Genomic DNA, 70,604 nt, shown 5'->3' with positions numbered 1-70,604 from the left:
ATTTGAGGCAAAGAATTAAGCGTTCCAAAGTACAACGCTTTTCTATGAGTAATTTTAATGATTATCTCGTATATGGCACCTTGTTTGCCAGAAAACTCTTAGCTACATCGTCGATCTTACATTCATCAAACGAAAACTCACACCTGCTCAAACTCAAACTGATCATCGCATGGGTCGATCGCTACACTCCCAAGCTACAGCTAAAGCATCCGTGCAAACAGTGAATATGTGCCGTGCAGGAATGTCGCAAGAGTCGAGCCAAACACGGGTTCACTTTCCAGCTCCTAAGCAGTAAGCACCGACCGCAATCAGAAGGCGAAATTTCACATTTTGTGAGACATTTTACTTTGTATAGCCATAGGCACCGACCCATCGACTCGGGGAAGGCCCTAGCAGCAAAGGCTGATAAAAGTTACCAAGCCGGCTTTCGGTCATCTTCTAATGCTACCTACTCCAAGATGGTGTTGATGTTGAACAACTTGTTTTTTTGTCGTACTATCGATTTATTCAGTGACAAACGGGAGAGGAAAGTTGGCTCCGGGTCCGGAATCATCGATCGGATGTCATTATGGTGTTAATGACCTCTTTCTTTGCAACTTCTAATATATGTATTTCAAAATATATCCTGTAATCCAAGATGTTACACTGAAGATGCTCAACTGTCGGTACTGACGTTTCGTATTTGTTTCACACCTTCCAATGCTAATCGATCAAGGCCACCTTTGAGTTTTGGCTGTTTTGGTCAAGCGACGCATTCCAAATGCAGTTACTGCTTAGGTGTTAAGTGGGAATGCAAACACATCTTTACATATACGACACACTTCTTCAGAAAGTCACTACCTGCGATTCAATGATTTTCGTTGTTATATATTCAACATAACATCGACGATATGACCTTAAAACAAGGCAATATCTGCCGCTAGCATGGGTACAAAGCACAATCAAAAATGAAATGTATTCGTAATTGACAACTGGAGGAGGAACGTGTTTGAATGCCATCCTTCACCTACCTGTTTTCTTTCTATTTTTGTTGTAGACTTGTAGGTACATGGGAAATTGACGCAAGTCGCAGTAAAATTTGATATTAAGGCGTGGAGAACATGTTGACAAGTAACAAAATAAAACGGTATTTCAAAGATGAGCTAAAAGTAAGATTCGGAAAAAACCTACGAACATGCATACGATATTTCGCATGTTTATGCATCGTATAACTTCCATATTTGAATTTTAAATACCCATTTCACGCATTCATCGAAGGACGCATGCGAAATTGTGCTGCAACCCGGTATTTGATGGAATTTCCATCGTTAATTTCAATTTCATATTCATTCCGGATTTCAAATGTTTGAATAATATACAGATTATATCGGAGTCGATTAAGGGTGCATTGTTTGAAAAGTTGCCTCCTAACGTCATCAGAGGAAAGTCTGCATATTTTAATTTGATAGCGAAAGTTTTAATAAATTCTTACAGCTGGTGCATTCCACGTTGTATTTTACAAAAATAACATGATAATTACGCCATTAAGTAATATGCCGTTTTGGTCTTTTCCGACGCAGTTGATGATAAAGATACCCATTCGAACTTCTTTCACGTTTTTGTACGTAAAATGTCTAATAAAAAATTATGTTATGCAAATGAATTAATATAACCATACTTTTCATTTAACCATTTTGACCCCTATCTTTTTGCTGTCAAGATCAGCATCATTTATATTTATATTTATATTTATATTTATATTTATATTTATATTTATATTTATATTTATATTTATATTTATATTTATATTTATATTTATATTTATATTTATATTTATATTTATATTTATATTTATATTTATATTTATATTTATATTTATATTTATATTTATATTTATATTTATATTTATATTTATATTTATATTTATATTTATATTCATGTGTCCATCATCATGTACGATCGATAGTATCAAACGAAGACGTGTTTATATAAAAGAGATTACAGTGGAGACCCGATTTTATCAGCTTCATATGAAAATTGATAATTGGTAGTTTGATTGCCTCTAGCAGACGAACCGAGTTGAATTCGAGTAAATCCTCTCTTAGGCATATATTTCTTAACTTAGAAATCCGAAAAATGCAAAAGCGAAAATATTATTTTTTTTTTAATTTTGCACTATTAGACCCCCTTAAGGGGAACTTTAAGTAAATAATCAGAAAAGGCTGCGAGGCTATATCTAAGGACCAAAGAAGAATATTTTAAGAGCTTCGGTTTATCAAAAAGACAGAAAAATATATGTCCCGATTTTACCAACGTCCCTGTTTTATCAGCTTAAAATTTGCCAAGGGGCTGAAAAAAACGGGTCTTCACTGTATAACTACTAGAAGTGGCATACCGCTCTTAACATTGATGTTTTATTATCTCGCTCTTACATTTGATAATCCCATTAGTTTGACATATACACTGAAGACTTTTAATGCGGGAGATATGTACCGCATAAAAACCTGCAAAATTTGTAAAATCCATATAAAAAAGTCGTATGAAAAACCGCATAAAAATACTTCAGTTTATTTCCACATTTATTTCCAGATTCGCTGCATAGTATATCGTTGTTGATTTAACCGATCTCACAGTTGATTTGATATACATTTGAATTATTAACATTACCTACACATTAGTATTAGGTTCTTTATTGATACAATTAACCTCACTTTTTAACAGTTCACTTGTACTGTTTACATGGACTTGGAAAAAATTTGTGGATGACTATATGGAATACTCTACGCTGACGTCACAAATGAACTGAGTGTTCATTTTTGACAGTTCGCTTGTACTGTTTACATGGACTTAGAAAAATTCTTTACAATTTTCTTCGAGCGAATCTAGTCGTCCACAAATTTTTCTAAGTCCATGTAAACAGTACAAGCGAACTGTCAAGAAAAGTGAGGTTAACTGTGCCAGTAAAGAACCTAATTGTATACTTTACGCTGACGTCACAAATGAACTCGGGTGCTCGTTTTTGACAGTTCGCTTGTACTGTTTACATGGACTTAGAAAAATGCTTTGAGATTTGCTTGGAGTGAATATAGTGTTCCACGAAAATTTTCTAAGTCCATGTAAACAGTACAAGTGAACTGTCAAGAAAAGTGAGGTTAACTGATTCAGTAAAGAACCTAATTGAATGAATTGCGATATAGCGTCACTAGTTTTTAACGAAATTTCATTCAAAAAATAAATAATTTATGCTTATTTATTGGAACATGTAGCGCATTTCACTGTGATGGAACCCCAACCGGCAATACATCGTGAACTCTGTGGCTGTTTATTTGAACTCAGCCGGAGCCCACATTCCAACTAGGGTAGTGCAATATTTTGCCTTTTCATTCACTCAACAACAGTGTATTAATATAATTGCCAGCTCTTCGGCTCGTCAGACCCAACGCCCAATTGGCATTTAATTGTGACATTTCGCCTGCTTCGATATTGCTACCACTGACAGATGATTGGATGATTTTCATCGGCAAATCAGTCCACCGCAGTTACATCGCATGCCGTGCCCGGTCGTTTATGTAAAAATATTACCGAATCATCGCGATTGATCGAACGAGAAAAAAAGACATCACCAAAGCGTCAAACTGGCCCCAGCAACGTCGTGATAGGCGATGCTGTGTTGCATCACGAACACGCATACAGCCGGTCAAGAGCGATCCATCATCAGGGGATCAATTTTGGGCAAACATTTGGATCAACTGTACGATAGATGGATGGGAAAAGAAGAGAGGGAGAGAGAGAGAGAGAAAATGATTGGTAGTTCGTCATTATTGAACACCTGGTTCACCTTTGGAGTTGCTATTAACTTCTATTTTCTTTATATTCACAACATTCCGATTGATTCGTTTCATTCATTTTTTGTGCTGAGGATGGGCATATGGATAAAGGGCATTTAATTGAAGAGTTCAACGTTAGAAGGGTCGTTACTGGTTTAAGGTTGGTTCATGCGAATGTTCGTTTCTATAAGAAGGTCACTAGGTCGATCAGCCTCGTATGAAAATCTGAAATTGGGTGTATTCATACTCATGTAATCAAGTGATCTTCTCTTCTCTACGATTAGTAAGTAGATTTTAAATTTGGTCAATTCTGCGATTGGCTTTTTTGTTGATCCTAAAGCAGGCCCGTGCGCATGGGGAGGGTTTTAGGGGTTCAAACCCCTCCCATGAAGGTTTTGAATTACTTTTAAAAATTTATTACCTTCATGTTCTGGAAAAAAAATACTGCGAGCCGTTTTGACACATAACTTGAGTTCGGTCACTCTAGAAACAAGTCGTTGAAGTAACCATGGAAGAAACCGTGCGAGGGTGGCTAGAAAGGAATGTAAGTCAAGTTGGCCGGCTTCTCTGAATCGGTTCACTTTCGACAAATTTCGATATTAGGAACAGTAGTGAACAGACTAGTTACACAGCAAAGTCGATCGGCTGGAGCTAAGCAAAGCAAAACAATTATTTTTATGCCAATGTTAGTTATAAGTCATACAAAAAAGTATATACTTCAAACATTTTTTGAATAAAGGAAATCAGATCAATAACAATTGCCGTTAGACGAAAAAAAATGGTTTCGAGAAAAACGCCATCTTGAAGCCGCCATTTTGAATTTCAAAAAAAATCATTTTCTAATTATCGGTAAATAATGAATAGACGATCAAAAGCAGAAGTTTGTATGTCTTTTAATTTTTTCACAAAAAAAATCTCAAATAATGCTTTGATTTTACGCCAAATCCAGGAGAAAATTGTCTTAATGCCACCGTGGTCAAATTCATATTTTGCATAAAAATAATTGTCTTTCAAATTAATTGTATAACTCGCGCCACCTGCTGATGCCTAGGAATAGGAAAGGTGAACTGTTGATTGCAGAAATTGAAAAATAATAACATCGATTATTCACAACCGACTTAGCGACAGGTTATAATGAAATCGAAAACGAAATCGCGAAACCGCGTGGTAACAGTTTGTCCACAGCTGCAAATGGAAAAGATAGAAAGCCCTCCGAGTTATACACGCTGTCATTTCGCATACCAGGGCCTATAGTGTCGCGTTGAAAAAGACAAAGACAATTCACGTCCTGTTGCAACATTCTCCTAGCTCCCTAGACCCCCCCTCCAGCATACCACCTCCGTTGTGCGGTTACTTCGGATTGGAATGCCATCGAATTGGTTGCCCACTTTTGGTTTAGCGAGCCACAACCCATTCGCATAATTTACTCGCGTTCGCATAATTTCACCGCTGGCGATAAAGAGGAAGGAGACGCATCGCGATCAAAAAATTATGACGATCGATGGATGCACGCCTACCTGGAATTGCCTTTTTTCATCGAAATTAACGAACACCATACTACAATGGCCACTCTATTCATCATTATTTAGAGTGGTCAACACTTGAGTAGATGGCGGTAAGTTACCCTTCATTTCCTACAAGTATCGATTTGAAAGTTTACACATGTGTTTAAAGAAATTTTTTTCTTGCCTTAACGTCTGTTATTTTTGTACTTTTATCATTGTACCTGGATCTCAAGCTTGTTAAAATAGTATATATGCACTCATTCGTCTTGTGATTCCAGGCCGGCGTGTCAACGATCAGCAGCGTGGTGAGTGTTTTTGCGCTTCACGTCTAGGTAGGAAGGAAGTGAGTATGAGGAAAGACCTTTCGATCGAAAGTGAAATTAAGTGAAATAATTGAGGTGTGTGTGTATATGTGTACCCAAACATGGTGCACAAACTGACCAAAAGCGTCTTGCGTGGTGTCCGGTATGATGAATGGCACATACGTCTGAGCTAATTTTGTGTGGCGGCAGAAACAGTGGCCAACCCGCCCGAATGACACAACGAGGATGTGGAGCGCAAGTAGTGCAACTTATTGGCGTAACGGTGATTGACGCCACAAAGCAAACAAAAAAGATGCGATTGACCCCCGGGTGAATTATTGATGATCGGATGGGTTTCTTATGAGTAACGGCGAGGCGGATATTGCTTCCTATTTGAGCTAAGTTTCGGCTTGATTTCAGTTTGTTGCAACAGCATTATTGATATCTTAGAGCTAGCGGTAGTAATAGAAATGCACAGATGCTTAGACTTCTTGATTTTTGCATCTCAACAAATATTATCTCGATATTCGTTGTCATAAGTTTATTTATTTCATATCATAGCTATATCACGGTGTATCTTATAGAAAATATTTGGTCAAAAAAATCAGTATCGCTAAACTACTCACCAATCGAAAGCTTAGATGCTCTCTTTCATCTGAGCACAACTTTGAAATGTTCTATGGCGGGGTCTAGAACATACATATTTTTTTAAAATTTTGATGATCTATTTTTTTAGGTATTTTTTTTTTCATTTCGTAACTCATAACAGATATCTCCCCTATGGAGGAACGGACTTGTAACGTTAATGAAAACATTCGAAGACACCATTTAGCCAGTTTCGCGATGGTAATTAGGTATCTTGAAATTCGCAAAACAAAACGTTTTTTTCAATTTATTTCTCTTCGAAATATATTTTTGCTCGGGGTTCCTATATAACTGGTGTTGCATTCAAAATTCTATTATTGTTGTATGGATTCTTTGAACAAATAGGCAATCCATTAGACCACAGAGAACAGACATCCATGATCGAACAAAAATATTTAAAAAACGTGTGTAAACATTTGAATTAATATACAATAAACACTAGCGCCGCCACGCCAACCTATCCCAACTATCCGTCAAATTCATTCCGGAACCGGTTCGAAATCCTGAATGTATTCAGTATGGAATCTTGCTCAAAGAAAACAACCGATTCCGACTCTATCGGTTGATGCATTTGAGCTGGAATTCATGCTGGAAGTCCGAACCGGTTCCGGACTAGTTTAACTGGATGGAGGAATAACCGCTGTCAATTCTGTCGAACTCAGCCGCAAAAAAAACATGACGACAGTAGCGCACCTGGTTTGGATATCCTAACTACCTTCGAAAGCGTTAGAGATTTTACACAAGTTGAGTACTGAAGATGGACGTCTGTTCTCTGTGATTAGACGTTTGTTTGACAATCCAGCGGTAGGTTCTGTCAACAAGTCTACTCCTGAGAACAGAAAAACTCGTGCGACAAACATCTTTCGTTAGTCCGATTCGTTTGATGTTGGATCGAATCAACGATATTGTCAGACGTAGCGTCAGAAGAAGTAAACAAGAAATAATCAGCTGATCAGAAACGTCTTATGGATTGCCTAATTTTATCTCTATTAGATTTAATTGACTTTTCAACAGGGGCCCGGATGGCCGAGTGTCACATACCATTCGATTCAGTTCGTTGAGATCGCAAAATTTTTGTGAGTATGTGTGTTTCACATAATGTCGCTCAATTTTATCAGAGATGGCTGAGCCGATTTGCAGTTTCAAATGAACGGTGTAATGCTTCCATAGGAGGTTTTACGTTTGAAGTGGGTAAAGGGTATTTATAAGTGCTATAATGAGGTGTTAGACGGAAGAGTGTAGCACGAAGTCAAAAAAGCCAGGAGGCAAACAAACAAAAACAGTACACGCAGAAGAATCAGGCCTTTTTGAATCAACAAAACGTTTTGTTGAATCTAAAACGTGGCGAATGGCTTTTTAAAACTGAAATGGGCGTTTTTCAAAAGCATGTATTTGGTTTAGTTCAACAAATACTTCTGTTTACATTTTGAATAGAAACATTGTTGAATCAAAATAAAATTTGTTAGATCTAACTGATCCCTTTGTTAAAAACCAACAGAATCTTTGTTTAATTTCAACTAAATTTGAGTTGTTCTCTCCTTTGGTTGATACAAAAGATTTGTTTTTGTTCCTTCAAAGTTGTTTGTTCGGTTAAACTTAACATGATTTTGTTGTTTCAAACGAAATATTTGTTGAAACTACTGAAAAGCCAAAAAACGAATTAGTTGGTAATTTCAACCAACAGTATTGATTGAATCAAACCTGAATCTTTGTTTGTCACTATATCAAACGGGAAAATTGTTATTCAAAACCAAAATTTGTTTATTTTTGCCATATTCTTTTTGCGTGTATAGGTCAGAAATTGCTACCCAGTCAAAAAGGGCAAGTTGCTGGCTAGCGGGGGGCTATTTGCCAACTCGGATGCGCTAATTGCTCTACAATTTGCCAGCAATTTGCTGGCAATTAGGGGGCTATTTTATATGCAACATTTGGGCGATTTGCCGCCGTCATTTTTTGCCGCTCTACCCGCCCTTAAATCGCCCCTAAATCGCCCAGGGAACGCGCCAATTAATCGCCCTTAATTGCCTGAAATGAAAATTAAAAATAATAATTATTTTCGGATTCACTATCTACTCACATAAATTTATCGGTACACTAGGTAATCACCACCAGACAATAGGAAGAAATTCGTATTGCACACCAAAACTTACCACAATCTGACTTTCATTTAGACTCAGAGATCTTGTTCCACTATACTTACACACGATTCCACAATTTTCCACATTCGTTGGCTAAATTAAGTGCACTAAACAAACAAAATACAAGCGGGAACACGCCAATTGTTAAAAAAAAACATTTTTAAACTTAAGCCAAACATGAGCCGCCATGTTTGAAAAACGCAAAATACAACTAAGTCCATTTCAACCGCCAGAAAATTTGTCTAAGTATTGAAATTGCCTTTAAATCACATTCGCAAATTGCATTTGTTCCTAGGGGCAATTAGCACAGCCGAGTTGAGTCAAACGTCAAACTTTTTAAATCGCCTGACCATGTTCGTCCGCATTTTTTTTGACAGGGTAGAGTCTGTTGCAGAGATGCCAGATTTGCAGACAAGTCTGTGAATTCGCAGACTTTTAATTTAAGCTGCAGATTTTTTCGATGACGCAGATATTTGCAGATTTTTTAGTTTGGTTACAGATATTTGTAGATTTTTTTGGTTGCAGATATTTACAGATTTTTGAATATAAAGGCTTTTGGTTACACTAGCTTTCCTGACATTTTTTGTTCTTCTCAGACTTTTAAAATTATTATTGCAGACATATGAAAAAAGTACCTGGCATCTCTGGCCGGCTGAGTGAAGACGTGAACGGGAACAGTAACTGAGAGAAAATACAAAACCCCGCTGTTCAGCCATAAGTGAAGTGAAAAAAAAATCTGAGTGTTGCGGGAACCGATCCCGCCGGTGAATAATAAGAATAACGCTTTCCAACGAGAACTCGAAGAACGGTGCAAAAGTGCGGTTCTTTCCCTATCGGATTGCGAATCCTAAGTAGCAAAGAGCGTACCGCCCGTGAGTGTTCGCGTGTAATTCTACTTCTGGATCTCGACAAAGCACAGTGTGTGGCTCTAATGATGAATCTCGAAAAACAGCAAGCACGTTTGGTGGACAGGCGCGGAAGGAACCAGCTTCCAGAAGAGTTCCGGGAGGAGGAAATGGCAGAGGTGTGTTCTGGCCAAACAGTACAATCCCTGTGCCCAGGAAAAGAGCGAGGAAGTGACGACGGTTGAGCGGTAAGCCTGCACAAATGTCTCCCTTTCCTCATGCATTTTGCTTCACTTTTCGTGTTTGGGTCAGCTAGCCTTTCAATATTACAGACGCTATTTATTTTTATTTGATCGAACTTCCGGTTCCGGAGTTACGGGTTGAAAAGAGTGGTCACCCAGCAAATTTCCACATAAACCGGTGTCGGAATGGCGTAATACATTAATGGCCAATCAAAGTAGCTTTTGAGCACATTGGCATACTATGACGGTTCTTGATGCCTCCGGGGAACTCGCCAAGCTCCTGAATTAATGTCACACCCATTTCCCAGCAAACTCCTAACCGATTTGTACAAAGTTGATGCAGTGATAGCTGTGTTAGTGTCCATTTAAAGCATAAACTTTTTGTGTTTGTGTATATTTTACTTGCGTGCTCTTACTAAAATGCTCTCGTCGAATTGACCACCGAATCGTTTTTTTTATTTCGATTATAGAGGTTTTAACCTTAAGGTCATTCGCCTCTTCGGCTTAGAAAATTCTCCTATGAAAAATTTCTAACCCTATGTGCGGGGTCGGGACTCGAACCTAGGTGCGCTGCATACAAGGCAATCGATTTACCAACTACGCTACACCCGCCCCCACCACCGAATCGGTCAAGTAGGCAGTTGACAGCTTTGCTCCAAAGAAATCGCCTGCAGGATGGAATCTTTTGCTGTTCTGCTGAAAAAGGGATTTGATATTCTCAAACATGTCAAAAGATTATACTTTCTGGTCTTGCTATCAGGTACATCCCGAACGCGTGGCGAGAAATAACTCAAGCTATGAAGAAACCAAGCGTTTAAGGCCTATTCGTTGTCTAATGACAAAACGACACAAAGGGCTGCGCTGCAATCAAAATTATCTTGATTGTTAATGGAGCTGTCAGAATACAAGCAAAATATAATTTCCGTTAGAAAAATCGTGAATTTCTTTTTAAATGTATCATTTGCGAATCAAATTCAACTATCAAAGGGATAGAAAAGTGTTTTTGTACCGAATGAAAATTGTTAATCGCAATTTAAAGATTATTAATAAAATGGTTTGCTTAAAAAAAAATAAGACTGGAATTTAAAGAAAACCAACTTTCTTCCCCGTGCCTTTGGTTTTCATTACGATATATTACATATTCACAGCGTATACAATGATTTTGTTCGCAAATTGTATGGTGCATGCCTGAATCAAAATCATTTTCTTGGTTCGCGGTATGAAAGACAGGCGGTTCATGGCTAGTTAAAGTTTCGCGTTAGACAGCCTATCAGCTTGTTTTTTTCTTCTAAAACCTTTGAAACGGATAACCGATTATCTCATTAGGGACGTTAGTTTAGTTGAATATCCACTGCACAAAATGCAACATGCGTATCACAATGTTGTTTACAACATTAAAGAGGCCTTCTCACTCAAACAATCTAGCTTGGGTGTATTCCTAGATATTTAGGGTGCTTATGACAATTTGTGCTTCCAGTCTTTTCTGCAAGCGGCGCACGGTCATGGGGTATCCGCATGTATCTCGGATTGGATAAACGCAATGCTTAGTAACTGCATTCTTTACTCGTCACTGAGACAGGCAAATATAAGGACTTTGAGTATTTGTAGCTGTCCTCAAGGTTGCGTTCTGTCTCCTTTGTTATGGAACCTGATTGTCGACAGCTTATTGAAGAAACTCAATGAGCTTGGATTTCCATCCAACGGGTTTACTGACGGTTAGCAAATATTAATTACTGGACTGTGCATCGGAACTTTACGAACATATCAAATAGGCTGACAAAATTGAACCAAAACACTGATAGAATCGGGTGCTGACATAGTCGGGTCTTCACTGTATATAGATAAAAATATTTTTTTTCAGCTAATCGGATGGAGTCTCATTTTTAACGAATGCCAATCTGTAAAAAAAGTTCAAAGCAACTTTGATTGAAAAGTCGCTTGATAGTTTCATATATCTCGACTTCATATCTTTGGTGTTAAATGACGCACAGGTAATAAATTGCCTTTTTCCTAGTTGGGGATTCTGTAAAATGAATACAAAGAAAACTGAAATTTATGATTTATGGGTTGACGTGTGGAGCTATATGAAAGCAACAATTTTTATTATTATCCAAATGTATTAACAAATGGAATATAATCAAAATATTGGTTTGAGTCACATGGGTTAGCATCTTTGACAGTTAACCCAGCAAAAGGGATGAAGCGATGCTTCAATGAAAGATGTGAACATATTAATTCAATGTAAAATAATTTTTATTTACCATTTTACGTACAAGGTGAAAAAAGGTTCGACTACGTAATTTTAACGTCAGTTCCATCAGAAAAAATAAACAAAAAACAGCAGATGGTGTGGTGGTGTCCTACGTCCACAGTTCGTGCAACCCCGTTATTTATTTTTATCAAATAAACTACGAAACCACAACTTGAAGGACCCAACATTAAATTCGTACTCCCGCATCACGACTGCTGCTTGAACTGACACGCCTTCACTGCAATCAATTGCAACAGGACGAAAATCGGCGAAAACACCTCACTGTACTCCAGCCCGCTTTGGCCGGAGAGTTTCATACACACCAGATACTTGAAACCGGCTGTCAGTAGCAAAAAGTGGACACTCCAGGACAGCCGGTGCATCGCCTGCCGATGTTTGTTACCCAGATACATCCTAATACCGACGATCACACAGAAGTATGCATTGCAGAAATCACCGCAAAACAGGGGCGAGAACATGATCAACCATTCGCTGGTACTGATTGGTCCGGCCAGCGATCCGCTGGTCGCTTTGATCGTCAGAATGATGCTGAACACTAGGAAAGCCAGTAAATTGATCAGTACCTCGAACTGCGTGATGCCGACCCACTTGACCACGTCTACCAGCTTGAAGTAGGTTTTGATCTCGACCTCGTCGGACATCTTTCTGCGTGAGGGGGCAATTTTTGCAATGGTGGCGGTCGGGCTGCTTGGGAGGAAGGCCACTAAATCCAGTTGCTGACTGTGAGCTATTGTGACAGACGGCTGCGTGGCGACGCAGCACACATAAGGTTAAATATAATTTTTTTTTTATATGTGTTTCACAGATAACTGTGAATGGTTTAGATGGTAGAGTTTATCGTTTTCAATTTGACCGTCCGATACAGGCGAATGTGCAGACAGGAGTTCATGCGACGCTGCTCACTGAAGTCATCGTCGTCTTTCAATGGGTGAAGGTCGTCTGTAGAGCGAAGAAAGATATTAAAATTTTGCCAAAAAATCTAATCAATGCTGTCAAATACCTGTAACAGTAATGGTAGAAGTATTTACTTCGTAATCGAACGCGTCTGGATACTCTTCTTTGATTTTCAACGCTAGATTAATGCCCCGATTGATTGCTCTTCCCGTGCAATGGAGGAACGCTTCTCCAATGTGAGAATTCAATATCTCTAAACACTTTTTGAACTGGAACTAAAATAATATCATGCGTTAAAAATTTTGCTTGACTTGGTACAAAGTTTCTGTAACTGAGAAATTTGCGTTAAATTACAAGTTACAATTTAAAAGAATATCCTAAACATAGAAAAAAACCTACCGTGAAATCCGACTTGTAGGTCACGTAAATGTCGTTCTCCCGTGTGTAGTATTTCGGTAGAACTCGCTTCTTAATGAGATGACGGTCGCTAAACTTTCGACCTGTGCCCGTGTCGTTCGTGGCACCGTTCCGTTCGGATTTTGCACCGGAAGCACTTTTGTTTTTCCTGGTGGATGTTACTTTCAGGCCATTATCCTCACCGGCGGTTATTTCTTTGGACATTATATGTACTCACGCAAGTAAAGTTCCATCCAGAATTAAATCAATTTTTTGCCGATAAAACCAGGAAAATATAAGAGCTCGAAAAACGCGATCGATCTGCAAAAATAATGCTGTTCACAAACAATAATGCAAAATGAAGTTGTCTATCTTCGGGTTTCTCTCGTATTGGGCTAACACGGCGCACGTTTGTTATTACCTACCTACCGCTATCCGATACCAGAGAGCGCTGAATTGACAACGATCCGCAAGTTATTATACACTGAAAATAATGTATAGGGAACGCTGTACACAGAAAACTTGCATTACCTAGCAGTAGGTAATTTTAAATCTGTGCATCCCACTTCCTCCAACGAAAAACGAAAGAGAGGGAGTCCAAATTTACCCAAAAATAATGAGATATTTCCCAAAGCCGACTAAACTTCATCCCATTAATTTTGAGTAAAAAAATCATTCCCTCTCCCTCGTTTTCCGGCAGTAAAATAAGGACAGCAAATAAAAATCACCTACTGGTAGGTAATGGATTTTAAGTGTGTAGGCTTTGGGTGGAGGTTTTAAATATATACTATCAAATTGGAAGAAAATTGAAAAACCATAACCTAAAAAGTTTTTGTAGATTGGCTTTATCTGTAGGAAAAACCTAATGTAATGTAAAATAACTAAAGATAGTAATATCTTTCTGGAACACAAAGATACTGTAGATTATTTTAAAAACTGGTATAAAACAACTTCGTAGAAAGGTGATATTCTTCAATGGTTCTTATCAACTTAAATAGAACATCTTTTGCGGGACAGGTGTTTGCTCGGGATCACAAATCGTGTAATCGTCTTCGGAGTTAGTGTCAATCCTGCGTTAGTGTAGTCCTCTCACTAAGGTAGTGTCAGAATCTGATGGGATGAGGTCGATACGCAGATTCCATTATTAATGGCGTTTTCGCTTGAACCCGAAACTGAGTCAGGTTCTAACCCCAACCGCTGTCAGTTCATACATTTTGGCAGCAGTTGGGGTTAGAAACTGACTCAGTTTAGCTTCAAGCAAAAACGACACAATTTTCTCTCGAATTCAGGTATACCAGGTTTATGTACTCATTTGTTTTCAACGACCGGGATTCGGAAGCTGCTATTAATTTTGAGTTGGATTTCTGACCGAAATCTGTCAGATATCCGAAAAAAATTGTTTTCAAAATGTAAAAAGTGTTTTCACAACACTTCAAATGTCTTTAAAATAAGGATATGTCTTCACATCTTGCATCACTGCTTGAATTTTCTCTTTTGTTTACAAACAACAGTCGTGACTGGAGAGTAGCGGTTTGTCCAGAGTTTCCCTTCAAAGTGTACTTTGAGTTGGCTTATACACCGTAATCATAAGTTTGCCGAGAAACCATAATATGTTTCTTCCCCTGCGAGTCCATTATTAGCACTTCGTTCCGTTGCATCGATATCGAGTTTTCAACTTGTGTTTAAGAAAAGAGAATAAAGGACGGTTCAAACGATATCACTTTCAAGTGTTTTAGTCGATGATGTAAAATAAAACAGCCTATATAGAATACATCAGCGTTGCGAACTGCCTAACTGTTTTGTTATTTCAAAGAGTTTTCATACTTATGTGCACGAAAAAAACAGTTTCATTTCTCCACTCTCCGCTTGGGCTGCGCTGCGATGAGTTAGGAGAGCTCTTGTAATTTGATAACAAAAATTAATTTAACAAGCAACACTGCCGTATCATCTTCGGCGTTTTGTTTCTGTAGTCGGTCGGGTGTTTATATTTTGGAAGACTCACTTCGGATCTGTCAGAAAAACTTAAAAAAGCGATTAAATAGAAATTTTCTATTAGTTTTTCACGTTCCAGTTGCCAAAGTTGTTTTACACATCGGTATCGTTAAAGGCGAACCTCGCAGCACCAACGAAATGTCCATTGAAATCGAATCCGCTGAGTAAGTCTTGCATTGTTGCTGGCTAGGTGCAAAATTAATACCCATATCCTTTCCTAGTGTGATCCGTTTGATCCAGCAGTATCTCAAAGAATCGAACCTTCACAAAACGCTACAAACACTGCAGGAAGAAACCGGTGTATCGCTAAACACGGTAGACAGCGTGGAAGGTTTCGTATCCGATATACACAATGGGCACTGGGATACCGTTTTGAAAGCGATCCAGTCGCTCAAGCTGCCGGATAAAAAGTTGATCGATCTGTACGAACAAGTAGTGCTGGAACTGATTGAGCTGCGTGAGCTAGGAGCTGCCCGATCGCTGTTACGCCAAACCGACCCAATGCTGATGCTGAAACAACAGGAAGCTGAAAGATACATCCATTTGGAGAACATGTTGCAGCGAGCATATTTTGATCCAAGAGAAGCATATCCGGAAGGTGGCAGCAAGGAGAAACGACGAGCTGCTATTGCTACAGCGCTTGCCGGAGAAGTTTCGGTTGTCCCTTCATCCAGGTTGCTTGCCCTGTTGGGACAGGCGCTTAAATGGCAGCAACATCAAGGTTTGCTTCCACCCGGAACTACAATCGATTTGTTCCGCGGTAAGGCTGCCATCAGAGATCAGGAGGATGAAGTATATCCTACCCAGTTGGCACGTCAGATCAAATTCGGTCAGAAAAGTCACGTCGAATGCGCTTTATTTTCGCCGGACGGTCAGTACCTAATTACCGGAAGCGTCGATGGCTTTATAGAAGTATGGAATTTTACGACCGGGAAAATTCGAAAGGATTTGAAGTATCAAGCACAGGATAATTTCATGATGATGGAGCAAGCGGTGTTGGCAATGTCTTTCTCGAGAGATTCAGAAATGCTCGCTACCGGTTCCCAAGATGGTCAAATAAAGGTTTGGAAGTTGATCACCGGTCAGTGTCTTCGGCGGTTCGAGAAAGCTCACACCAAAGGTGTGACCTGTCTGCAGTTTTCTCGTGATAATAGCCAAATCCTAACGGCTTCGTTCGATCACTTGATTCGCCTTTATGGACTGAAATCGGGCAAAATGTTGAAAGAGTTTCGCGGTCACACTTCTTTCGTAAACGAAGCTGTATTTTCGCCAGATGGACACAATGTACTAAGTGCGTCATCCGACGGTTCGGTCAAAATTTGGTCTCTCAAAACGACGGAATGTGTCTCCACCTTCAAAGCATTAGGAAGCGATCTGGCTGTCAATTCCGTACTAATGCTGCCAAAAAATCCGGAGCATTTCGTCGTTTGCAATCGTTCCAACACCGTCGTCATAATGAACATGCAGGGTCAAATCGTGCGGTCTTTCTCATCGGGTAAGCGTGAGGGAGGTTCATTCATCTGTGCTACCATTTCTCCTCGGGGTGAGTATATCTACTGCGCCGGAGAGGATTTGGTGCTGTACTGTTTCTCCGTGACATCCGGTAAGCTGGAGCGAACGTTGAATGTCCATGAAAAAGACGTAATTGGATTGACGCACCATCCGCATCAGAATCTGCTGGCGACGTACAGCGAAGATGGGTTGCTAAAAATGTGGAAACCCTAGATCGAGAAGGCTGCACTAGGATTAAGACTACTATTACTGCTTGTAGGAATGACATTTTATGGAAAACCAGTACAGTCGCGAACAAATCTTTGTTTTATTAGAGAGTGAGAACGAGCCATGGTTTTCTTTTCGTCTATTTCTGAACGTCTATCTTTTATCGCTACATAAATGCACACTATCTTTATTGTATATTCACATTTGTATGTCGGTTGATCAGCTAAATTTCTTTCTATATTGCAAAAAAATGGCAGCCGCACAGCGTAAAAAATAACAAAATAAGCTAATTAAACTTACAACAAACAAACACAATAAGAAAGCCCGTTTAATCATTGTAAGCAGAATAAAGTGGGCAAGTTATGGCGGGAATGCAATTTCACAGTAGAAGCGATCCACCCGGGAAAAAATACTACATCAGCTCACGTCGGACACTCGAACCGCGGTTCGGGGTGTGTCTTGCGAAAATGATCACACTTGGGTGTGACGAAGGTTCTCACGTGATCGTATCCTCCTACGGCAGCACCGCTTCCGGAATGAGATCCTGGTTGGCGTCGAGCGCGATCCTTCTTGTTGGACAACGCAGCGACACGCCTGCGGTTGTTGTGGCTCAGGCCAACCGTGTATTTGGTGTCGTATTCTAGGCGGGAGAACTCGTACGAGGTTTTCTGCTGAAATTTAGTTAATTGTTCAGTTCAAAATTAAATTCAATTTTTTAAAGTTCATAACTACCTTCACAATCACATCGTGCGAGTTGGATCCCATCGGTTTGGTGAGACAGTCACGTGTCCCCCGGCATAGGTGTAACCGATAGCGTCCAGCGAGGTTCTTTTCCGGCCAGGTCAGCCGCACTGCAAGGCCCGTTTTACGCGATACAAACTTGTAGCTAAGACCCTGGGCGGCCAAACCCGATTTTGTTCGACGATGATAGCTGCAACAAGATATAGTGATCCAAATGATGATTGATTTATGGCATGTTGGTGAAGAAACGTAACGAACGAATCTCAATTTTGCAATTAACAAACTTACGCAAGCTTTGTGCGAGAATAGAACAGTAATATGGTAGAGCATAAAATGACCAGATCATCAATGTGCTAAGGCGGAGCGCTAATTTCTTTTTATAAATTAAAAAAAAAACTTTATGTAAAGAACGCGTTGAAATAGTTAAATAATTGATAGATCGTTAATATTACAAATTTATCTGTACTATCTTATAAACTTTTACAAGAGATCGAAAAGATATTCTTGCTGAATGCTCTACTGTCTACCATTTTAAGATTCACCGATTCAAAACAATTAATTTGATAAGAGTCAAATGACCCTAAGGTTGAAACCTTTATAAAAAAAATTAACTTGGTCAAATTGAGCTATCCTTGTTCCATGACGGTCAATATATTTCAGATATTATTCTGGTTGCAGTTGAAAATCGAAATATTGAACTTGCGCCTTTTGCTTTTTTCCCCTATTTACAGAGTGGGCAACTAATGCGAAACTTGTGTACATGTTAGAGAATCAAGTTGCGCATCATCTACACCAGTTGCGCTTTTGTTACGTACGCTGAAAATAGGAGAAAAACCGAAAGGAGTAAGTTCACTATTTCGATTATCAACTGCAACTAGAATATTTAAATTGAATTCAAGATTCAATTTCACAATTTTTTCACAGGATGCTATCTCGTATTTTGAAGCATTTTCAATTCGATTATCTGCTAGACACCACATTCCAAATAATAGGCAACAAATTCGAGCAAATTTATCGCTGTCATTCAACCCGTTCCGTTTGTTGCCTACTTGAAGGCGTAATATATAAATTCGATTGTATACTATTTCCCCGAAAATCATTCCCCAGAAAGTCATTCCCCAGAAATCCACCCCCCAGAATACCATCCCCCAGAATATACTATTCCCCAGAAAGTCATTTCCCAGAATGTACCATTCCCCAGAATTCCATCCCCCAGAATGCACCATTTCCCAGAAAGTCATTCCCCAGAAAAGCTTCATTTTTTATTCATTTAATCTTTTTGCTGATTTGCTGGTGAGTCACTTTTGAATTGGACCGCTTTTTAGTTGGACCTCTGCTAGTTGGACCATTGTCCAACTAAAAAGCATCTTAATGTCAAAATCACTTTGACAATCAAACTGAAAATAATCAGAGATGTGAACAGAAGCATTTACACTACTAACGTCTCCTTTGGATAGTTTTGGACGTCTGTCAGTCGGTCCAACTAACGAATCAAATTCGTTAGTTGGACATAGGCTGTGGCCAAACCAACGAATCACGACTGTACTCGTTGCCGCTTCCATCAAACCGAAGTGTTTTCCCCAGAAAGAACTATTGTCCAGGAAACATGTACAACAAATTGCAGAATCTACTACAGCTGTGTTTTGAAAGACATTGGGCGACAATCATAGGAAGCTGTAGCGCCCCTTCCTAGGATTCAAAAGAATGAAACACTGTTATGTAAGTAAGATTATATGGTGAAACCAAAACTTTGTGCATTATCGAAGTAATTGTAGTGATGTGGTGTTAAGTTGCTGAGGATAAGCTGCCGAAAGCGATAGCTCCTCGCAAGTAAGCCAGTTATCCATTCGCTTGCCCGATTTACTTAAACATAGGAATTGATTCCTTCTTTCAAACATGAGCAGTTCATTGAATCTTCATGAAAATGACTACGTCTGCCCAGTTTACACTTGAAGAATTGTCCCAACTTTTGAGCAAGACTATCGTGTTCGGCATAAAGTCTTTTGGCACAACATCGTCTGACATGAGACATTATATGGTAGTTGACCTAACAGTCGTGTAGCATAAGCACAGACAAACAGACATAACACTATGATTAATTCCTTAAAAATATCGATGCACCAAACACTATACACGCTTCTAACCACTCATTTACAAATTAGTTAACGCTCAGACCCAGAAGCTTTTCTAGTAGTGGTCTATCCCGTATACTTCGCATATATCTGTGGCGCCATATATGGATTATAATCGTAAATGCTATCACTGTCCCAACTAAAAATATATTCAAAATGGCCGGTAACATTGGCGAAGAATTGTTGTCAAGTATTATATCTGTTAGTCTGTGGTATAAGTACCATTTGGCATAAGGTATAAAAATACTTTCGAATGTATTTCGGGTAGATCGTACATTTGCGTACAAAACATTTTCAATGCAAAAGAAAGATAAATCTCGACAAACATATTATGATTAAGGCGTTAAGCCAACTGTTGGAAATTCTGGACAAACCGTGTCACTCCAACCCCAGATGCTGGTAGTAAACAAAAGAGAAAGTTTTCTTTTTCATTAAATGCTGTGAACTGTGCTGTCATATGTTTGTCGAGAAATGCTCTAAAACACACCAAACAGTTTGTCAAAATGAGCATTCATTTCGATTTTAATATAGATTCAAGGAAAGTTCAAAAGATGGAATTGAAACCAATGTTTGAATAAACTGGTCAGACGGAAATATGACAAATTGCGTGCAAAGAACTGCTCATGATTAAAAGAAGGAACCAATCCCTATGATCGAGTAAACCGGTTATACGAGTGGATAACAGGTTTGCTTGCGAGAGGCAGCCACATTCGGCAGCATCACCTCAGCAGCTTCACACCGCATGAGTTTCTTGAATTAGGTAATGAGCAAACCTTAGGCTCCACCACAGAAAAAAATGATTACGAACATTAACTTTTCTGGGGAATGGGACATTCTGGGGTATGATTTTCTGGGGAATGGAGCATTCTGGATAATGGCTTTCTAGGGAATGGTACATTCTGGGCAATGTCTTTCTGGGGAACGGTACATTCTGGGGGATGGAATTCTGGGGATTGGCTTTCTGGGAAATGGCTTTCTGGGGAATGGTATACAACCTATAAATTCACGTCGGTAATGTAGGTGCGTCCTTTGTTACAGTTCCATATCAACTGAATAGGGCTAATTAGATTTGTAAACAAACTTTTGTTTTGCTGATTTCTTTTAATTTGTTATAATTTCAACACAGAAAACATTTGAAATTGATTCTAACCAGGGTAAAGATGTTGATTCATGTGTATTTTTCATTCAATTCAAATCGGCAGCGTAATAATGAGCGAAATAAGTTTGATTACAAAAATTTTATTAGCCCTTTTGAAGAATTAATATTGAATTGAAAATTTGAGACCCATAATACATGGTGCTATGAAATTAACAAAGTTGAATGTACTTTTAAAATGATCTGTTAAAGGCTGTAGGCTAGGGGCAAATCACTTGTGATGCATTTTTAAAAATCAGCGAAATTAAATGCATTTATTTCCATCAAAATAGAAATTCATAATGTATTTTGCGTTGCGTGCTATGTTTTTGCGTTGCGCGCAATGTTGTTTGCGTTGCGTGTAAGACGTCAAAACCCTACAGAAAAACTAGCCCTACATTTGACAAAACGTCGAACAAAGTGGATCAGCGTAGGACGTTTGTTAAACAAACTTTTCTGCGAGGCAGTGCAAAGCTGATGCAAAAATGGAAATTAAATGCATTTTTTCAATTTGATGCAAATTTGTTATACATTCCTAAAGTGATTTGCCCCTAGGCTGTAGGTCTGGCCAAATATAACACAAATCCACGTTTGATCAATTTAATATACCCTTAAAATCTTGAAAAAAAAATCGCGATTTTCGACACTAAAATATTTTCTACGCGGTCATTTTTCAACCGATTTTGTGTTCTTTTGCTAAAAGTACTATGCGGTTTCGGGACAACAAAATGAAAGTAATCATTATTTTGAGATTTTTTCATGCAAAATGTAAAAATTGGTCAACATTTTGATTAGAAAGCGTCTGTTTTAATAGAAATTTAGAAAGAACATTTAATTCCACATCCAACCACTTTTTATGATCTAAATCGGTTGAAAAATTGCAGTTATTTTTTTCCAAATTAGAAACTTGCTCGACTGAACTTTTATTTTCAAAAAATAGATTTTTTTGTTCGATTACGTATACATTCAAAAATATGTGTGTGAATTTTGAACTTAGAATTGAAAAAAAACAGCGGAAGCTATCGTTATAGAATCCTTAAGAGTTCATGCGAGCAAGTTTCTAATTCTAATTTGGAAAAAAAGAACTGCCAATTTTCAACCGATTTTGATGATAAATAGCTCGATGGATGCGAAATTGAATGTTGTCTATCTTTTCATTAAAACAAATACGCTTATTCAGAAGAATGCTGAGCAATTTTCATAATTTTCCAGAAAAAAATCGTGAAATTGTGGTTGTTTTCATATTTTTGTCCCAAAACCGCAAAGTATTTTTTACAAAAGAACAATGACCGCGTAAAAAAAATTAGTGCTGAAAGTTTCAACAAATAGTTTTTTTTTGCCATAATTCAAGATTTTGAGGGTATACATCATTTTTCATGTAGACTTTTGTGTTGCATTTGATAAGATCTACAATTAATACTGCAATCTAGGGGCAGATCACTTGTGATGCATTTTTAAAAATCAGCGAAATTAAATGCATTTCTTTCCATCAAAATAGAAATTCGTAATACATTTTGCGTTGCGTGCAATGTATTTTGCGTTGCGTGTAAAACGTCAAAACCCTACAAAAAACAGCGCTACATTCAACAAAACATCGAACAAAGTGGATCAGCTCAGGACGATTGTTAAACAAACTTTCCTGCGAGGGAGTGCAAAGTTGATGCAAAAATGGAAATTAAATGCATTTTTTCTAAGTTGATGCAAATTTGTTATACATTCCTAGAGTGATCTGCCCCTAGACTGCAATACACAACCCAAAATTTGAGTTCTGAGTACTCAAATTCGTAAATCGATGCTATCTGTCAAAAAATGAGTTCTGAGTTGAGTATAGTTAACTCCTCTCTTGAGTATCCGTGAAATTTCCATATTTTGGGTGTAAAAACACTTCGAACAAGTTCATTGAGTTGGACGTCGACCCAAAATTTTAGAAAATACCTTGCTCTGAAATAGTTGACACGGAAACATTCAAGAAAACGAAAGGTAAGTGTCGCCGAATTTTGTTGTTGCTTTGAACTAATTTCCGGTGTACTTTTTTCCAGTTCCTCCCATTACTACGAGATGCAGATCTGAGAGCTATGTGAGGACATAAAAGTTTCCGAAATATGACAGCACACTGAAGCCTTCTGATCTATTTGCATTTAAAAATTTGTTTTCAACTGGCAATAAGTCTCATGGCGTTTTTGCTTGACCTTGAAACTGAGTCAGGTTCTAACCCTAACCGCTGTCAGTTCATACATTTTGACAGAAGTTGGGGTTAGAACCTGACTCAGTTTCGCTTCAAGCAAAAAAGAACATAAATACGCTAAACAAAAAATAATTAACCTAACAGCAAACGGTGACGAAATTGGGATGAATTGGTATCGAAGACGAAGTACTCTACACGGATACGCAAAACTACCAAAAGTTGAGCTCTGTTGACTCAATCTCGGGGTATCGTGGAATAAGGTAAAATTAGGTAAACCGTGTTGAAGGTAGTTCCCCTTCAACGACGGCAAAAATCACAAGTCATTGATAGGTTTTTTTATACTCAACCTTGAGTTAAATATACTTAAATTTAAGTTGAATCTACCCAATTTTGAGTATACCTCAAACAACTCAAAAGTACCTTATTCCACGGAAGACCTTTACTGAGTCGAATCTCTCGCTTTGTTTTTGACAACACTAATAAGTGCGAAAGCGATGCAAAACTCAAAAGTACCTAAATTATTCTGTGGCTTGTTTTATTTTTCCGTGTACAAACTAGTTGAAGCGATGAGCCATCGCCATCGGACTACTGCCCGGTCAGCGTGGCAAGCAGAAAGTTAGCAAAAGTTGAGCAAAGCAAAATTGATTTTGGCAGAGTTTCTGCGAGCATTTTGCGCGATTTGTGCGAGAATTCTGGCAACAAATTCGCTCGAATGCAACAACCGTTTCTGACAGAAGCGGTTTGACCGATGCTGCTCACTTTTATCCAGAATCGAGCCAGAAATGTACGGCCAAGATCTCTGCACGCTTCCTGCCACATCTTTGTCAGATGTTTTGCTCGATTCGTGCTAAATTCTACCATGTAGGAATTGCCAGGATCTTTGCACAGTTTATGTCCGAGTTATGCCAGGGTTTAGCTCGGTTCCTGTCAAAATTTGCCAGAAAACGCGAGCGAAACCGAGTTCGCCCTAGCTCAACTCACCCGAGAGGATACGCGCAGAAATCTGACAGGGCTGCCAAACTAAGACTTACAGAAATCTAGCAGAGCGGTCTCTGCCAGAAAATTTGCTCACTGGGTGGCAGCGTAGTAGTCTAGTGTTACGCATTTCGAAGGGTAGCAGTGTTCGAGGGTGAATAACTCGGGTTGCGGCGTAGAGGGTGATTTGAGCGTCAGAAAATAAAAGTCGCAAGGACAGAACATGCTTCGTATAACCCGTTTCAAATATATTAGAACATAAAAATCAGAAATAAACTTCAAGCGTAAGAATCGGATAGAGATCCTTCAGCACAAGAATTCTTAATAAATGTTCACCCATAAAACTCGGCAAGAACTCAACCTCCAGTATAAAATCGGTTAAAATAAATAACGGTCGTTTTTCTGGAGGAATGTAAACAGCTCCAATAAAGTAGTTTTTCGTCTGCGTAGTAATCTTCGTCCAAAATGCTTAAATGCTTGATGAACTATCCACACCAAATTCACAGGAGGCAAGCATGGAAGATGCAGCGATCAAAACTCCCCCTTCGCGACCATGGATACTGTTACAAGCACCTCGATCTGCACGATAAGCCACGTAAGAATCCCCGAAGAGCTGCATCAATGTAATGCGATTATCAAGCCAAGTTTCCGTCAGAACGTAAATATCGTAGTCGCCGTAAAGAGCAGCCAAATACAAGGCCTCAATTTTCGTCCTGAACTCGCTGACGTTTAGGTAGTACAACCGCAAACCGTCGGCGCCACGTGTCAAGCCTCCCGACATTATTGCATCGGACGTGATGTACCCGATGGCATGCAGGAAACCTGAAGGTTTTCAGGAAGCGGATCGTCATTTAAAGCAAAATACTCGCCTAAGAAGGGAGTTCATAACGCAGGGCTGGAACGACTGAGCTGGTCTCTGGCTGGTAACACGACTGCGTCGGAGCGCTCGGGGGCTTTCGTAGTACGGTATAATAGGCGTCTTGGTGATAGCAGCGCAGTGTGAATGATTTTTTTTTGCAGTCTCGGCGATGGCGGCGAGATTCAGGTTAATCAGATTTTAAATTCAGATTCATTTTTCAGCAGCTAAAAATGCATAAAGGTTATTTCCCATATTTTGTTTTTGAGTGAAAAGTACTCAATATTTGTCATTTCCAGCCAGAACTGAAAACTGAGTAAACTAGAAAAACTCACTATTTGACTACGTGCACTTTTTATGAAATTGAGTGGTTGGTCGTTCACTTTTGAGTTATTCTTAACGAGCGACATGTCAGTTGACAAAAAGTTCATCCGGGGTATTTACATTTTTTCCCAGGCAACTGACATCCCTATCCCTACATACGGAGTTTGATATTAGGCAACATCGTATTTTCAACCACTTGATTGGGGTAACTTTGACGCTCGTATAATATAACTCAGCGAATAAAAACCGTAGAGAGACTGAGTAGTGAAAATCCGAATAATCGTGTGATTTCTGACCACTATTCTGCACAAATGTCAATACAATATTCCATCATGCATGTTACTGATTCTACTCTATTCCTTGATCTTCTTAATATAGAAAAAAAAAATAGTTTATACCAAAATTGTTCTCCACTAAGGAGAAATATAGCATAATGTGTAAAAATGTGTAAAATATTACATACCCTTAAGCTCCGCGCTTCATTTACAAAAAATCACCTTAAACACATCACGGAATACGAACAATTTTTTTGGTCTAGACAGCGTTCAAATTGACTAAAGCACTCTTCGTCCTCAAACAACATCTTGCAACTATGAAAGTCGGATCACCACATGTCACTTCTGTCATCTTACTTACATTATGCAAACTGCAACGCAACGCATCATCTTTTATTTCTAGCCTTAAATGTCCTGCTATCTTACCAAATGCCATAAACATATTGTTATCAGGGTTATCTTTTTGGAAATCTTGGATTAAATCAAAAGCATTCTCTGTGGTATGATGCTCTAGCATTTTCACCGGAAGTAACTCTACCTAAGGGTGCCCGAGATTTTGATGTTTTGCGTATCCTGCGCCTAATGGTCACCAATCTTGCGCTAATGATGCCACCATGTTTTTTTTCTCTACATATTTAAAAAAAATTTCCCATGCAAACTGAATTGTTGGTATACTTGGCTAAAATTTGGAGAAGAGTCTAAGAATGACATGGGTAACTATCCCAATAAACATCCGTTCACACTTGTTCAATGGTGGGGGCCTCAAATATTCAAATACGTTTGCAAATAAACTCAAACGGAAAGGCGAATACGGGCAAAACAAGTATGATAACGTCACAGAGAATCGGCGCATAAGCTAGAACTTTTTTTTTTCTTTTCAGAAAACCTGTATAGCAGCTATCATAACTCATCATTTCACTTTGCCACTGACACCGGCAACTGTTATTTGTATACGTTGTGCTTAAACATCTACGGTGCGCCTACATCTAGACCTGGTTTTCCATCTGGAACAAGCTTGCGTTGTTCACCGTAACAAATTTACAAACTAGAGCAATTACCTTGCATCATTCATTAGCATATTGTCCATGTTGGGCAGCTTCACAGCTCCGCCTGCCTCGGCGGAGATATACATCAGTTCGTGATTGGCCGGTGACTTCAACCGTCGTTTCCCGTACACGCTTATGGCATGTATCTGCAGATAATAATACATATTCGGCTGCAGTCCTTTAATCTCGTAATGTCGTGCGGGCTGTGTAATGAAGAAAAGAAACTTCTTAATATTAGAAGTAAGCTATGTTCAAAAACCCTTACCGCCGAAACAGTTGCAGTTTCCTTGAACAGTGACGAGTTCCCCATCCGCGCGCCACTGCTTTCATTCAAATACAGACTCCAGCTGATTTTGTACTTCTCTACCGGGAGATCAGATCGTGGCAGAGTCCACGTAATTTTCCTGTTGTACGTCCCGTTACCGTTCAACACAAGCGGCCCCAACGTGAGATTCTTCGGTTGTTGTGGCGGGTTCGGTTCTGTTGGTCAGAAAGAAAAGTTCAGTCATCAAAATCGAAGTAGATTTCCCTTAACTAACTTTTACTCAGCTGAAACTCCTTCGAGACGACCGAATACCCTTTGGTACCAAGTTCATTGACAGCCGCTACTCGCACCTGATACCAGCGTCCAGGTTTTAGTTTCATCTCACCAACGTAACGCTTCTGACTACCAGGTCGCCCCACCTCGTAGATCACCGTTGGCGTGTGATACTGCCAGTCGTTTTCCATCTTACGTTCGGCGAAACTGATTCCGATGTGATGCCGGGATTCGACCACAAAATAAATCGCACTGGACAGTTCTTCCTCCAGTGGAATTTCCCACTGAATCTCAGCCATTCGGAAGCTTCGGCCAGCCTCGCGGAGAGTCACGTGGAACGGAACCGGTGGTAGACCACGGACCTTCTCCAGCCCCACTGGACTCTGGCAGCTCATACCGCACGAATGGGAGCAACATTTTTCCACCCCCGGACAGTGATAGTCGGTATTTTGGCATGTGTTGAAGCAAATAGCCTCCAGCTTATTCAACGGATTTTTCGGACAGTCTCCGTACTTTTTGTACGAAGAGTTTTCCAGATAATCACGGATGCAGGAGGTTTCGCACTGTGAAGCACAATAGTGGAGGAGTGTTAAAATTTAATTGATGTGATTCGTTGTTAGTAGAAGAAAAATGCTAGCGGTAATCGGACGCATGGTCTGACTAATGCTATAAAAGATATCTAGATATAATTGTCCAATTGCCTTTAGCATCAAACTATAGACTATCGAGGCGTGGTAAACAACAAAAATGCATCAATTGAATGGGGAAGTACCATCATTTTGTCGAATGTGTTCGTACATTTGGAACGACACCGCGCAATCAGCAAGTTGTCTGTGTGTCTCCGGTTGATCGTCATGGTTCCGCTGCCGGTGTTCAACGTAGGTGATGCACCGATCAGGTGTTGGATTAGGATCAATTTCACTACACCGAGCGCGTACAACATCTGGAATAGTAGCGAGTGGTAATTAAAGCTTGAATAATCTGCTGAAATAAGTTGCTGGCATGGTCAGCTGATTACAGCCAGGCCGTGGTTGCATGTCGCCGCAGGTGGGACAAATACGGCTATGGTATGGTCTCGCGTTCAAGTGAATCCTTTTTCATTTTACGGGTAAACCGATACTTTTAAGCAGATAATGACACGATCCCTATAATAAGGTCAAGAAGTAAAAGCGATGATTAGCAGTTTGTAATAGGGATTAATCCGCTTAGTCGTGTTGATTGTCAGGTACATTTATGGTCTTCATTAAGGAAGCAGCAACTCAACCCCTCCGAGACAATTCGACTAAGCGGAACACCTCGTTGCTCCCAACCGTCGTAATTTAAAACCCTCCGCAGTCGATGACAACGAAAAAGCCTCTACAATATTGTATCGCGTATCATGGTACCGGTTCCCATCAATCTTTTACCTTTTGTGCGGAAAATATGCGCTGACTTGTACAATTGAGTCAAGTCCTTTTCGGGAAAATGCGGTAGCGACTGACTATAAAAAAGCCACGACCGCGGAGACGACGAGTATGTCAAATTTCACGTTGAGTGGCAACATATTTTGCACTACGCTGCCATAATGTAGTCGTTGCGAAACATAACTCTCACGGCACGGGTACGGAAAGGCTCCGCAAAGGCGGTCTTCCCGGTCAGATTATAAGTTTCAATCAATACCCGTCGAATTGGTGAATAAAAAATTCACGCCAAAAATGTACATGTTCAGCATAAAATGAGCTATTTGTGTCCGAGGGGCAGTTCACTTCCCATTCAAAGTGAATTGAAAATACCCAATTGAAAAAATACATCAGAAATGCTTCAATACACCTTAATACATTTAATACGCCGAAAATACATTAATGCACTAAAAATACGTTACTTCTGGAAGAATTTTTCAATACGTCGAAAATACACTAATACACAAAAATACGTTAGGACCGGAAATATTTTTCAATGCGTCGATAACAATCCAATTCGTCAAGTAATACACTGTTGATACAAGCCACACAAATATTACATTAATTTCATGCCAAATGAAACTAATTCAGTATATTTCTTATTATGACATAGCGTATACTTATGACAAAAAACATATATGTTTTTTCAAGCTAGATTGTTTACTTTTCTCGGAATTGGGACTCCCAGCAAACGGATTTAGAATCGGTGAATCATTAGAATGACAAGAAGGCAGAAATCAATCAGAATTCTTGTTAGTTTGATTCGGAGGAACAATCCCATAATCTTTAAAGAAAACAAACATCCCGTAGATTTGAAAATACTCCCAGGGGACGTGAACATAGGTAAATTCGAAATTTCCTACCAGCATCAGTAGGAAATTTTTGATCAAGAATTCGGTCGTTTTATCGACATAAACAATGGTTTAATGTTTACCCTAAATAGTGAATCTCTAAAATCTTGCAAGTTCGAAGTTTGCATTGCGATGGATCATTTTGTTTAGATATATAGGTTGCATTATAAATCAACACTCGTTGGGGGAATAGAATCGAAACCAACGCTCGATGGATTGAGAATGCAAAACACAAGATTGTACGCAGCTCACCTGGGTTCCATTCCCAACCCAGCACATAGGGTTAGAGATTTTTCCACAAGAGATTGCTCTAACCATAAAAGAGGCGACCCTAAGGTTAAAACCTCTATAATCAAAATAATAAAAAAAAAATAATACAAAACTCAAGAATCCGAATTACGTCGCTTGGAGGTATGAGTTCAGCCATAACTCTAAGTTCTAAGGAATTCCGGCTGGATTCTGCCAAAATTCAGGCTCTAGTGACACAACCGAGTCTAGTACAACCAAGGAATTTCGGCTGATTTTACTGAGGAGCATCTCATTTTTACTGAGAAGCATCTCAATTTTTGAAATAAATTTAGATAATACTGCAGTGATTAAATATAATACCGCGTTGCTCAAAAAATACCATTGGGTAAACCTAATTAGAATTCAGCAAGCTTAATTAGTTTTCACCAAACTAAAGATAAAGGTTACTTCAATTACATGTTCATCAGCCTTGGTTCAACAATAGCAACATATCTGGTAAATCTCCCCGCTTCCTGCTTCTCACCAGTAGAAGCAAACTGAAGAAGTCACTAATTCTCTAAATAATAAAATTTTCATAATGCTTAATTGTTCTTTAATCTTGAAGAATCACTAGTAATTCCATTTGAACTAATTATATTATTTGCGTTTATGAAATTATTCTACTTGCATTCTACAATAACATTTAAACGTCCAAATTCAGTAACATCGGTTTCAATTGATTATTCAACAAAAATACTATGCGTGCATACAATTGTACGTTTTAGTACACTAATCCATAAGAATTATGAATTAATTCACCAATACGCATAATACATTGCATTTCGTGAACAATACACAAATATGTTTTCAATTCGCTAATACGTAACTATTATGAAAAAATAATCAATACTCATCAATACACAAAATACATGTCATTTCGTGAAAAATGCACAAATACGTCTCTCAATACGTTAGCCTGAATTGAAAATACTAGAGTGAGTCGCCCCTCGTTTGTGTCTAACAGGAAGTTTGAAATGTTTTTGCTAAGCCGATTTCTTAGACGTGTTTAATGTCGAACTGTGTGGAAAAAAAATTAAGGAGCTATGTTACAACAGACGGCGGAGGTGATCTTGAATGTGCTGCAATTCTCACGAGCTCGTACGCCACTGTGTCATTGTTATTTGGGTATTAGCCCACACTGTCAGACACGTGTCCACCTAACAAATTACCCGAACGAAACTAATCTACTCGAATCGGGTGAGTTGCTAGAGTAGCGAAAAAAGAAAAGAATGTCCTTCCATAAAGAATGTGAGCCTATGCTTCTCTTATTTCAAAGACAACGAATCCCCTAAATGAATCCAATGTGATCCATCTGAATTAGCAGAATATTCGACTTGAACAGCCACATCGGGTTGAGGAATTGAGTGCCACAAAAAATACCCGAAAATCGTGGTCATCTTATAGGGTCCTGTCCCCAACATATTAAATTTCTCTGGTACCACGCGGTCCTAGCTGATCACATCATATCAAAATGAACAAGTAAAAGTTTAATTTAACTAACAGAGAGAACTTGGCCCTATACCCACTGCTGAATCGTCGATGTGACATGTGATTCGATACGAAATATATTTGGATGTCATCAATAGAGCATAAATTCGTATAAAAAAGATTGAATGTATGAGATTATTCTTAGTTACGAGTTTTCTTCTAGTAACTGAGTGACGTGGCTGTGAGAATTGGTTCCCTGGTAATTAGTTCAGATAGCACACTGCATTCAGAGTCATATTTATATTAGATATACCTGTTATACTATGCAATGCCCCGAATTCATGATAAAAGAATGTAGTCCACTGAAAATATCGGCAAATATTCTCCCGATACCGATGTTTTATGTTGTGAGTCATTCAGCGCCCAGCTTTGTCGTAATCTACTCGGGCAGTCCCCGATGAATCTATCAAGTGGCAAAATCATTTGAATTCAACTGGGAAATCGAGCATTGCCAGAAAATTATTATTTCTTTATTTATTTATGGAGGCCCCTATTATTGGCTTGAATCAAAAGTCGTCGAAATGTAAATTGACTATATGTTCATCCGGAGTGTTCATTTGTGTTTACATTTCGCTAGAGTTACCAATTTTTTTTTTGATTCCACCATTCAATGTGTCTGTCTCTATTTGAGTAAGCCGGACAAATGAGTGGATCATAGGTTCGTTTGCTTCTGACGGCGGGTCGGCGGCCACCTTTGAGCCGCTTCGATTTCTAGGTATCGGGTATACGGCAAAGCCGCATCGTACAGGTACACTCTAAACAGAGGTTCGTGAATGGTATAGGATGGTTACCGGAACCCAGCAAAGTTCAACCGGAAATGAGCCGGAATTCTAGCTGGTTCTATTCTAATTAGAATCGGTTGTGTTACTGAAACCGGAATACGAATTCTGGCATTCTGGCTGAGCTTAACTGGGAAGTTTCCTAAAATGTAATCTGGGAAATAAAAATTTCTGGCGACGCTCCAGCACCCCGTTGAACTCTAACGATTTTGCCACCTAGGCGCCAGTTTGACACTACGGAATGAACTTTGTTAACTTTCGACAAGTTTTGATTCGAGCCAACAACATCCAGCCATAAACCTATCGTCAATTGACATTTCGACGAGTTTTGATTCGAGCCAATAATAGGGGCCTTCACAGACTTGCGAAGAGAAAAACAGTAAAACTAGCACCCATGAATGTAAGCTGGCATCACGGAAGCTCCCATAAGTTTTGCATGGGCTTCCTCTTGTACTTCCCCTCTCAAAACCCTCATGCTCGTTTGGCTGCACTTTTTGACAGTCCGTTTGGCTGCAATTTTTGACACTTCGCTAGTCTTTTTATTTTTTTATTTTTTTTTTTATTTTTTTTATTTTAGAATGGAGAATACATTTACGTACTAGCCCAGTACACGTGCTATTAGTAGATGCCAAGCTACCATACGGGGTGTACTGGGGGTGTGTCGGGCTCGAATGGTGACGCATCCATTAATACCGACTAAACTCCATTGGGCTGCGCCATTGTTCCCCCCAGGGACTACCTCTCGGTATTACCACAGAGAACAGACATATAAGCTGGAACAAATTTTCCCGAAAAGCCTGTATAAACATTCAAATGAAAATACGTTGAAAATCACCATCGCATACAGGTTCGCATACGTGAGTCACCGTTGTATCCAAGTTTGCACACAAGTCCCGTATAAAGATTCCCTGTCAAAAAAATGCGGACGAACATGGTCAGGCGATTTAAAAAGTTTGACGTTTGACTCAACTCGCCTGTGCTAATTGCCCCTAGGAACAAATGCAATTTGCGATTGCGATTTAAAGGTAATTTCAATACTTAGACAAATTTTCTGGCAGCTGAAATGGACTTGGTTGTTTTTTGCGTTTTTCAAACATGGCGGTTCATGTTTGCGGCTTAAGCTTAAAATTGTTTTTTGAACAATTGGTGTGTTCTCACTTGTATTTTGTTTGTCTAGTGCACTTCATTTAACCAACGAATGTAGAAAATTGTGGAATCGTGTGTAAGTATAGTAGAACAAGATCTCTGACATAAAGTCTTAATGAACGTCAGATTGTGATAAGTTTTAGTGTGCAATACCAACTTCACCTTTTATTCTTCCTATAAGTTGGGATGATTACCTAGTATACTGGTAAGTATATGTGAATAGATAATGAATCCGAAAATAAGTATTATTTTTAATTTGCATATTAGGCAATTAAGGGCGATTAAATGGCGCGTTCCGTGGGCGATTTGGGGGCGATTTAAGGGCGGGTTGGGCGGCAAAAAAATGACGGCGGCAAATCGCTCAAATGTTGCATTTGAAATAGCCCCCAAATTGCCAGCAATTTGCTGGCAAATTGAAGAGCAATTAGCGCATCCGAGTTGGCAAATAGCCCCCCGTTAGCCAGCAACTTGCCCTTTTTGACTGGGTTGCTGGCCGATCGAAGCGCCGACCAGTGGCAAGTTGCTACTTGCTGTTGTCATTTCAAAACGACAGTTTAATTTCTTACACAAGTTGGAAACTTTACTTGTATGTCAGTTCTCAGTGGTATTACTTCTGGGGACACTTCGCTAGTCTGTGAAAAAGGGTCTGTAGGGGAAACTCCCGATATTTCCTTATTCCTACCGAACCCTACCGATTTTTTTTTGAGCACAGCCTACACCAACTTTCATTTTTGGATTAGGTCTGAAATCTGTTTTCAGTATTTTACAATTCTATATTAATACTACGTTATTGGGACAAAAACACGGCCTACCGATAACTCCCGATAAACTTAAAGCGAAGACTACATATTAAGAAGACTGATATCTCTTTCCTTCTCCCATACAAACGAGAAGCGACATAGGTTACAGCGCCTCTATTGAAGGAGAGTAGGAAGCTTAATGTAAAAGTGTATATGTGTGTGTGCATCATTATGGGAAGTACCACCTTTACCCGCAAGTGGCGGGGCTGTTACTGTCTCCAGATTCTGGACAGAGTTGCCAGTTTTCTTGATATGCAGTCTTCGCTTAAAGTGAGTTTATCGATATTAAGGAATTCTGTCTGGCCACCCTGTTAGTGACCTTACCTTACTTTTCTTGACAGTTTACTTTTACTTTTGTAGACGACTAGATTCGTTCGAAGTATAAGGAATTTTTCGGAGTTCGTTTAGGGCCGATTTCTTCTCCCTCGCCTAAGCCAGGTTAGAACATACTACCGGTGAACCTGGTTTAAAAGTTAAGCGAGGTTGAAGAAATCGGCCCTTAAACAGTACAAACAAATGTCATCAATGAACACTCGAGTTCTACTGAGCTGAGCTCTAGCAAAATCAGACGGTACGCAAAAAATAAGGGGGTGGAATAAAAAAATGGCAACGCAAGTAAAATGTAAACAAGAATGAACACTCCTGCTGACCTTTTTGCAAACTGTCATTTCGACAAGTTTTTAGAGTTAATCATACCGCATTCCGGCTCCAGTGACACAACCGATTCTAGTTAGAATCGGTTGTGTCACTGAAGCTGGAATATCAGCTGGAACCAGTCATTTCCAGCTAAATTTTGCTGGGGGCCGGCTATGCTGAACGCTTCATCCTCGACTATTTCGGAAATACCCAGTCACCGTGGCAAGTAGAAAGTTGGCAAAAGTTTACTACCCATGATCGCATAGCTGTCCCGTTTTCTATGGGATTTCCTATCTTTATGGGACTGATATGCGATCATGGGCAGTTTAGCAAAGCGAAATTGATTCTGGCAGAGTTTCTGCCATCATTTTGTGCGATTTGTGCGAGAATTCTGGCAAAGAATTCGCTCAATTGCAACAACCGTTTCCGACAGAAGCGGTTAAACTAACCGATGCTGCTCAGATATTTTGCTTGATTCGTACTAAATTCTACAAGGTAGGAATTGTGAAGAGCTTTGCATGGTTTATTTCCGAGTTATGCCAGGGTTCAACTAACACGACAGGATACGCGCAGAAATCTGACAGGGCTGCCAAACCAAGAATGACAGAAATCTAGCATAACAGACTCTGCCACAAAATTTGGTGACTGGGTAGCATTGCTCGAGCAAGCTCATTCACATGTCGAACGACGCGAACAGCACTACGTTCTGCATTTAAATACGGCTAGTGAAGCCAGAGCTTAAAAAAATTGTTCGGACATGTTCGATTTCAGAAGCAAACTGAATTTTGTTTCTATGCTAGTTCTGAGAGGGATTATTGAGCAAAAGAGCACCCTATATAGAATATGCAGTTCACTTATGCTCGAAAATGTAGAAGATGCCAACTTCTGCCTTCAAACCGTCCACATAATAACAAATGAATGCTTTGGTTGGTGCAGGATTTTATATTTCCTCTGCATTTAGCATTCGATTCTGCATGAATTTTTAGTCAGTTGGAAAGTTAATGAATACGAGAGGTGGTGAATCTGAATGTTGGTTTCGGTAAATACAAGCAGAAATAGGTAACCGATTTTGAAATTTCGCAGTACTGAGTGAAGCAAATAAGTTAAATGAATAAAATGAATCAAAACTGAAATAAATAAACTGATCAGAATGCATCCAAAGATTGAAACGAATTTAATATAAAAAAAACGCTTTTAATCCACCTAACAGTGTGATGAGACATTTCTTATAACTCTTATCACTCTCTTCGGATATTATATCGTTTGAGAACATTTAGAACTTGATGCTTCGCGATGTTTTTGATAACACATACTACATGGGATAGTGGCAGGACTCAGAGAATCGCTCAAATCAGCATAGGACAACATCAGTGCTAGAAATCTCAAACCAAATCAATGGGAAAGCGAAAAAATGACCCATTATATAGACATACAAACGAATTATTGCTAATGCTCTGTTAATAAAACATCTAAATTCCTCAATCAATGCATTGTGGTGGGAAAACTGAATTTTCCTAAAGGGGTTATGTATATTGTACTGAGTCAAAAAAAAAAACATTTAGCCTATACATATAATTGGTCATACAACAAAAATAAAATTCTCATCAAAATCGATCAGGACCTGCTAGAGTCGAATGTAAATCGTCATTTTTCATAAATTTCTCTCTACATTCGGAAAGTGTTATCCTCGTTATTAATCATATTACGTTTTCGTCTCAACTTGACGCATTTCCAAAATAAAAACCCGTTTTAATCCACCTAATGGTGCAATTGTGCTTTTCTCATTTGTCCAGACTACGATTCCATGGCTGGTTATGTTCAATACAATGGTGGAAATGAATATTACATGTTCAGTACAATTTTCACATACGAACAATGGATCGACAGCCACGATCTTGAGATACTATGTGATACTGAAACATCGCTTGAAACCAGCGGCGGATCATTTAGAAAGATCCGGGTCCTGCATAAAACTTTCAACTTGTTAAGAAATTTTAAACTAGTTTTAATTTTAAAGTAGCAACCCCTCACTGCATACTCGCTCCGGGCCGGTATGTTCACATTTTTTCCACATACACACACATACATACACACAGACATTTTCCGAACTCGACGAACTGAGTCGATTGGCATATGACACTCGGCCCTCCCGGTCGCGATTAGATTGACGAATTTTAGAGTGAATGAGAAAGGCAAAAACATTTTTAGCAAATTTTGAAAGTTATGCATTTTTTTTGGTGAGCAGTTCTATGTTTCATAGACATTAAATCAATTTCAACTTCACTTCCTATTAAATAAAGACCATTATTACAGTACATCTCTACAAAAGCGAACTCAATTTGAAAAGAAATCTGAGGATTATTATTGATTACAGAACTCTGGAATTTTCTATTGGAATGTTTTCAGGCAGGAATTTGATATTGATGCTATTAGACAACTGTGAAATCAAGACCAATAGATCAGTTACATATCAGGAAGGACCCCATTCCGACAATTTATCAAAAGTCCTCATGATGTTTACAACAACAGGTTATCAATCTACGGATCAGATAATTGTTATTGTAATATTTAATTAAATCAGTCTGCATCAATAAATTTTCAACTTCAATCCAATTTATTTTTTTGGTTTGGTGGGGGGGGGGGGGTTGTATGGTGTTAAACCCCAAAACCTTCTCTTGGCTACGCCGTTGCTTGGAGTTATTTATTTCGCTTTCCATTTTCCGATATGTTTCAGATCGATCCGATGGTTATAAGTTAGAAAAATTGCAGTCAGAAGGTTCGCACAAATGAACATTTTTGCACTGATAAGTTATCAAGTTCCTTCCAGATAACTTGGAAGTGTTCGGTGATTATTTCTAGCGGTTGTAGATAGTAAAATGAAATACAAAATTCGTTTTATCGAAATAATGTTTAGCTTATTTCAATGGATTATTACTATATTGAACAATAAATAGGCGAGAAAGAGTAATCAACAAACAACAAGCCATAACTTTTAAAGTATTCAAAATAGATATTTAAAGTCTTTAGTAAAGTTATTCGCAAAAGTAAGAGCTACAAATTTGCTGAAGACATCATTTCGATATAATCACTTCCAAAAAAATTTGTGAAAATATCTCACTCATAGGGAGATTAATCAGCAAAAGCACAATACCAAAAGAAAGGGCATATTGCCGCCATTAAATTCACCGAAGATACTATTGACCTAAAATAAGCCGTTTTGGCGTTAATAATAGATTACATGTTTTTGGTCATATTTCTGGCAATGGGAAATGATAAAAATCTTTCGTCCGCCTTTAATGTTAAATATCTCTTTTGATAATAGTCCGATTTCAACAATCTATAGCTTGTTCGAAAGGTATTTGTTAAAGTTGTCTAAAAACTAATAAATTGTTAATCTATAATGTCAATTTCGGCAGATAATTTAAAAAAACTGTAAAAAACGCCATTTTTACGCATTCAAACATTCATATCTTGGAAACTAAACATCAGAATCAAAAACAAATTAATAGCGTTCATACTGTTTTTTAGTTCTTTCATTTAAAATTGGTTTGGATAAGATCGGTTCAGCCATTGCTGAGAAACACGAATGAGAATTTGTCCGTTACATACACACACACAGACACACACACACAGACATTGTCCCAAATCGTCGAGCTGAGTCGATTGGTATATAAGACTCGGCCCTCCGGGCCTCGGAAAAAATCTTGAAAGTTTGAGCGAATTCTATACATTTCTTTTATAAGAAATGTAAAAACGAAACAAAAAGAATAAAAATGATGAGTGAAATAAATGATAGAAATGAAAAGAACACATTCAAAATTACCAATGGTTAAAAAGAATAAAATAACCAAATCGAATAAAATCTATGAACTGAACTTAAAAACTGAAAAAATTAGCCTTTCAAATAAAAATTAAAAAGGTGAATGAATAAAACTAGTAAATTCCGTTGTTTGAAGAGGGGCTAATTAACATACAATGCATTTTCTAATGTTTCCATTCTTTTTTGTTTTCAATTTTTCATTTTCGTTCTTCTTTTCATGACGATGTCATATAAGATTATGTGGTGTTCATACTTTAATGATGGAGCTTAATTAGTTATCAAAAAACGGGTACATTCAATTTGTTTTGGAATTCAGAGCTGCCTTTTTGATGGCATGGCCGGAAAAAAAATATTTGGCGTCACATGGTCAACGCACATTTCACAGATGACTAAAATATTTTGTCTCATAATCTTGCATTAGTTTGCTTGAATTAATAATGTACCATTCTTAAAAGGAGATTTTTAAACATGACTTTACTAAACACTTATATTTAGAACTTTTGTACAGAACAGAATTTTCAAGTTCAGCATTTTAATGAAAAAGTACGAAAAATCTGAGAGGGATCAATAACTAGGCAAGGCTGAAGCAAGAATCAGCAAGAGCTACTTTGAGTTCTTGACTGCTCAATTATAAAAATCGTTTATCAACATTTAAATTTTAAATCTTATCCACTTGACCCTTGTCAGATGGGAAACCACCCACTGCTCCCTGAAACGACTTGCTTTAGAATCGACAGCGATTGGATCCGGATTCATGTCAGTAGTAGTTACGCAAGCATTGAACGCTGAAAGGACTAACCTACAGAGGGTACAGGAGGCAACAGTGGTCCTTACATACCTTGTTGCAGCTCCATATGGAACTGGTATGCTCACAAGTACCTACACTTCATTAGTAAAATTAGCTAGTAAAATGCGACTGTTAGTGTCTTGAAGTGGCTTTCAGGTTCAACTGCCTTGTCATCTACTTTGTGTGTTGAAGGGCAACAACAACGGATAGAGTACGAGTTAAAATTCGTAATCGATAGACATTCCAATGCGCGATTTAACCGCTTGTGCAGTGCTAATCAAAACAGTTTAATGTTTGATTGTAGTGCTCCAATTTCGTTGTTTGTCACTTTTGAATAAAGAATTTAGTACGACTCCTCGAACATTGCATTTTAAAACTCCGACAAAAATGTTTAAAAACAAAAAGCGACATCTAACATAACATCGCTTCCATTGTGCTGAAAATTACTTCCATTTATCGGTCCGTGTTCACTCTTCAAGTTAAAATCGAACCGAACGTAAATTTGTACACATTACGCTTAGCTTGTTTTGAATTTTTAACCTGTGCACAAAGATAAATAGTGAAGTTACATTAGGTAGCAGCTGCAAAATGTGTCAAAACAGAAGGCCAAGATCCGCTATGGAATGTAATGCCAAAGCTTTTCTTTGCTTACTGGCGCTAGGAAGTGCTCCGGTTGCATTGATAGCCCTATAAGTATTGTGCATAAATCCTAAAATGTTGAAGGATATTTGGTTGCTTGGACAACATGGTTTCCTCCTTCTCACAAAAATCAAATAGCTATCGGTGATAGTAGGCAATTAAATGCACTCATCGTTGACATCTACTCGAGGTTGTGGCCGTTCTTTTTCAAAACAAATGACAAATCGCACACGTCATCGTGTATAATCGTGTTCGCGCAACGCCATCGTCGCCGTCGTTGTCGTAGCCTAAAGGGTGAGTCGATAATTATTGCGACATTTTCAAACTTGCACAACTTTTTTCCGTACTTGACCGAAATGAACCAATTTTTTTTCCAGTTCCTCTTTAGAGTGGTGGACCAAGAAACGATTCCGATTGAAAAGTACAATGCGCAGAACTTCCCAAAGCGGGACGGGCACCAGCAGAGTGTTGCCAAAACTTGTGCCAGGAAACCATACACGACGTTGCTAGGGAAATACAGGTGCTTCGTCATTGATAATGAGGCCTACTTCAAAGCGGATTTCAAGCAGATGCCGGAACAGAAATACTAGATGGGTAAGGACAAGTTTACTGTGGATGACCATTTCAAACAAAAGAAGCTGTCGAAATTCGCTTCGAAGTACACGATTTGACAAGCCATGTGTGCTTGTGGTAGACTTTGTGAACCATTCGTGACCAAAGGTACCATGAATGGTGAGATTTACAAAACTGACAGTTTTTGCTGATTTTGAGACAGCACGATTAAAACCCGTTGTTTTGGACTGATTTGGCGTAATTCTATTTCAAAACCGCACAGGATGCGGTCAGTTCGGTGGATTTTGTGCCGAAATATATGAACCCACCAAACTATCCTGAGCTCTGTCGGATCGAAACCTATTGGGCTATCGTAAGGCGCGAACTTCGGAAGACAAAAGGAGTGGCGATGGATGAAATAAAAATGATGAGGAAGTGGAAAAACCCTGAAAACGGAAACGATTGCACAGATTTTGATGGAAATCGTAATTGTTGAGTATTTTACTCAAACTCATTTTAATGTTTAACCAACGCATGTAACTAAAATTTTGGTTTCATTTCGATAACTAGAGCCGATTTATCAATCCATCCAAAGTGTCGCAATAATTAACGACTCACTCTTTACCACCAGGCACAGTTTACTTTACGTCTTTTCATTGCTTACACTCAATAAATATGTGGCCTACTACAGTAAGCAACCGTTGCCTGCCCGATGGTTCCGCCAGTTCGGTGGATTTATTGCGCTTTTGCGAGGAAATAAATAAATCATAAAAGGAGAGAAAAATAAACGCCTCTGGCGACCAAGTGTTGACGATATTTTTGCGATGAAAAAAACCCTGACCCAGGACACAAAACTTCCAGTTATTAGTCGTTTGTACTTATTGCAAGCAGCATTCTGCATCGTAATCCATAAAGGGAAGGTTACGTGCACGCACACGTTCATTGTTGAGTGCTGAAATTTACCAGTTTTGGGTTGTTTTTATTATGCAGAAATTTAGTGTTTACGGTCAATAATAAACACTAAATTTCTGCGCAAGGAAAACAACCGAAAGCGGTAAAATTCAGCACTTCAGAATGAATATGTAGATATATCTGTGGCAGTGAGACGCTGTTGGAACCGTTCACTGAATGATTTATTTTTAATTTATGTTCTGTAACTTGCAAAACATGATATATTTAAGCATTTAAGAGAGCTGCGAGTAAAGTAGGTTAAATTCAATTTTTCAATTATTTGGTTAGTAAGCGTCAAACGTCAGATATGCCTATAATATAGGGATATCTGACGCTTGAAATACGCACACTAAAATCTTAAATTTATTACGGTACTGCGCTGTTTCTTGGGGAATAATTGCGCTGTTTCTTGGGGAATAAATTGCAAGGTATCACCGTGGTCTTGATATTAAGACAACTGAATATATGATCCGTCCGCTGCCTTCAAACGCCTAGTCTCAACTGATTTCATAGTCAAATGGTGATTTGGAAATCGGATTGCGAAGGAAGAAATATTGAAAAAAAATCGTATTTTTTATGTTACAGGCGATTTGAATTCCTCAATAAATTGTCTGCTCAGTAAACTAATCTGCATGTACAGTCTCCAGTAAAAATGCTCCGTCCGTCGTGTTCGAACACCTAGCAAGTAAACGAACTGATTAAAATACTGATTTCTTCCGACAAAAGTCTCCGTCCGTCTTCAATCACGGCGATGATGATATAACAGACTAACAGACCTAACACTATGATGGAATTCCCTCAAAAAGCATTGATCCGGCAATTTTCACAGAATACTAGCTCCACCTTTTATTCACGATCCCAGTTGATGGGTTACCCCTCAGGTTTGGGAACAATTTTTCACTAGTGGTCTATCCCCCATATGCTTCTTCATATGTCAGTTGCGCCATAATTGCAAATGTGGCCACGGTCCCAACTACAAATATATTTAAAATGACCGTTAAAGCGGGCGAGGCATTGTTTTCGAGTGTTATGTCTGTTAGTCTGTAATGATATTACAGGCAAATCTGCAGTAAACTTATATTCATAAATTCTCCTTACTAAAATGAAATGATGAGTTGGCGTACTTCTAAAAACATAAAATCACATTACACCGAAGACTCGTTTTTATCTGCTCCATTGGTGTATTTTTGGATGACAAAATGGGGGCAACGACAACACATATTTATTTATTTCCTTTAATAAACCGAGACTGTTAAAACATTATTCCGTAGACATATCCTCATAACCCTGTCTGGCTGACGAAATCGGGTCGGAATGCTGATAAAATTGGGGGCTGATAAAAACGGGTTTTCGTCGTATATATTTTTTGTGTTACCCTGTATGCGATGTAGAAACGTTAAATATTGAAGATATTATATTGAAGCACGAAAAAAACCGATATGCTACGATGCTATATTACTCCCTAGGGACAATATTGGTTTAAAACCGTCTTTATGGTTGAAGGGCACAAAACCTAACTATAATTAGTCAAGTTATTTGCGTTTCGATTTTGTCCCTTGATCATTTGGACATCATCATGGGGTCATTTTCCTGATATGATGCGTTAACCGTGATCGTTCATGAATAAACCAAAGAACTATTGCCCTAAGTGACTTCCCCGAGTAAAATATTTAGGCGTTCATAGAACAGATTTAAGGTGAATGCTCTAATAAAAGCAGTCGTTTTGAAAGATATTGATTTTCAACGAATTAGTCATCGACTAAAAGTTATTACCTTTTTTAGTGTATCAGTATAATATTATTTGGCTAACTTCAAAGAAAAAGAGTTATGGGTGGGTGATGTCTGCGACATAACCGGAGTGTCGTGGCTCGTCAGCGGAATCACGTTTGAATGGAAAATTTTCAAATTATTCATTAAGATAGTTATGGTGGTTCTAAAACGAACATTTTGATGTTGACATTTTTGTTGATGGGTGATGCACTGGATTCGAAGATCGCTGAATACTGCTGACTTCTATCCTCTATCTTCAGGCTCATCTGTTGGTCACGAATGCGATTTGGACCTTTTTAAAATTTCGAATCTAGTAAATGGTGTGATAGCACCGATAAGGATTATTTTGTTGAGTAGTTCTCCGGGTGGGATATATTTGTTCTTATTAGCCCCTGTTACTAGCACGGAGCTGCATAAACTAAATATTGCAGTCCGTCCACGGAGGTGGCAACATCCTACAAATTTTCTTTTCTTCCAGTGTTGATATGCTGTCTCCCGAAAAAAAGGCACCCGACAATCTTGAATAGAAGTGTTCAACTAAAATAGCATTTCTTTCCGTTCAAGATTTGCGGCTCGATTGAAGAAATTAGCAGGAACCAATGATGAATGAGCTTCGGTCGGGTTTTTAAAAATTTGTTTTTCGTTTTGTATACTACCAAACATCGTTAATAAAAAAAATATGGCCTCTGCTAGTAGCACGGAACGACATAAACTAGCAGTTCACCAGCTGTGCACAGCTCACAAATATATCCTTCTTGGTATTGTACAACACTTTAAAGAGATGCTCCGTTCGCTCCAAGCTCAATAAGCATGCATCTTTTTTCAAAGGAAAAAAATGGATAAAGCAATTTACACATTCGGGCACATGACCTAACTGAGAAAAGTTGGATGTAAACGTTTCTTGTTCCGCTCATCAGTAACTGACACCAACTTGCTGCCAGTTAGACTATATATCTAAACTAACACCAGATTTGTGCCAGTTGGACACTATATCCAAACTCCTAAAGTAACTGGCTGGTATCAGGTGATGTCTCGGTTAACCTAGCATAGAAGCTCTGGGCCGCTGACGAGTATAGGGAAACGAACTATCATTTGGCATGAGATTCAAACGCCTGGGAGTATACAACATTTTTTCCCAAAGGAAAAAAATGGATAATCCAATGTGCGCATGAGAGCACAAGATCTAACTTGGAAAAGTCGGATGTAAATGTTTCTTGTTCCGCTCATCAATCACCAACTTGCTGCCAGTTATATGTCTAAACTAACACCAAATTGGAGCAAGTTGCTAAACTAATACCAAATTGGAGCCATTTGCTTTAGCCGTTTGACGACTCTAATCGAGGTGGGCTGAAAATTTTCACTTTTTCCGGGTAGTCTTCGAAACATTTTTCAAACGCAGTTTTTTCGTTATTAATGCAGGTCATTCATTCTCCAAAATTTAATACAAGATGGCTAAAATCTGTTCGACAAAATTGCGACTTTTTATCCGAAATTTTTGAAAGGTGCCCCTATATTGAAAGGGAAGACGTTAATCACGAGTCCACATATCAAAATGGTAAAAAGTTGTTCCCCGATTTTCTTTTTTATATTTTATTAATATATGTGGAAGCTGAAATCACCTTGATAAATAAGCTCTGCTCAAATGTTTCCTGTCTGAAAACGATTTTCCACCGAATAGATCATCCCATAAATTTTTTAGATGCAATAAAAAAACACCGATTAGTCTTAAACAAATACTGATTAACTGACGCGTTTCCTTCGAATTTAGTAACAAATCAGGTATCACGCAAGGTAGCAATATGGGAACATAGATCTATACTCTGTATTTAAAGGCTGCTGCATCGCGTTAAGTGAAAACTGATTTCATCCTTCTAGTTTGGCATGCATCTGGATACATTCGATCACATTTCGAAATATCAAGCCAACTAAAATAACTGTCTTCCGCTAGCTTAGTTCGTAACCAAACCGGGAAGCAAAGTGGAACATGAAAATTGATTTTAGAAGCTAAGCACGCGTAAAATCTGCATCGTTCACTCCCAAAACAACACAATTGCTTGTTGATACTCTCGCTACTGAAAAAACGCTTCCTGATCATGTATCGCGAAGAAACCTGCTATGACGAAATTCTTCCAATCATCGCCCGTTTTCTGATAAATGTAATCGCATTGGACTTGGCTAATTGAAGCTAGACAAAAAGATTACCAAATAGAATCATCAGCGACTTCTTAAACGGTTATAGAGACCAAACGATGATTGTTGACAAAGACTGTGTGATTGAAGCAACTAGGATGTCACTTTCTACATATGAATAGTGTCAGAAAATGAATTTGTAGAATTCAAGAAGTCGTACCCCAACCCATACGCTGGCCGTCTAAAGCCGTTTATGCAAAATAATCTGTATTAATTGCCTAAATTTGCACGATCCCCACATTATTCGGAGTTTACTTGTACTACATTAATTTGCAAAACCGGAAATGAGGGTATCTATTCAGAAAATCAAGTTTTCGTTCCAACGTAAACAAGATAAAAACCAAAAGACAATTACTTATGATATAGGTCTTAAAACATACATATCGACAACTTCTATTTCACTTTCAAGTTCGTAAGTAAATCGAGTGACCACATAGAACAATTCTTCGGTAAAAACCTTGATTTAATTTCACATTGACAGTTCCGTATAAGCAAATTGTTGCTGCATTCCATTTGTGAGCAATGTTTAAATGCATAAAATATGCCCATGTCAACAATAATTATTTCAAACAACTCGCTCTGGAATTTGGAAATACACAGCTATTGAACCATACCTTAAACATTTGTTCTCGTTCTACGTTTACGTATTATGGCACAAATAAACTTCAGCTGAACTGCTCTTCACATGATCGTTTTACAAGTCACCAATCTGCGCGCTTATTCAGGACAAAACTCCCTGCCCACAGCATCAAACAATTCTTCTACCTACAAAACGCGCCAGTCAATATTCTCCGAAAACAGCGCTCGCGCGTGTTTAGTCAGCTTGATAGGCCACTTCTTTTCAGCGCTTCAAATTCGTATTCTGTGTAATAAAATCCGAAATCTTCCCAGGCCGCGGCACGGTCCTCTACACTTAAATGCAAATCCCATAAATCAACCAAACGACACACGTTTTCACTTTATTTGCACCAAATTCTTCGTTAATTGCATTTCCGTGCTGCCGCTGATGCAGCGTCCTTCTGGCTGTCGATGTCGTTGTCCTCCCGAAGCGCCCGCAGCAGCAGCAGAAACAGATCGAATCAGGTCCACCAGCACCATCATCACTATCTTAGGACTCCGGAGTGGAACAGATCACTTTCGAAAAAAAATGTCACGCACAAACTTTCGCGAAAGTCCTCCCGGAGTCAAGGTTCGAGGAGCTCGTAGCTCGCAGTACGCAATTTCATAAACTGGACTCAGCTGACGAAAACGGAAGAAGCACGTCCGTCGCGATCGGGGCTTGCACTGCAACTGCTGTTCGCTGCTCTACAACACTCGACTTGGAACGAGCGCACTAATTAGCCGGCAGGTTGCATAAAAACAAACTGCAGTAGCCTTCTGTCGTATTCCGCACTGCCTCACACCACGGGACGTGAGGAACGAACCGCGCGAAAGACGACGTGCAAAGTGCAACCGTACGCAACCGGAGCCAACAACGGAATGAAATGAATGACCGTCGCCACAGAACACAGACAGCAAACCGTGCCGCGTTTCGCTCCGAACGGGGAAGGATAACATGCTGCCAGTGCACTTTTTATCCATAAAAGCTTGTGAATCGGAGAGAGATACTCTCTCTCTCTCTCAACCAGGGTTCGCTAATCCATCGAGAGCCAATCCTAGTAGTCGCGAATGGAAACCCACAAAACCGAAAAAACAACGAGAAAGGATTAAAAGTACAAATTGGCGTGATTGGTCATTAGGTGAGCATTCTCTCAGGAATTATGAATCCCTCTGAAGGAATTGAGTGCATAAGTAGATTTCGTTTCTTCAGTGAATGCATTTTTATATGGAAGTAGCAGTTTTTGGCGCTCGCTGGCAGAGGTTGCCGGCATTTGGCGCCGCTTGTATCAGATTTGTATTAGATTGGGACTCGTCCGGAAAGGTATATTACGAATAGAAATCGTTTCTCGTTCGGATGTTTAGTTTAGTTATATTTAACTCATTAGTTGATTACCCTAAATGCCTATCTCCTTTTTAATGTTTTTGAACGCGTCTCTTCTTCCTGGCATTGCTAAATTATTGCTTACTTTTTAATTAGTTTTCTAATAATGTTTAGGCTGATCATCCCGAATCGTTTTGAAGAATATCAAACCTGCAAAAACTATTCTAGATAATGAATCACAGCCTTTCTTTATTTACTTTCTCTTGCGATGATTATGGCGCTAGTGGAGATCTAACGTCGGTAATGCAGATAAGCCCTTTACTCAGAATGAAACGATGTTTGTCAAAAGTCAGTCTATCTTTACAACAATTAGTTGGAAATTTTGAAAGATGTTCATCGATATTTGCGTCTGGGGGAAAAATTTGACACATTTGTTAGCGATGTTAATTCGTTAATTATAAAATTTTCCAATGATTTTTCAATATATATGGGGAGCCTAAAATTTTAGATACCATATGTAACGTGAAAATGACCGATCAATCGAAGAAATAGAAAGTAAACAAAGAGAGATTCCCATTCCCAACGATGTGTTCAAAAATTATCATAGACTTTTGGAGTTTTCGATTGATTGACACCGGTGTAGTGGAGTGCACTGGAACTGCACCATTTTTGCACTTTAGTGCAGAAAACTGGGTATGTTCCATTGATACTTCTGCTAGAAAGTGCAAAACCAGTGCACTCCACTACACCGGTGCACATCAATCGAAAATCCCATTTCTCTCGATGACGCACTACCCATTGGAATACTGTGTTTATCTATTAATCCTCCGGCCGTAATGACCGCAGAATTCCGTTAGAGATAAATATTTTTAATCGTGTCCAACGCGTCGAAGATTTGCGATTTTACGCGATAATGAGGTTAGTATTCGGCTACGTGGCTGGTTGCAATCAATCATTCCATCGCTAATAAATAGATTATAGAATTAATGCATACTGGTAATAAGTGACGGTGTTTAATTCAGTATCCATCACAACTAAAATCTATTAAGGCCTAGGAAAATAACGACTGGTAATTCATTTCTTATACCTTTTGAAACCATACGAAAACCAATCTTTCATCTTCCGCTGCTAGAAGTCGGACAGAGTCGCTGCGAAGAATCACTCTGATCTACCAACATATTCCGGTTGCAGTTGAAAATCGAAAAATTGATTTGCGCCTTTCGTTTTTTTCCCTATTTGCTTAGTGGCCAACTAAAGCGCATCTTGTGTACATGTTAGAGAATCAACTTGCGCATCATCTACACCAGTTGCGCTTTAGATCCGCACACTGACAATATGAGAAAAATCAAAACACGCAAGTTCACTATTTCGATTTTCAATTGCAATCAGAATATTTCACGGCAAAGGAAGAGTTGGCTTTTTAACCATGGGAACCGATAAGAGAAGTCACATGAGATCATTATTACTGGTACATAGTGTTAACGTTCATTTCTGTTTGTTTTTTACCCCCATTTCTCATGGTAAAGTGAGACAAGCCATACCAGCAGAAGATAAACGATTAGCTTTCATAAGCTATCAAGCCATACTGACCCTGACTCTTTTAGTTCTCCGATTTAAATATTTAAAATCTCGGCTCTTACTCGAGTACTATGGGTCTAAACTTTTCGATATTTTCTCCGCGTAATAGTATCTAACCAATTGATTGTCGTTGGAATCAAGCAAATGAAAAATATAGCTTATTGTTAACATACTGAGTATTTGAGAAAAAATTGATTGAAATCTAACAAAATTTCGATCTGAAATCGAGAAAGTATCGGTGGTCAGCTTTGAAAATGAACCACCATGGTCATGATTTTTTTTAAATTTTAGTGCATATAGCTAAGTAGTTTTCATTTTATTATATTAATAATTGCACACATTTTGTCGTAAATGTCGTAATTTTAAATGTTCTTTGATTTGATAGTATTGTTAGGGAACACGTATCCGCCGGGTGATGTCAATCGAGCTGACATTTCTTTGAAATGAACAGTTCTTTGTTTCTTTAGTGTTTATTTGACTTATTTGGGAACTAATCCACTGGGCAATAAATGTGCTTGGAGAATACGCATGGTCTTGTCTGAGTGGAATGGTCACTGTTAAATCATATATGAAAATTGAGAATTGACAATTCGCGAGAAAAATTTAAAACCAGTTACTAATTTGCGGCAGTCATATCAGCACGAATAACAAATGTTTTATTGCCATATTAATTGATTTACCTGGGAATGGATAGCTACTCCCACACCCCATTCGTTGATTGCTTGTGCAATTTCACTTGTTCTGGTCAATCACGGAGTAGCAACTACGAATACGGTCATGGTGATAATGCTCATGCTCAATTTGAATTCGAGAAAGTTTTACTGAAATTGTACAACAGTGTTTTGCAGATTTCGCCAAAATTTTACATTTAAGGGGAGGTTCTCATTCAAATGACCAAAAAGTAAGCAAAATTTGGAATTTTTTTGTGGACCAATGAAAAAATGTAGAAGGATCAGTTTTAGGATTCAAAAATCTTGTATCTCCGCCTTCATTTAAAAATGTTTCCAAGACGAAAAAACAAAATGGCGCCCGTGATGATGTTCTGCCTAAGTCTAAGATGTGAGTGGAATTCCAAAACTGACTACAGCCCGTTGTCTCAGGATCGATCTGCAACACAAAACTAATAATAAGGCTTTAAAGAAAACTAAATTTATTGGAGTAATGACCTAAGAAACGATAATAAACTTCAAAACGTAATGGTGCGATCTCAAACTTTGAGATCGATTTTTTAACCATTGTTCCACCTTATGGTTTCACTAAAAATAGTGACCCCCTCCGACATTTTTTTTCTAATCCCGCTCCTGGGAAAAATCTATAAAAAATGTGTGATCTGGACCAAGGTTGGAGTAATTCGGACCTTTGATATACTTCTGCTCAGAACCATACGGTTAAAGATCGACAAAGTCGAATTTGAGAGGAAAGGAAAGAATAAGTCCATATTTGCAAATCGGTTGATAGGCTCCAGTTCTATAGCTCATAAACCCTTTTTTTACAATGGAGAAGACCTTTACGTCCTAGCCCAGTACACGTGCTATTGGTAGGGTCCAATCTACCACACGGGGTGCACTGGGGGCGTGTCGGGCTCGAATGGTGACCAGCCATTAATACCGACTAAACTCCATTGGGCTCCGCCATCATTCCTCCCAGGAACTACCTCTCGGTATTACTTCTGGGGGGATGACTGTACTAAATGTACTCATTCACTCTCACTCACGCGTTCATACATCCTGTATGAGGCTTACTTGGGTGCTCTCTCAATCGCACTTTGATTCACTCTCAAGCACTCCCACATGAGGCTGACTTTTGTGCTCACCTTTTTCGTTCCTTGCGAGGCTGACTTGTGTGCTCACCTTACTCATTCCTTTCTAGGCTTACTTTTGTGCTCGCCCCACCCATACCATGTGAGGCTGACTTGGGTGCTCACCCTATCACCTAATTCACTCTCAATCGTGCCACTCTATTGTACCTTTGTCACTCCCCCTGGTATCCCATGTGGGACATTTTTCTTAGGCCCCACTTCTGACATACCATGCGAGGCTGACTTGTGTGCTCACCTTTTTCATTCCTTGCTAGGCTGACTTTTGTGCTAGCCTCTACCATACCATGTGAGGCTGACTTTTGTGCTCACCCTTAACATGCCGTGTGAGACTGACTTGGATGCTCACCCTTTCACTCCTCTGCCACGCCATGAGGTATCGATAGCTAAGTCCCAACATACTACGCTACGACCCTCCCGTCTTGGCATGAGGCAGTCCACTTATACGCCTATACACTCACTCTTCTGTCTTGCTTCGGGGTGGCTGGGTTTACCCCTTACGCGGTTGCCATTCGCTGCGCCAAACCTGCCTCGGCATGAACAGACCATTCACTCCCTTTTTTTGCGCTTGGCCTTTTTCGCTCCAGCTAACCAATCACTAGTTAGCCGTGCCCGTCGTCTGTTGCTCGGTTCGCCAGATTACCTGTAGCCTACTGGTAATCTGGATGGTAGCAGCCGAGACTGCGTTCCACTTCTCCACCGATTGACACATCCGCTGAATAAGGATATCAGGGGTTGTGTCCCAGCCACAGACGTCAAGCATTGCTCTTCTTTCGACGTCGAACCGATGACATACGAACAGTATATGTTCGGCAGTTTCGTCTACACCTGGGCAGTCCGGGCAGATTGGGACCTCCGCGTGCCCGAACCTGTGGAGGTACTGTCGGAAACAGCCATGGCCTGATAGGAATTGTGTCAGGTGGAAGTGAACTTCCCCATGGGGTCTTCCCACCCAGCTCGATATGCTAGGTATCAGCCGGTGGGTCCACCTACCTTTCGAGGAGTTGTCCCACTCACGCTGCCATCTGGCGACCGAGGTCACCCTGGTGCGCTCGCGGGCTCCCCTATTTCCACGTAGCTCAAAGCACACCTCATCATCCCGAATGACCAGCCCGACTGGCATCATGCTCGCTATCACGCAGGATGCATCGTGTGATACCGTGCGGTAGGCAGATATCATTCCGAGGCACATCACGCGGTAGGTGCTCTCTAGTTTCTGTAGGTAACTGGTTACCCTTAGTGCTCTTGACCATGACGGGCCGCCGTACCTGAGGATAGATACGGCAACGCCTGCCAGTAACCTACGTCTACTGGCGCACACCTTTGAGCTGTTGGACATCATTCTCGATAGAGCCGCAACAGCAGTCGACACTCTCTTGCATGTATAGTCGACATGGCTGCCGAAGGTCAGCTTGTCGTCTATAATGACTCCGAGAGACTTCAGACTTCGCTGTGAAGTGATCGCGACTTCTCCCACATGGATAACTGCATGTTGTGCCGACTTGCGGTTGTTGACGATAACTACCTCCGTCTTATGATGAGCGAGCTCCAGCCCAAGCAACACGGTATGTTGATAAGCTGTTTTTACAACACCAATGTCACACATTAATTTGTGAAAATATTACTGCAGCAAGCGCTATTCAACTGTTATGCAATTAAAAAAGCGCAAGAGGCGGAGCTTATAGGCAACATGTTCATTTGTTCCGAATGATGTACCAAGAATCATAATAACAACAAAGATTGTTGCAATAATGCTAGCGATTGCTTTGAAAACAACTTTGTCGATATGAAATGAAACTTAATGTGTTTCATGAAATTGTTATGCAAACAAAGTATAAATATTATGTTCACATTCAAATATGACAATATCATTAATGTGGGTGAAAATGTTTAACCAACAAAATTGAATCGAGTAATTTTTAAAAATACTTCGATATTTTTAAAGGGCCTTAAAACAACGTTGATATAAACTCAATACATTTTGTACTTATTTTGTGAATTATTTATCGTACGCAAAGAACTGTGCTCAAATATGCTTTTTTCGAGAGTAATCAAAAATTTGAAGCATATTAATAATGAAAATTTTGGGTTTCGATCAAAAAATCTATGCATATTAACTGTTCGTCAGCAACTTTTATCGAGAAAGAATTCATTCTATCAATAAATATGGTGGTTGTTTTTATTTCTACTATGTTACAAACTGAAGTTGAGTAAAGGTTTTATAAGTGTATCCGGAATCAAATTTGCTGACAAGTTGAATAATAATGTTATCTCCAGTTTACGCGATGATGCTTGCAACAAAATTGTTTTAGCTGTGCAGTAGAGTCACAAACACGTTGCAAAAAACATCAATAATATGTGTCAAAGTTGATTGTTTCAGAAAACATAAGCACCACAAATAAATAACTAAGATGTAACGTGCAGCAGCTGTGTTTCACACATGCAACAGTCATGTTTTTTGCAATTCTGTTGTCATTGTAATGCAACATATAACTTTTGTTGTTTTTCTAGAACATGTTGCAAGTGCTGCTTGGGAGGCCTCTCGCGCTCATCCATTCCTCCACCGTGCTGATCGCGTGTTCTGCGGTTAGTTCTACCTCAGGAATTGACTCCACGTAGACCTCCAAGGTTACGTCGTCAGCAAAGCCGACGATCTTGACTCCAGGAGGGAACTTCAGTCTCAGAACCCCGTCATACATGAGGTTCCATAGCACCGGGCCTAGGATCGAGCCCTGCGGGACTCCGGCGGTAATCGGAACCCTTTTCTGACCGGTATCGGTCTCGTATAGCAGTACGCGGTTCTGGAAGTAACTTTCCAAGATCCGGTACAGACCCACCGGTAGGCTAAGCCGGTGTAACGAGAGCGCGATGGCATCCCAGCTTGCGCTGTTGAATGCGTTCTTCACGTCGAGTGTCACTAACGCACAGTATCGAATACCTCGCCTTTTTCGTTGGATCGCTATCTCGGCAGTATTTATCACTGAGTTGAGAGCGTCCACTGTGGACTTACCCTTCCGAAAGCCAAACTGGTTGCTTGACAGACCGTCCGTACCTTCCGCGTACGGGATTAGCCTGTTGAGGATGATCCTCTCAAGCAGTTTGCCAGTCGTGTCGATCAGACAGATTGGTCTGTACGCCGATGGGTCGCCTGGCGGCTTCCCGGGCTTCGGCAACAGCACCAATTTCTGCCTTTTCCATCTATCAGGGAAACGGCACTCGTCAAGGCATCTCTGCATAGCTAGCCTGAACATGTTCGGGTTCGCTATGCTCGCTGCCTTGAGAGCGTTGTTTGGAACTCCATCCGGCCCTGGAGCTTTGTTCATTGCTAGGGATTTAGCCACTGCGAGTAGTTCTTCATTCGTCACTGGAGCCACCATTTCGGCCGTGCCCGCACTGTCTCGTAGTGCAGGTGGCCAGGGGCTTGTGGCTCGAGACGGGAAGAGTACTTCGATAATCGTTGCCAACCGGTCCGGAGACCGTTCTGGGGGTGAGGAGCCCCCTTTGGTCTTGGCCATCACAATCCGGTAGGCGTCACCCCACGGATTCGCGTTGGCACTCTCACACAGGTTGTCGAAACACGCTCTCTTGCTGCTTTTAATAGCCAAGGGCCAATTTCGCAGCTCGAAACACTTCACGGCGGTTCTCTCTTGCATCCTCGGTGCGAGCTCTTTGCATCCTACGTCTCGCTCTGAGGCAGGCTGACCGTAGAGCTGCAATCTCGGCACTCCACCAGTATACCGGGCATCTACCGTTTCTTGGCAGTTTTTTCCTCGGCATAGTGGCGTCGCACGCGCGTGATAGAACAGCTACCAGCGCATCCCCGCTTAGACTGTCGGTACTGGCCTCCAGTCCCAGGGCCGCGGTGAAAGCTTCGCTGTCGAAGTGATTGGACTTCCACCCGCGTACCTGACAGGGATCTCCCGCCCTCGGATGCTGCACACCATAGTTGATCTTAAAGCGGATTGCTAAGTGATCGCTATGGGTGTAGCCTTCGTCTACCCTCCATTCCATGCCTGGAGCCAGACTCGGGCTGGCAAATGTTAGGTCAATCCACGCCTCCACTCCGTTTCTACGGAATGTACTAGCGGAGCCATTATTAGCTAGCACAGTATCGAGTTTCGCAAGCGCCTCCATTAGCGCTTGACCCCTGCTATTTGTACAGCGGCTGCCCCACTCCACTGCCCAAGCGTTAAAGTCTCCCGCTATGACTACCGGTTTCCGGCCCACTAGGTCCGACGAGAGCCTGTCGATCATCTGGTAGAACTGTTCTATTGGCCACCTTGGTGGGGTGTAGCAGCTGCAATAGAACACACCATTGATCTTGGCAATCGTCACACCCTCGGCGGAGTGGTGTATTACCTCTTGAACCGGGAACCGTCCCGTTGTACAGATTGCCACCATTCCAGACCCGTCCGACACCCAATTGCCGTTGCCGGCAGGGATGCGGTACGGGTCTGATAAGAGGGCGACATCTGTCCTCGACTCCGAGACCGACTGCCACAGCAGCTGTTGGGCTGCTGCACAATGGTTAAGATTTAGCTGTGTGACGTTCACGGCTTCTTCTTATTTAACTCACCGAAGGGACACGAAGGTCCGCCCATAGCATGTTTATGGGCTTACTTCTTAGCGGTGCAGATAAGGCACTTATGTGCCTTAGTGCAACCCTGCTCTTTATGTCCCTCCTCGCCGCAGCGACGACATAATTTGCTCCCATCTATACCCTTGCACTCGTAGGCTTTGTGGCCGGACTCAAGGCACCGATAGCACCTATCCACTGAAGGCGGCTGGGGTATGCTAATGGTGCATACCGACCAGCCGATCTTCAGCTTCTCTTTCTCGGTTACCTTTTTGGCATCCGTCTTCAGTAGCCTGAGGTAGGCTTCTTGGGTGCCAGAGGGTCCATCTCTCAATCGCACAGAGGCCCGCTCGATTGTGACGTCGCAATGTTCCTTAACGGCTGCGACGACGTCTTCTGCGGTCGTGAACTCGTCCAGATGCTTGCACTGGAGAGTCATTTCCGCCCTTAGCGACCTGACTTGGGCGCCCTCACCAAGGACCTCTTGGGCCAAGGCCTTGTATACCGCACTAGATTGTGCGCCTCGCTTCAGCACCAGAAGCATTTCTCCCGTGTTGGTGCGTCTCACGCTACGCACATCATGCCCAAGGGCCGAAAGGCTTTCGGCCGCCTTCATCGACTTTAGGACATCGGCATATTTGTCCTTGTCGGTTTTCAACCACAAGGCCTCGCCTCTGTCCTTGGCGTTCTTCGCGGGCCGCGGTACCTCCGGTGTCGGTGCCGGCTTTTTCTTGGTGACCAGCGTCCAGGGGTTTGGGTCCTCCTGTCCCGGTCGCGCCGGGTTGCTGGTACCAACGCTCTGCTCAGCGAGGTCACTCTCGCCCTCGCTTACCTCAGCCAGACGGCGTTTGGCCTTAACGGTTGCACGCCGTGTGGTGTCGGTTTTTGCACCCTCACCTGGCGACTTCCTAGGGCGCTTCGCGTTCGAAGACGTCTTGCGATTGCCCTTACCCTTGCCTTTTCCCTTCGAGGGGAACTCGGCCGCCGCTTCGAGCGACGTGGCTGCTCCATAGAAGGTGAAGGCCACTGTCTGAGTGCCCGTATCGACCTTCTCTCTTCCCTCCCTCTTGGAGGCCACTGTCTGGGTTTCTCTGTCGGACTTCTCCCGACATTCCACCCTCTTGACATAAGCCTGCTGTTTCTGTCTTGCGACACGAACAGTTTTTCGGAGTTCCAGGAGACTCTGTTTTAACTCCTTGCTTATGTTTTGCTTTGCGCTAGTGTACTCGATTATTGCATCGAGCTGCTCCACCACTTTGCGCATCGCCGATAATGGCCCGTCCGGTGCGTTGGTAGGGCTATTTCCTACCACTGCTGGGGGGTAACTGGTGCTTTCAGATGCAGCACTCATCGCTCCACTACTCTCCCCACGGGGGGGAGACCTCGCCAAACCACCTCTAGCGAAGGGGTTTGGCACCTCCGATTGTTTGTTGTTTTTATTTTTGCTCTCCATATCAAATCCCACGAGTCGCGCGAGAATAAATGTCCGCCACGCCAGAGCTCCGCATTAGCGTGGTAAGGGACGCTTACTGTGGGGGTTGCCCAGGTACCCCACAGGCTCCGTTAACGAACGAGCATCTTTTTCACCCCCTCGATCACTCATCCCTCGGCACGGGTCGCTTCACGCCTTGGAATCGGGGTTATGACCTACCTTGCTTTACGTGGTGACCTCGGCCCAGATCATCACAACCATCCTCCTTTACCAGGGCTTTGGACCTGTAGCTCTGGTTCTCAATAGTTCCATGTACGTATATTATTACAGACATGCCACTATTGAGATCCGTCATTCGCTAGCGGAGTTACTCATAAACCCTTGGCAGGTCCAAATTGGCCTAGTACCCCCTTCATAATTTTCCTGTAAAAAATCTCTACTTGGAATTTGATTCAAATGCCACCTAAAGTTAAACAATATTTGACTAAAATATTAATGTATTATTATTTTGCTAAATATCAACTAGAATTATAATCTTTTTTCGAATATCCTAGCTATGAACTGAAATGAGATAAAAACCATTAAATTTAATTTGCCTGAAATTTTTGCAACAGTTTAAATGGATCTGAGCACCACGCGGTTTAAAATAAAATATCAACAGCATTATCGAAAATGATAGCTCATTTGATCAAAGTTTGTTCAAATTCTTCAAGCTATTAGTTTGACGTCCATGTTCTAGAACGGAAGAACAATTGGCGATAATGATTAAAATAAAAACCGGTGACTATCACGTAACTGAGTCAAAACATATAAAATACGATTTCGGACTGATTCACATTAAGGTTTGTCACGATTTTCCCTTTTCTTTAACTCAATCACAAATTTTAAACAAATTTGAATTGGTTTCAGAAAATTTGAAAAAATCTTGGTAAAATTAAAAACAGGATGAGGAAGGCGAAAAGATAGTGAAAGTTTATAAAGCAATTTGAAACAAACGGTTTCCGGCTTGGCAAAATCATTCCAATCCGTTATACGTTTTAGTAAAAATCTTTCAAACATCGAAACTGCACGCCGTTCCTCCTACCGCATTGTAAACTTTGTTGGCTACAGACAAAGTAGAGGTACTCCACTAAGCGTGTAGCGTGCGAGTAAATATTTCAATATTTTTCCAGGTCAAATATTGGATAATTTCGCCCAAAATAGCGACATGTGTCCTATGCCATATACCGCGATGAGGCTGGGGACGGAGGGACGGACCTTCGCTTGGTGTGAGGTCGGCTTACCCATCATCATCCAGATCAGTTTATTCTGCCATTCTGAGAGGCCTCACTCCGTCTGTCGATGTAGGCAAATATCGGGCCATGGAATGTTTATTCTGTGCGATATTTGAACTCCAAGCATCAAAGAAGATGAAAATGACGATGCGGCGATTAATGAAATATATAGGTTATCGATTGTGGCCCGAAAGGATGAAAGGGTGATCATTCTGGTAGATAGTGACTGCTCGCCTCGACTGCGTATTCATATGGCGAGAAATTATTGCACTTTCATTAAACATTGTTGCAACGACTCTGGCATTTGAGAGTCAAAGTCTGTGGGTGAGCGACTAAATTGAATCGGTGCACTGGAAAAGGGATATAAATTAGCCCACACAAGTAGCTTTTAATATTTCAGTGACTTTTATTGCGTGTATGTCAAATCGCTTGAAAAGTTCACATTGCACTTGAAAGTTGTCGGCTTGGTTTCACTCACACTCTTGCTTCTCGATGGTATACGGAGTCCGAATAAAGTGCTGACCTGCGGTATGGTGGTCACCTGACTCATCTAACCGCCCACTATAGAGCTACTCGATTTGTGTACAGCTACCTATTACCTACGTCTAACCGCCAGTTCACGGTGATAAATTCCTAGAATCAGGAAAAGTTCAAGTCTACCTGGGTATGCTTGAAGCTGCACGCGATTGATTTATTCGAAATGACGCTATAATGCCACTCGTCCTCCCACTTTCCCGCATATGCGTACACGTAAAGCCATTGCCATTCAAGGGTTTGAGTCTTTTTTAACAGAATTGTTTATTTATTTATTTTCTTTATTGCCGCAAGCTGCCGTAACTGCCGGCAGGTCGCCAGATCCTATTCCTAGAATGTGCGCCCATAAACAATGGAGATTTATATAGTAGGGGCGCCTCGGTGGGTGCTATATTTTGTGGCTGGAAACAGCTGTTTAGTGCAGTTGCCATTTGTACACGAGTTGTTGTCATTTTTGGAGGATAGGCTAAGATAGATATAGATTGGCATTTATTGTAGGTTATATCATAAATTTTTCGAGGTTTATTCTATTCTTCTTGATCTATCAATAGCATTTATAGACTGGCCTAGAAAGCAATCCCGACCAGAACGACCTAACAAAACAATAGCAATCGTATAGTTGAGATAGTAGGAAACATCAAACTATGTTCTAATAGGTTAAACATGGACGCATCTAGTTGTAAAACAACCGACATGAATTCACTACTGTATGTTAGAAGATTTCTGTCATTCTTGGCAAAGCCAGTCTCAAGAAAATCTGGACCTGGACAGGCCAAATTGCATAACATAGTTCCTATCGCCTTTATTCTGTTGGATTTTAGTTTTTCTTCAATAAACTACAATACATACAAGTGATTACGCTATCACAAGTTATTACGATCATGATCCTTTATTTGTAGTAGAGCGTAGTAGAGCGCCTAAAATATTATTCTCAAGGACAGAACATGCTTCGCAAAACCCGCTTCAAATATATTATAATGTAAAAATGGGATATAAACTTCGAGCATAAAAATTTGTAGGACTTTTATTCATGAATACGAACGAATTATTTATTTTAGCCGGCTCTTACAGGGAGGTTCATCCTTGCTCATCGTGGGAGAACTTTCTAAACGATTCTCATGCTTAAGGATCTCAATCCGATTTTTAGGCTTAAAGTTTATATGCGATTTTTACATTCTTAGGAATTTAAGCGGGGTTGCGAACTATGTTCTATCCTGGCGACGTCTATGGTCGGTCGCTCAAATGGAATGGGTTTGTTGTTAGAATTTTTGTTTTTCATCAGAACGGTTTCTACTTTATTACCATATTTGATCGGAAATTTGTCGTAAGAATGTATTTGCATGAATATAAAATTATAAATGTGTCATTTCATTCTGTTAGGGAAAACACAAACGAAAAGCCTTTACCAAAAAATCCACGCGGTCTTTCCAGTTTGAATGGAACGGCCGCACTCCATGAAACATCGCGCTTGGGCGATCTGTCATAATATCGCGTAATTGCATAACGAAGGGCTGAATCAGAACACATGTTGTTCCAAAAATCATCCCTGCGTTCTGCAACGTTTTGTGCGGCTTGAGTATACCAGGTATACCTGAAAGTGGTGAATTTGGCAACACTTACCAAATTCACCACCTTCAGGAAAAATCTGAAGTTCTTTTTAGGTTACAGAATTGATAAAATTATAGTTACTATATTAATAGTTAGGCTGAGACACTGTGCGGAGCCAATTGAACATGTCAAATTCCGGAGCCAATCGGGCATGACGTCACATAACATGTTTTCGGATGTTTAGGGAAAAGGTATTGTGATTATGGTTATTAATTATTTTACTTTTTCCTTGTGTTATCGAGCGTAGAGAAAAGAAAATGAACAAAAAAATCTTTAACACCAAGACATATTCGTACAAGTATGAAACCACATCATATCATCGGATTCGTGCATGTAGTTCTTGCTGATGACATCAACAATAAAACTATTAAGCTAAAGCACAGATAACAGACGTTTAGGCTCGATTTGAATCGTGTGTAAATACCCGCTACTGAAATTCCGAATAAATCAGACATCTGAAACACGTTTGGCAAACGTTTGCAGATGGCGCAGTGATCGATACAATGCAGTTAGATTGCAGCTGTCAAACATGTGAAGCAAACAGTTGCGCAGATGGCAATAGTGAAAAACGGATTTCCATCGTTTATCAATTTGAAAGTTTACACAGGTTTTTGAAGAAATTTTGTTCTAGCCTAAACGTCTGTTATCTGTGGCTAAAGCTTGAACATTTGCATGTGATGCCAGTGTTTTCTTCCTCGAATAAGAGCTGCCAGTTTTCCGGCTTTTGTGTCCGCCTAACTATGAATATAGTAACTATAGATAAAATTGGTTGAATGAACTGAAATTAGCAATCAAATTCTGATTTGAATACTTTTATCATGTTTAAAGTAAAATCGGAGGCTCATTACTACACGGTCTCTTTGTAGAACATCTTTATTCGAAAAACTTCGGCATCTGTAAAACTTCAGGATATGAAACAATGCATTTTTCGCGGTCATTTGCAACCGAATACAAGTGAATAAATTTGATCAAAAAATTCTAGTATGGCAAGCGGTTTGAAGCCTACCTACACTATCGAGGCTATGAATGCGAAAATTTATCGATCTCAGTGTTGCCGAAGAGGTTGCTATCTTTATAGCACCCTTGCACTATTTTGGTTGAATTTAGCGTCGACGCACACTATGTCAAAATAACTCTCAATCGACTCACGGAAAGGGTATCTATTTTGTTGAGATAGGTATTAATCCATCAAAACTTCCCCAGCTCATCGATCGTTGCTGGACGATTTCAAAACATACTAGTACTGATTTGCAAGCAAGTTTCGCCATTCGGGTGGCTCCTGGTGTGCTTCGGAATATTTTTACGCGCTAAATAGGTTCTATAGATAACCATGCCTCTGGCAGATTGGTCAACCTTAGTCCGCTGTGGTTGATGGTTGAGTTGTAGCTCTTTATACCAAAAACCGGACAAAAGAATTCAAGTCTCCGAATTTGTGCATTTGTGTTCACGATGATGTTTTGAACACATTCCGTAGGTTTGGCTTAGACACTCGTAGAACTCATCTTTTATACCATTGAACTTGTTGTTTGTATGCACGTAACCTTGTTCAACTGGGTTTTACATCAAATTAGAAAATAATGTTTGATGTTGCAGTGTCCATTGCAGATTGTTCCATCTTTTATATTTGTTTACATATTTTGGAGCTGTCTCGTGATTGGTCTGCCATCTTGGGTTTAGATTACAAGGCGCCAGATTTATCCTGTTGCCTCCCGTTCCGGAACAAACACTGTTAAGAACCGCTCCTAACATGGAGAACAGATGCTCAATGGTTTCCCCTTTTCTTGTTCAAAGATCCCACCGGGATTGGTTACCTAATCTCCACTAAGGTGGGTCGTACCGCAGCTGGTTCCGTGTGGAGGTACGGATAAGACTTCTGTATCATTGGTGAGTGATCATATAGTGGGACCTCATGCTGCTTAAGTACAGCAATGCTGTTTCCGCATAAAATACATAAAGTACCCCCTAAGAAATGGATATTTCAAAATTGTGCAACGAAGTTCCAAGTAAGACCTACGTTGGATGACGTCCAACAGATGATGATGGTCCCACCTCATACTCTCACAAAGGTGTGAGCCAAACGTGTCATCTAGAAGATATTAGTAAATAAAATAAATAGACTGGTTACATTCACTATTGAACTAGGAGGCCTCTATCATTGATCAGATGTAAACAATTATATAGTATAGTTCTCCATACCACTCTAAGGCTCTTCCAAATTTGAGCCAAGTAAGCCAACAACTAAGTTTGTATGGATAAAATCATCAAAATTTGTGAAGAAAATACATGGTTATATACTCCACCATCAGGTCACATGTGGTAATCTGACCTTCATAGTTGCATGGCGTTGTTTGAGATTGAATAATGGCTTGAACGTTGTCTAGACCAGAAAAAAAATCTTAAATATTTTAAATAGGTTAGTTTTCACAAGTTAAATCATAATATATTAACGAGTCTATTGTATGTTATTAGTTGCTAAACTTCGTTTATATATGGGCGAACGAATTTGAATTCACGCAATGCGGACAAAATATAGAAACAATCATCCCCCTCCTCATTTCCCGGTAGCAAAATAAGGATGGTGAATTTTAATTACCTGCCGATAGACAGCGGAATTTAAACAAGTACTTTCCGCTTCATTGTTACTTACACACTCTAACAAACGTCCTAACAAATAGCTAACTGCGTTCGGTCGGATTTTATATGTAACTATGTCGTCAAATTTCCTATTCCCCACCAAGCCATATCTTCACGTGCCTTCTTTTTATCTCGTTCAGACGTATCATAGTAGTAAACTACGGGATAATCTCCAGATATCTGCAAAGAAAGCAAAAAAGGTAAACATAGACAGTATCAAGAATTTGTTTAGGCTCACTTTCTAACGATGTGGATGACACCAAGCGACGCAGAATGATGACTAGCAAATCAACGTCGGTAAGTGCAGTAGCTACGTAACCGATTACCTCTCAAGTCAGCGTCTCAACTTTTTGCGCAACGAGGATATTAAGTCCACCAAATTTACGGGCGAATCCTGAGGCATTTCGTTGACATACAAAACGATGTCCTACAACAATGCCATGAAAATGGGTGGAATTTGGTGGCACCAGCCAAGACGTTGAGTGAACGCACGCATGCCAATTACCAGGTTATCTGTTCAAATTTATCACTTCATTAAAATTAAATAATGGCTTTCAAGGCGACGGCGGCCGATGTGATGTTGTGATACGTTACAAATCGGTGTGACTTGAAGAACCTACCTTTCAGGATTTTTCCCTTAAATTGGATACCGGCAGGCGAGGCTCTCGACGGTGATTGAGTATAAGGATTTTTAGCACAAACATATCCCTGTCAGAAGTTCCGTTTAGGCGGGTGAACAATGGGTTGGTTCAAATTTCGAAACTCATGTTGGATTTTGAATAATTGGAATATTTTTATGAAGTACGTCAGGCTTTTTAACCTAAATGTGTCACATGGCAGCCTCGTCGAACGAAGGTACTCATTTCACGTTGTCATGTGCCGCGTGCTTACACCTATACCATGCACTGTCTCAGTGGTATGGGGCAGGAGTGGCGGCAGTTTGCCGCCTTTTCATTTGCCATCAAAATTCCAGCGAAAAGCACACTCGCTTTTCATTACCTTGGCCGTGGCAGGGAACGGTAATGATTTGCGTCGTTTGGGTTGATTTTGCGTGATTTGTTTTAGACCATGGGGGAAAAGAATGCAATTATTATTACTTCTTCGTCATCTTTTTAACCCATATGAAAATAGCGTTTGCATTTATTTTTCTGCCATAGCAGGCTTGTACATATTGAGGTGGAATCATTTCCATATGTGACGTTTTCCACCGAGCAAGTAATGTGGTGGGTGTAAGGAACTTAATACTCATGACATATTCCATCATTAAAATACAATGACTTGACGCGTCTTCGTTGCGTACACCATCTATAACTTTATCATATAAACTTCTCTGTAAAATCTTAAGATTTTGAAAGTAGAAAATCCAATACATTTTTTTGTAAGAAATGTAAAAAATTTATATAGGATTCGACCGACGAAAATTTTATAGATATACTGAAAGAGTATTTTTCACAAACGATGGCAAGTGTAACATGAAATTTTTGTACACAGATGGTAACTGTGGGCTCTAGAAATAAAAATTCAAAAATTGGTGTCCACATATATTTCAAACGCGACGTGTAATGCCGGTTCATAACCAGTTGACCTCAAATTTTGGTTGTATGAGACCGCAAATGGAATCAAAATATACTGAGGTGGTCAATTGCAAGTACAAAAAAGCAACAACAAGAAAAACAAACAACAACACTTCAATCGAAAAAACAACAACAGAAACTACAACAACACAACGAAAAACGCAACCACAACAATAACAGCAAACAGAAGCATAAACAACAACAACAGTAACAACATTCCCACAACTATTACAACTACAATGGAATCAACTACAATCAACATATTAATCCACATTTTTGTTCATATTGCCCCTGTCAAAGTTCGTATTCGCACTTTCCAGATGACAGTCATGACGCAGCTGGTAAACGTACAATAGTTACAATAATACGGTTTCGCATAACGAATCACAATCAATTTTGGTTTACTGTAAAAAATTTATTTGAATATAGTAACGCAGTAAAAATTAACGACATCCATAATAATATATTAGGCTCCCTATTTTCAGCAATTCTAGGTACTGAAAGCAATTGAAATGAAGACTTCAAAAGTGAAGAAATTTTTGGTAGTGATTATAATGCTTTTAGGGATGATCGTGTTTTACGACTAATCCAAAGAATGTCAGGTGGAGGAGTTCTAATCGCAGTTTCATCTGTATCAAATTCTGAGCTTATTATTTCACCAAAATTCAAAGAGTATGAACATGTTTGGATTAAAGCACGTACTGGCAAAGAGTTCAACATTTTTGTCTCTTGCATTTTCCATCGGCTCTAGCTTGCAAATCAACATGTGAAATTTTTTTCAGGTAGCTGAAGAAATAGTCTCCGATTTTCCTCTAGAATTTAAGTTCATATATATGGTGATTTTATTCAGCGCAACTTAGATTTTATTCATGATTCTGGATATGAGAGTATTTTACCACCTGTCGTTTGTGGAAAGGAAAGTTAGAACTCAATAGAATAAATCATATAAAAATCCGAAAACTGTTACATATATCTGTTATTAACGAACATTTATGAAGATTTCTGTGTTGGTGAATCTCACTCTTTCCTATGGAAAAATGAAACCTTTTACACAGCAATCGAGCTCTCTAGTTTTGGGCAAAAGAATCACAATTCTATTGACAATGATTTCGAGAATAGATAATTGAGTTCTACAAGATGACGACACGAATGAACACATGATGAATCAAGTTCATGTTTGACAATTAGGTTTTACACCAACCGACATAACCCTACAAAACGAGCCGGATGAACTTCTTTTGACAATTCTCGGTGGTTTGTTTACATGGAAGTTACGTGAGTTCGAATGTAACAGATGAGCACCCGTTGCGCTCGCACTCACGCATCTGACAAAGTAAACAAACCACCGAGAATTGTCAAACATGAACTTCATTCATTATGAGTTCATTCGTGTCGTCATCTTGTAGAATTCAATTCTCGGTGGTTTGTCTTTGCGGGGTTATGTCGGTTGGTGTAAAACCTAATAGAAAAGTTAATTTTGAAAATATTAGAGTAGAGTGGGGTCAAGTAGGTCAGTTTGCTTTGGCGAGCTCATGAGATCGTACTTTTGCACTGATTTTGCCAAACAAGCACTCTTTGGAAAGGTTTTAATCTGAAAATGTTTTGGCAATAATGATTTTATGCATGGCTAAACATTTTTTTATGCTTTTAAAATCTGGGTGTACGATAGGTCACTATATTCGAGGTTAAATAAAACAATGTACACGCCTGGAAGCGGTTCAACTTTTATTTGAAGTGTATGACTGCAGATATTTAAAAACTAAACACAAATAATAAATGCAATCCCTTGAGATAATTCAGGAAATAATGTGGCAAATGATGTGAAAAATCATAAAACCACGGAAAGACATGTTGAAAAACATGTTTGTTCAGCAGCTGCCTCTGGCTTTGTGCCAGAGTGTGGAATTGAAGTTGTGCATTCCGGCTCACGTGTTCGCTTAGCTGTGGGACGATTATGTTTGCGCCTCGGAGCAATTTTTTGGACTACTTTTCCTTCTCTTTTTCGATCATGTTTTTTTTTTAATTTTCCACTTCAACAACATCTTTAATTATTATATTGTTACCTCACGCGAAATATCTGAGACGCTTTTATTGATGACGAGCACATTCCTTTGACACGTAATGTTTCGAACGGAACCTTAAAGTGGTTAGACTCTTTTGGGATACTAGCGCCAGCTTGAACAGATGCAATTGCGTTCCTCATGTCCTCTTTGCTTTGTTTTGACGTTTTTCGCACGAAATTATGCACAATTTTCCTATCAAAATAATTCAAATTTACTTAATGTAAATTAGTAGTAACCTATAGTGTTTCCAAACGGCTGACCTATCGTGCCCCCAAGCTTATGTTACATTTTGATGTCCATATTTCTTTTTTAAACAAAAAATATCACAAAAATTATGTTCAGCATTAATTTTTATGCAAGAAAAAACTCACTTAACATGTTTATACATAGATTGAATGTACTGTACTGACGACGAAAGACAATGTGTTTTCGCAGAACAACACGCGAAAACATAAACGACACCGTAACTGATACAGCTGATCCACGGTAACAAAAGAAATGACAGTCGTCAACGATGTTCTCTATTGTGTAGCTAATTCACGCAACACGAGCGACAATAATCAGGAAAATTTGAAAAATACCCAAACATTCGCAATATGCTTAATTTTATAAAACTCTTCGGTGATCATTTTCAAGATCCTTACAAAATTAATATATTTTATATGGCTTATGTTCGGTCTATTTTAAACTATATTATTATTTTTTGGTCACCTTACATAAAAACACGAAGTTAGAATTTAACGAATTCAAAAGCAGTTTCTATTATAAGCACTACGTAAATAAAGATGGACTGCATTCCCTCTTCCATTATATGAAACACGTTGTATGTTGATCAATATTCAAGTACTGAAGGCACATCGGGACTACGCCATGATTTCGTTCCTAAACAATATCGTCATGCAGCAGGGGTGCGCGACATTTCACATAAATAAAAGCATGAAACTACATCCAGTTTCGAAAAGTCGTTCCGATCTATCTATCAGCAACTTTTTCTTTTTCTGATGTTATTCCAAAAGGTTTCCAAAGCAACAAAATTTTTGTTGCGCTCTACCCCGTTCCACTCTATTATACATGAGAGTGACGGCGCCTACTGGCACTTCGCTGCTTTCAAACATTCGCTGCCAAGAAATGCACTTTGCGGTTTCGATTTCCAGGAATCGGCAATGGTAAACCTTTGTCGGTTGTCACTTTGATGGTCACTTCTGCTGTGGTTTAGGTGTCGAAAGGAATCCCGTTACCCATCAATGCCCAATAGCCGCGAATCTTCGCGAGTGCACCCAACCCAGTTCCCTCTAACCCCGAAAGGTGTCCAAATAATATGCATCTCGCTGCTTCTTTATATTTGCTTGTTCTACCAGTTTCCAAGGAGTTTACTGCAGGCAGGCAGCAGCGGTGCTGAAACCTAATAAACTTGGTCGCGACCGACAGCGACGCGTGAGGAACCCGGACCGCAAAAAATGTGTGGAAAAAAGTTTAAATTTATTAGGTATAATTTGATAAATGAGTCAATATCATGCTCGTTAACACACGAGTCTCGCCCGTCTGCCGAAGGGTTTATCAGTTTTTTTTTTCGGTTGACGATGCGATGACCAGATTGCATTGCACCACCTTTCGTACAGCGTCAATAACGCGTTGTCGTTGGTTAACCTGTGCGTATTTTATTACACTTGTCCCTTGTGCAAACCGCGTGCCGCCAATTGGGTAGGGTTGCCAGTTTTGCAAATATAGCCCAATGAAGTGGGAAGCATTATCAGATGTTACGTGGTGATTATCCGGAGGGAAATTTAACCCCTGAAGTCATTCTTCTCTACTTATCTTTGTCTATTTAAAAGGTTTTCAAAAGCCTAATAGAGTATCCATTAATATTTTTGTAACCTGCAAACCACAAGTTTAACTCGTTCATCATTCTAATGTTTTTTTTAAATATAAATAACCTTAAATTGGAAACAAGCCCTGTGATTGACGACAAAAGGGCAAAAGGGAAGCCGCAAACAAGAAATGAGAAATCTGCATCAATTCATCCGGCGATGGTTTTGGGTTCGGTTAAACATGAAAAAAATATCACATTTCCTTTTTCGCCCTCACTGGTTAGCAGTAGTAGCATCTCACTTTTTCTGGTCGTGCCGAAGAACGGAAAGAAGTTGAAAAGCTGATTTTTCCGAACTGCAATTTGCTTTCGGATTCTCGAAGCTGATGGAGCCACACGAGTTTTTTGTTTCATTCTTTTTATTGTACCTGCAACACATTGTATTGTAACTGCCGCTGCCGTTGCACTGTTTTTTTGTTATTTTGATTTTAGAGGTCTTAACCTTAGAATCATTCGCCTCTTTTTCGGGTTAGAAAAATGTCTTTAGAAAAATTTCTAACCCTATGTGCGGAGTTGGGAGTCGAGCCCAGGTGATCTTTTGTGTAATGTTAAGAACTATTTGTATACATTCATTGTGAACGAAAACATATTATAAGTCACGCAGAACCACACATACGAGCGTTTCAAGAGTAGACGTCCAACCATTTCCACACCGAGGAGGGCCGCGGCGAACACGATAACTCTTGATAAAATTATTCCACACCGGAAACTCAATAAGATTTGTTGGACTTGTAGTTACTCGATGAACCAAAAAAAGTAGAAAAAAGTTCGAGTTTTGAACAATGGCTTCTTTAAAACCGGAAAAATTTAGATTTTACTGTAAAATTCGCTCACGTTTCTTCAAAATAATAGGATATTTTTTTATTTAGTTTTCTGTGGTTCATCGACAGGCAACACATATTGTGCATTCTCATAAAATAATCAAGCCAATTCTCTGATTAGTTTTCGAGTTATCGTGTTCGCCTATTTTAAAAACGCAATTTCTAGAAAAATACATCAAATTGCATCACGGAAAACACTGTAAACAATAACCCGTTGGGTATTTTCTCTTAAAAATTTGAGTAGAAGTAGTTTAGAATGTATTGTTTACGTTGTATTTCTATCGCTGCCAGTTGCCGATAGATTGGAATCTGCGTGTATTATAGCAAACACCCGCGAGGAATACATGGCTGTTTAAAACTAAAGAAGTTCAGCGTGGCCACCGAGATTGCGGGGGACTATTCTAAAGGTTCAATATTAACAATTAAGCGGATAAAAAAGAAGTCGATTTTTTCGCCCACTACACCAGACGCCCCCCTTAATAGGTTTCAATACTAATGTTTTGGGTTTGCCGGAACTTTTGGTTTTTTACTGGATGACTGCTGTATTATTGCTCTGAAAGTTTAATCACAGAGAACAGACGTCCATCTTCAGCATTCAACTTGTGTAAAATCTCTAACGGTTTCGAAGGTAGTTGGGATATCCAAACCAGGTGCGTTACTGTCGTCATGTTTTTTGTGGCTGAGTTCGACAGAATTGACAGCGGTCATTCCTCCACCCAGTCAAACTAGTCCGGAACCGGTTCGGACTTCCAGCATGAATTCCAGCTCAAATGCATCAACCGATAGAGTCGGAATCGGTTGTTTTCTTTGAGCAAGATTCCATACTGAATCCATTCAGGGTTTCAAACCGGTTCCGGAATGGATTTGACGGATAGTTGGGATAAGTTGTTATGAGGGCGCTAGTGTTTATCGTATATATATATATATATATATATATATATATATATATATATATATATATATATATATATATATATATATATATATATATATATATATATATATATATATATATATATATATATATATATATATATATATATATATATATATATATATATATATATATATATATATATATATATATATATATATATATATATATATATATATATATATATATATATATATATATATATATATATATATATATATATATATATATATATAAGTGCAACATTTGTTAATGGCGTAATGACAAAAGAAACATTTTACAGTAGTTACCACATTTTATAATTAATAGCTGAGCGGATATTGACGGTGTTCACAACTCCCCACCGTCCCCTACATATTAGAGAAGAAAGTTATCTATTAGGTTTTTTACAGACACAGTTAGGGCTCAAGTTACCTCAAGGCTTGGTAGTGTGCGTAAGAAAAATTGTGTTCAGCTTTGCCACCAAATTATCCATTTAAACCTTTCCAAAACTCTAAAAGAAGAATATCAGTCGATTTATTAGAGCATCACGATTCAATTCATGCAAAATACCTGCTGGAAAAACTATCGGCTTAGCTGAATGGTGCTTTTGAAAAAGTGACTGTGGTTTTTTTCATTGCGCAGTTGTGTTGCGTACCCCAGTACGGTGTGGTAGTGTGACAAAAAATCACAGCCACTTTTTCAAAAGCACCATTTAGCGAAACCGATAGTTTTTCCAGCAGCTATTTTGTATGATTTGAATCGTTGTGATCTAATAAATCGGCTGATATTCTTCTGTTAGAGTTTTGAAAAGATTTAAATGGATAATCCGCTGGCAAAGCTGAACACAATTTTTCCTACCCATACTACCCAGCATTCAAATCTAACACATGC

General features: G+C 39.6%; 4 protein-coding genes across 6 annotated transcripts; 1 reads left to right on the top strand and 3 right to left on the bottom strand.

Moving 5' to 3' along the window:
* Positions 1 to 11,712: 11,712 nt before the first annotated feature.
* Positions 11,713 to 12,398, bottom strand: LOC131677335 (transmembrane protein 203). Its single transcript, XM_058957081.1, has one exon. The coding sequence runs from the start codon at positions 12,394 to 12,396 to the stop codon at positions 11,941 to 11,943; it is 456 nt and encodes a 151-aa protein (XP_058813064.1). The 5' UTR covers positions 12,397 to 12,398; the 3' UTR covers positions 11,713 to 11,940.
* Positions 12,399 to 12,564: 166 nt separating this feature from the next.
* Positions 12,565 to 13,416, bottom strand: LOC131677334 (ribonuclease P protein subunit p20). The gene is made up of 3 exons (XM_058957080.1): positions 13,049 to 13,416; positions 12,756 to 12,924; positions 12,565 to 12,694 (listed from the first exon to the last, which is right to left on the bottom strand). Exons 1-3 carry the CDS (start codon positions 13,268 to 13,270, stop codon positions 12,576 to 12,578), a joined length of 510 nt encoding a protein of 169 aa, XP_058813063.1. The 5' UTR covers positions 13,271 to 13,416; the 3' UTR covers positions 12,565 to 12,575.
* A 1,600-nt stretch (positions 13,417 to 15,016) lies between these two features.
* On the top strand, positions 15,017 to 16,848 carry LOC131677324 (WD40 repeat-containing protein SMU1). The gene is made up of 2 exons (XM_058957064.1): positions 15,017 to 15,201; positions 15,259 to 16,848. Exons 1-2 carry the CDS (start codon positions 15,176 to 15,178, stop codon positions 16,760 to 16,762), a joined length of 1,530 nt encoding a protein of 509 aa, XP_058813047.1. The 5' UTR covers positions 15,017 to 15,175; the 3' UTR covers positions 16,763 to 16,848.
* A 79-nt stretch (positions 16,849 to 16,927) lies between these two features.
* LOC131677323 (anosmin-1) lies at positions 16,928 to 46,565 on the bottom strand. 3 transcript variants are annotated; one of them, XM_058957061.1, is made up of 7 exons: positions 45,714 to 46,565; positions 27,736 to 27,906; positions 26,965 to 27,526; positions 26,691 to 26,905; positions 26,438 to 26,628; positions 17,489 to 17,687; positions 16,928 to 17,427 (listed from the first exon to the last, which is right to left on the bottom strand). In XM_058957061.1, exons 1-7 carry the CDS (start codon positions 45,720 to 45,722, stop codon positions 17,179 to 17,181), a joined length of 1,596 nt encoding a protein of 531 aa, XP_058813044.1. In that variant the 5' UTR covers positions 45,723 to 46,565; the 3' UTR covers positions 16,928 to 17,178. The 3 variants fall into 3 exon arrangements, with proteins under 3 accessions (XP_058813044.1, XP_058813045.1, XP_058813046.1); XM_058957062.1 differs by having other exon boundaries at positions 16,928 to 17,424; XM_058957063.1 differs by having other exon boundaries at positions 26,971 to 27,526.
* Positions 46,566 to 70,604: the final 24,039 nt, after the last annotated feature.

Source organism: Topomyia yanbarensis, chromosome 1, assembly GCF_030247195.1.
Source record: "Topomyia yanbarensis strain Yona2022 chromosome 1, ASM3024719v1, whole genome shotgun sequence".
NCBI lineage: Eukaryota > Metazoa > Arthropoda > Insecta > Diptera > Culicidae > Topomyia > Topomyia yanbarensis.
Note: the sequence above shows the minus strand (reverse complement) of the source record. Positions and strands in the feature narration are given on the sequence as shown.

What these genes read in the sequence shown, in the direction of transcription:
- LOC131677335 (XM_058957081.1), bottom strand. Translation starts at nt 12,396, where the DNA reads ATGTCCGACGAGGTCGAGATCAAAACCTACTTCAAGCTGGTAGACGTG.
- LOC131677334 (XM_058957080.1), bottom strand. Translation starts at nt 13,270, where the DNA reads ATGTCCAAAGAAATAACCGCCGGTGAGGATAATGGCCTGAAAGTAACA. An exon ending in CCTACAAGTCGGATTTCACG is followed by an intron (nt 12,925 to 13,048) that starts GTAGGTTTTTTT and finishes ATATTATTTTAG; the next exon opens with TTCCAGTTCAAAAAGTGTTT. An exon ending in TTCTACCATTACTGTTACAG is followed by an intron (nt 12,695 to 12,755) that starts GTATTTGACAGC and finishes TTCGCTCTACAG; the next exon opens with ACGACCTTCACCCATTGAAA.
- LOC131677324 (XM_058957064.1), top strand. Translation starts at nt 15,176, where the DNA reads ATGTCCATTGAAATCGAATCCGCTGA. An exon ending in ATTGAAATCGAATCCGCTGA is followed by an intron (nt 15,202 to 15,258) that starts GTAAGTCTTGCA and finishes ATCCTTTCCTAG; the next exon opens with TGTGATCCGTTTGATCCAGC.
- LOC131677323 (XM_058957061.1), bottom strand. An exon ending in ACACATTCGACAAAATGATG is followed by an intron (nt 27,527 to 27,735) that starts GTACTTCCCCAT and finishes TGTGCTTCACAG; the next exon opens with TGCGAAACCTCCTGCATCCG. An exon ending in CGCACGATGTGATTGTGAAG is followed by an intron (nt 17,428 to 17,488) that starts GTAGTTATGAAC and finishes ACTAAATTTCAG; the next exon opens with CAGAAAACCTCGTACGAGTT.